The sequence below is a fragment of the Gossypium raimondii genome, chromosome 11 (assembly GCF_025698545.1).
Source record: "Gossypium raimondii isolate GPD5lz chromosome 11, ASM2569854v1, whole genome shotgun sequence".
In the NCBI taxonomy this organism is placed as follows: domain Eukaryota; kingdom Viridiplantae; phylum Streptophyta; class Magnoliopsida; order Malvales; family Malvaceae; genus Gossypium; species Gossypium raimondii.
This window is the reverse complement of record NC_068575.1, coordinates 45076906-45148994: the sequence shown is the minus strand read 5'-3', so window position 1 is coordinate 45148994 and position 72089 is coordinate 45076906. Positions and strand designations below refer to the sequence as shown.

The window sequence follows — 72089 nt, the reverse complement described above, 5'->3', positions numbered from 1 at the left end:
ACGACTAATATTTTAATAATCCAACTGTTGAATTCATCAAGATATTTGTACTTGTCATGCATGTAAAATTTTGAATCGATCGATACATCTACTATATCGATAAAAAACATTGCCTATATTAATATATATATATTTAACAGCTTAGAAGTTTTTTACATAAAATAAATAGTTAGAAAATCTTAATTTATATCGACTTGACATACATAATTTACATAAATGGAGTCGAAAAAAGACGATTAACTTTATATTTAACCATTGTTTTTGTTGAGAAATTTAATAAAAGAAAAAAAAAGGCTTAAGGGTATAAAAGCTTTAAAATTTAAAAAAAAAGTAATTAAGTCCTTACTTTATTTTTTTTACACTTGATTGAGTACTTAAACCGACAAAATGCATCAAAAGAGCTTTTATTGGTAACTTTAATAGTTTTTTAACATGCAAAAATTTAATAGTTAACCTTTAAAGTTAATGACTCTCCTTTTTTCTTTTTTTTTTTTTTTGAATTATTTTCATCATATGTCATGTCATGATTGTAATATGCGGTGGGAAATGATTAAAATTAATAGAATTATAAAATAATTCTAGAAAATAAAAATTATAAAAATAATAAAAATTATTAGAATTACAAAAAAATCAAAATTATAAAATGCTATAAATACTTATAAAATTTGTAAAAATATTATAGAAAATTATAAAACAATTATAAAAATTTTAAAAATTAAAAATAATAAAATGTTATAAAATATAAAAGCTTACAAGAATTTTAAAAATATAGAAAAATATAGAAAATTATAAAAATATATATATATAAATTTTAATAAAATTCTAGAAATTATATATTCAATAAAATTAATTGTTATTGTTAAGATATTTTTCAAGAAGTACTTGCACCAATGCCAATTGGTAGTAGCACTAGACTTGTCCATGGGCCGGGCCCAGAAAAAATGTCAGCCCGCTTTCTAGGCCCGGGCCCGGCTCGGCCTGAAATATGGGCCTGAGATTTTGTCCAAGCCCAGCCCGGAAAAATATGTGGCCTGAGCCCGGCCCGGCCCATTTTTAATTAAAATTAATTTTTTTAATAAAATTAAAACTAATTGTTATTAAAATTAATTGTTAGTAAAATTATCAAATTATTAATTGTTAATTGTTGTAACAAAATTTAACATTTGATTTGTTTACTTTTTTGTATTATCAAATATTTTTGTAAACAAATAAGTTTACATTTTTTTATCTTAAAACCAACCAATATTACATGTGCAGGATTTACATTTTGTATTAACTTTGACTAATATGATACAGTGTAATTACAAGAAAAAAAAGTATCAAGATATATTAAACTAATTAAAAGGTAGAATTAATTTGTTCTATATAGTTTATATATTATTTATAATATATACAACAATCATATATATAATATAAACTTGAAATGAAGCAGTTGAAGTAGCAATACCGGACTGCCTTCATACCTTACTAGTACTTTCGATGTAGACACCAAAATTGTTGTTTAAAAAAACACTACTCATCCACTTAGACTTAGATGCTTACTTTTATAATATATAGAATTTTAAATTAATAACTCTTTAATTTGCTATAATTAATAAAATTGTATTTTGAACTCTTTAAAATAATAAAAATTAATTTAATCTTTCAAAATTATAAATATATAATTTGTTATTAAATATTTTTTAATAAAATTCATACTAACTTTTGAAATAATTTTAAGCTACAATCAATTATCTTTAAAATTACCTTGTATAAAAAATTTCAAATAATTTAAAAAGATATCATGGTCTACAAATGAAATTGAAAACTAGATAAAATAGTTTAACTTAAAAAGTCCGTTACCGTTATGTAGAGGAAAATACAAACAAAATTAAAATGCAAACAAAAATGAATAAGAATTGAATGGAACAAAAACATTTATTAGATTTCAAATTTATATATAAACAATAGGCAAATTATTAAATATATAATATAAACCTAAACTAGAAAACATCCTTTATGCGTTTAAACAATTGAGATAGTCATATTTATTCTATAAGCTAAATTACATATGTACCAAAAAATAAATTAATGAAATTCAAACTGCATAAATCCAATCCAAAATCTTAAATAGAAGCATCTCTATTTCTCAATCCCATTATTTTCGTACTAGTAGATAAGCAAGTTTAGCTTACGGGAAAATCTGCTAATCTGCAAAATGTTGTACAAAGTAAAATAAAGGAAAATCAAATTAAATTAAGTTGTAAAAAGAAAATGTAAATGAAAGCTTACAGGAAAGGAAGCTAAGGTAAGTCAAATCGATTTCAATGTCGATTGTTTCTGCAATAAAATAAAGCAAAAAAAGAAGAAGATGAGATTAAATGAATAAACTAAGCTTGTGATCTTAGTAAACATTATAATAAATTCATTAAACTCGAATCCCATGCAATTTCAAAATTCTGAGAACTTTATTTCCAAATATAAACATATAAACAAACATTTACCACTTAATTATTTGATTGAATCATAGATTAACAGAAAGCTAATTCACAAGTTCGTTTCAAAATCCATTGTTAATGATTTCTTAAAAAATTCAAACATTTTAATCACAAAAAAATTATCCCCCTCCCAAAGGCCTCTCTAGAGAACAGAGCACACCTGATAGCTTATTTGTTCTTTTGACAGACGCTCCAAAATTTAAGGTAGCTTTTCCACTACACAACTGAAAATACACAAGAAAGGGATTAAGAATAATCTTGCAAATAAAACCACCTCAGGAATCAAACAAGGCCATATGCATTCCACCATCATCCAAAGAATTATTTGCAAATTGCAAATGATGTTTTTTCGTGATATTACAGGCAAGCAAACATATCATGTTTCCAACATCTTGAAAGCAAGCTATCAAAAAACGAGCCTCAGACATTCATATTGCTACAACGAACTATGTTCACCACATGTTTCAAATGCATCAGAACAGGAGTTCAAACACATCTCGTTTTGTCCACTTTCGTTACTAAATAAATCCTTGTTCAATTTCAAGGTTTGTCAGTTACATACAGATATTGGGTACATACAAATATGGCACAGCACCACCAATGTACATGCAGTTATTATATAGTTAAATCACTCTAACACAAATGGAAGAAACCAGAAAGCAACCCAACTTTCAATTTCTTCCCACTATAATGCACAACACTTTATGGGTAATAATGCACAACTTTTAATCTTATCCCAAATCAATAGGTTGCACGGACTGCCCGTAAGGATTGGGAGTAGAGAATCAAAGGTTGAGTTGGAATTTCATGGAAGCCAAACAGCCTTGAAGTGTGGGGTGATATTTGTTGAACAAATAGAAGGAGATGATGAAAAGAGCGATGGAAAGGAAGAGGTATCGAGGGCATGGGGGATTGTGGTGTAGGGCCAAGGCTGTGGGGCTGTGGGCTGGCACCAGTTTGTTATTTGTTGAAGACTTGTAAAGTGAGTTCAAGGATAGGGTTAAAGTGCACCCATTTTTGTTTAGTGAAGGTTAAAAGTTTCAGGGAAACTGCTTTTTTGCAGCTCAAGAATTGTTGGCTGTTGCAGGAGTATTGAACAACAATGATGATTTGATTCATAACTTTGAAAACATTATTACCCAAAAATCAAAATAATTAACATAAAAATTCATATAAAGTTATGAACAAAGAACATTAACGAATAAACAAATGGCTTACCTTAAAAACGAATTTGTTGGCGATTCGGGAATAAACAAACCCCTAAATGCTTGATTCTGGAATTGGGTGGAGGACCAGAGGTAGATCGGTGGAGGTCTTGACAGTGGAGGTGGATCGGTGATTCGGCGGAGGACCAGAAAACAACTTAATTTTGGAAATGGGAAAAAAAAAGGAGGAATGCACAGGTTAGGGATTTTGGAAGCCTTTGTCGAGGGAAGTGAAAGAAAAGGAAACAGAAGTTAAAACTTAAAACTTAATATAAAACTATAACTATTATATTTTAAAAATAAAAAATTATATTTAATATATTTTTGGGCCGGGCCGAGCCAGAAAAATTTTGCCCGAGGCCCTGTCTGTTTTCTAAACAGGCCTCGTTTTTTGCCCAAGCCCATATTTTGGGCCTATATTTTTACACGAACCTTCCCATATTTCGGGCGGGCCGTCCCGGCGGACAGGTCTAAGTAGCACTAACTACTTAGAAAAATTCTCATGTTTGAGTTGGTAAATTTTGGCAACAAATTACATTGAGCTATGATCTCTTTAGTTATTTGGAATGTCAACCAGCTCATTCTTAATATTCAAATTTCATTTAGCAAGAGATCTTAGAGATTTGATTGAATTGGGTCGAAGCAATCACCATCCTTTATCTCATTGGGTTCAGATTATTTTAAAATTAGATATTTTTAGATTTGAATAAATTTAGATTCAAACTTAAATAATATCTTGAAATAAATTTAGATTCAAGCTTAAATGATTTTTTATTTTATTTGAAAATTTTTAAATTTAAACTTCAACCATCTGAACTATAAATAATTTGAATTCAAATATAATTTTGAGATCATTTCAATCCTCCAATAACCCTTCAGGTTGAACTTAAGTTTAAACTTAGATTTATTTTATATAAATTAAATAACATATTTTAACTTTAACAAATATTTAAGTTTTAAAAAGAAATTATAAAATTCGAAATCAAATGCCAAATTTACTAAACTGCTAGGCTAAAATCAATCTATTTTCAAATTTCATTCGATTTTTAGTTTATAAAAATAATTTTGTAATTAAAATTAAAATTCAAAACTTAATTTAAAAAGTCAAGCGTCTGCGATACATTGCAGCTTTGTTTTTCATTCAAACTACAAACAACGAAACGAAATTAAAAAAAAAAAAAAAAAACCCAACAAATATGATCGTATTTGTGTTGGCAAGGAAATTGAAAGTTTGCACAACCGCGTGGTTCTTAAAATCGGGTAATAGATCCACTAAAATGAAGGAAGCCAGCCAGCCTTTTTTGAATGGGAAAGTCAAAGAAAACCCCAGCAATTATTTTCATGCAATATTTATATATACCCTCGTACTTGTTCAATCCCAAACTGAGAATCCACACCAAGCATCAATGGATACGAAAAAGTTGTATGTTCTTTTGACATCAAATAGTGTAGCAATACTCTTGTTATGCCTAGGAGCATCAGCAGAACAGTGCGGAAGACAAGTAGCAGGTGCTCTATGTCCAAATAAACCGTGTTGCAGTCAACATGGGTGGTGTGGCACCACGTCTAAGTATTGTGGAACTGGCCGCCAGAGCCAGTGTAGTGGCTCCACCCCAACCCCTACCCTCCCTAGTGGTGGCGATGGTGTTGCCAGCATTATCACTCAAGACCTTTTCAATTAGATGCTTAAATATCAAAACATGGCAGATGTTTCAGTAATGGTTTTTATATCTACAATGCTTTCATTGCTGCTGCTCGATCTTTTAATGGATTCGGCACAACCGGAGACCTTACAACCTGAAAGAGGGATCTCACAACTTTCTTGGCTCAAACTTCTCATGAAACAACAGGGCAAGTGCACCAAATGGCTCGTATGCATAGGGGTATTGCTTTACTAAGGAACAAGACACCTCTAGAACTTTTTGTGTCACACCTCAAGTCTGATGGGTCAAAGATAAGGCATATAATAGGAAAAATAATCTGTTTAGCGAAGTCCCATCCGCCCAATTATTTATTTTGGCATGTAGGATGGGCGTATAACAACAATTGTGTAAGTATATATATGTCATATTACTTTGTTAGTTGAAGCGAGATAATTATTAATTAAAAATGTAATATTGTATAGGTGTACGCTAGAGGTATAACACGCCCTATTAGTTTGAGTTACTATACTAGTTAAGTCGTAAGGTAATCTGGTTAGGAACCAACTGGATAGACTGACCTGATATTTATTATTTAAGATCATCATTGATGTTCTATTCAAAAACTGTAAACCATTATTAAGGACAATTAAGAGAATGTGTGACACTAGTTAAGTTCCACCAAATAGTTGGGTCATATTTATATGCGTAAGAAGGGTTCTGTAGAAGATTCTTCTTCTTCTTGAGAAATGTAACTTTCTGGTTCTTTTCCTAAATAGTTTAAAATGTACCTTTTCCTGATTAAATTGGAAGTTATTATTCTGAATCTAATCAATGGTTATTCCATCTCCAAGTAAATATAATGGTTCTGCATGTTAGATTTTGATTAAATAAGTCTGTAAAAAGTATAATAATAGTTAGATTGTAAGTGCAAGGTTTTGCATGAAGGTTGTCAGCATTTGAGATGATAATATATAGTATGTGAATAAGTTGTAATGGTGAATTTATGTTCTGTAAGCAGTTGTGATTGTTGGATCGTGTTGGATGTTCAAATATAGAGCTTCGAGATACAATTTAAGTGAGTTATCAAGTGAGTCTTTACTCTGACTCTCGTGTGTAGATTACAAGTAAATATATACATAAAGGATGATAAAATGCATATAGTACTTGGTAAATGAAAGAGTATAGAAAAGGGGAAATTTAGTGCCATGATAAAATGTATAAGTTTCTTTTGACAAGAACAATGATTGGTAAGTATGTAGGTAAGGACAATGTGAATGATCAGGAAACATGGATGGTATGGTAAGTGAATATTATAAGAATGATCCTTTTGTGTTTGTCTCTGGTATGACAACTATCTTGCTAACCAGACAGGTAGATCACGTTTGGAAAAACAAGAGTAAGATCATGTGATTATGATCCATGGTATCTTAAATGATATGGATAACTCATGGTGTAGCCTCCGGTAAAATGAATACTAGATTGACAGAACACGATACATCTAACAACCCGTTTTTAGTGAAATCAGAACAGTGGTTTCGGGACCACAAATTCAAGCTCTAAAGAAAATTTATTTTTTAATATTATTTTATGATCTGCATTATAATAGGAATATCATATAAAAATTTCGTTAAAAAATTTTACCAATTACATGTTTAATTGATAAAATGACCAAATTGCATGAAATGCAAAAGTTGAATTCTAGTAGCTAAAATGATCAAATAGCTATGGAATTCAAAATTTGAGGTCCTTATATGGAAAATAGACCAATTAGTGGAGTTAGTAGATAAGGATGATGATTCATCCATGGAAAATTAAGAAAAAAGGACTAAATTGGAAAGTAAAAATAATTAAAGATGATAAGTAATAAAATAATGAAAATATCATCATTTTTATCATCTTTCCTAAATAAAAAGCCATGGAAACCCTAGTTTGAGAGCTTGAAGATAGAAAAACTTATTTTGATCAATTAGGTATGTTTTCTTATCCCGTTTTTAGTAATTTTTATATTTTCGAGATCGTAATAGCTTAATTTAGCTATCTCGGGGATTAATTTGCAAAGTTAACAAAGTACAAGGGTTCTGCCACGGATGAGTATGTATGAAATATGAAATTTATGGTAGAAAATGAAAGGTTATTGGTAGATAAATAACTTTTGTAAAGTGAATTTTGATGAAATTGTGATTTAGGGACTAAATAGAAAAGTTGTAAAATTTATGGAAAAATTCTAATTTTTTTATGAAATACATGGGCTGTAAATGTGACATGTAAAAATTGGCTAGGCTTGGAATAAGGATTAAATTGCATGAATTTCATTTTTCGTGCCCAGGGACGAAATCGTCATTAATTTAAAGTATAGGGGCAAAATGGTAATTTTTCCTAAAATGTGAATTGAATTGAATTGAATTCTATTAAATTGAGTTAAATTTACTTGTATAGATCTGGATAAACCAAGTACGGAGCTAGATCGAGGTAAAGAAAAAGTAACAGATTAATAGCATACAAGTTCACAAACATTGTCGAGGTAAGTTCGTGTAACTAAATTGTGTATATTTATATGTTTAAATTGAATGTTATGTATGAATAATGTATAATTGGAATGTATAAAAATCAGTCACATATTTGGTAAAGCCCGATAAATGTTAAGTCCCGTTTGGATAAATGAAATTTGATGGATACAGGATTTCCCGTATTGATTGTGGTCCTGCATATGTTGCTGACATACTATAGCTAAAAAGAGCGTCCCGATAGTAGCCCTCTCAAGATTCCCAATAATAGCTCTTTGGAGCATCCCGATTGGTTGTGATTCTGCATGTGTTGTAAACAAACCACAGCTCTTATGAGCGTCCCGTTATATGGCTCTTCGAGAGCTTCCCGATTAATGGCTCTTCGGAGCTTCCCGATATGGCTCATTTGAACTTCCTGATATATGGCTATCTGAAGCTTCCCGTTAATGGCTCTTCGGAGCTACCTGTTATTGGCTCGCACGAGCTTCTCGATTATGACTCTTATGAGCTGCCTATTATATAGCCCAGATAAGCTTCCTGTTACATGGCTCACATGAGCTTCCTGTTACACGGCTCGAGAGAGGGCTTTCTGTTTATGTGCTCAAATGAGCACCCCCGAATATGAATTGACGAATTTCAGATTCATACTCTTCATGTGTACTACCCTTGTTTCCATCGATATTTTAAATGATTCAATGGGTAAATTTTCGATATGAGATGAAATGAATTCAAGATGAATTACTATAAGAAATATTTGAAGTACAAATATTCGATATGTACATGTTCATGGACACTTGAAGTGATAAATACATGTATGCGGAAATTTAATATTGATGAGCTCATTCATGTTTCTTGGTATTTATATGAACTACATAACTAACATGCTTGATGAGGATATGTGTTTAGGCAATTGGCCAAATTGGTTTGAGCATGTTCAGTTGGCTTACCTACACACGGTCTAACACACGGGTGTGTGACTTAGCCGTGTGACCCAAGTCAGAGAGTTACACGGGTATGGACACGGACTGGGACACAGCCGTGTGCCCTATTTCAAATGCCCACACGGCTTAAGATACAGGCGTGTCACTTGGCCGTGTGAGCCACACGGCCTAACCACACGGGCGTGTGTCCCTTGCACCTAGGAAAAATTTTGAGATTTCGCGAAAAATTCTCTGAGTTCCCTGTTTAGTCCTGACTTGTTTCTAATGTATGTTTTGGGCTTCGAGGGCTCATATAAGGGACTTATTGAATAACTTTTGACATGATTGTTAAATAATATTAAATATCTGTATTTGATATGTAAATTCTGGTAATGCTCTGTAACCTTGCTCTGGCGACAGATATGGATTACGGGTAGGGGTGTTCAGTCGGTTAACCGACCCGAAATAACATTAATCGAATTAACCGACCTTTCAAAATTTTTAACCGTTAACCGAACCGAAATGCTTTAAAAAAAATTAACCGAACCAAATTTTTTTCGATTAATTCGGTCGGTTAATTGAATTAACCGAAAATTATATGTTTTTTATTTTTGGTTAAAAAATAACCGAATTACCCGAATTAACCGAATTACCCGAATTATCCAAATTATATGTTTTTTATTTTTATTTTTAGACTTTAGTTTTAGTTTTAGTTTTAGAATTTTCTTTTTATTTATTTAATTATTTTTAATTTTTCTGATTGGGTTGGGTTGGGTAATTGGGTTGGGTTGGATACTTGGGTTTGGATTGGGTTTAGGTGAATAGTGGACCTATTTATATATTATAATTTTATTTATTAATTTTTTTGGTTAAATCGAAAAAATTCAGTTAACCAATTGGTTTCGAACCGAATTAACCGTTAACCAAAAAATCAAAAAATAATTAACCGACCCCGACCGAAAAAATTCGGTTAACCGACCGATTAACTAAATTCGGTCGGTTAACCGAATTTTTTTGATTTTACTCGAATTTTGCACACCCCTAATTACGGGTTTTACAATACATGAATGTGTATAAGACCATGTGCTTAAAACCTATGGCAAGATATGTCTATATGATAGTTCATGGTGTAACCTTCGAAATATGTAAATTTAATTGGAAGATTACAATACATGAATCTATGTATAAGTCTATGAGGAAGAACTGTAACACCCCTAACCCGTATCTGTCACCGGAACAGGGTTACGGAGCATTATTGAACAAACAAAACAGTAAACCATTCAATTCATACAACAATGCAAACATAATCTAATTTCATTCACATACATTGATAATATTCCTTAATCGAGCCCTCGAAGTCCTAAAAATACTATAGAAACAATCCGTGACTAAATCGAAAACATTTAGAAAGTTTAAGAAAAAGTTGAAAAATTTGGATTGTAGGGATCACACGGCTGAGCACACACTCGTGTCTTAGGCCGTGTGACTTTCAAAATAGGGACACATAGCCGTGTCCCTACCCGTGTAACTCTCTGACTTGGGTCACACGGCCAAGCCACACACCTGTGTGCCAGGCCGTGTACTAGGTCGTGTAACTTTCAAAAAGAAACCATTAATCTTACAAGGGACACACGGCCGTGTGTCACGCATGACTGAGTCACACGCCTGTGTTTCAGGCCGCGTGGACACAAAACCTGACCAAAATCTACATAAAATGACCAATTAAAAAGTCTAAGATCATTCAACCAATATGCCATACAAGGCACCTCAATTTCAAACATTCAAACATACCTACTCAATGTGACATTAATCAATCAAAAAACATACCAAATCAACCTATTAAATGCCTAATCAATGTACCCTTATTAGTACCACAAATATTTACAATTTTACATCAAAATGAAAGCTTAAACACAACTTATCAATTCATCAAATCCACACCTAACCAATGTACCTAACATAGGTACTTCAAATACACATATCAATAACACATACCATTTCTATTTGCATTGTAACATCTACTTCATTTACATATGTCTTATAGTTAACAATATGAACATAAGTCATACTTAACATTACACACAACCAAACAACTTATAAAGACATACACTCCTAATACATGCCATATAAACCAAAAAGAACGTTCCAAAAACTATCGAAATTAAGCTGGATAGTGTGACTTGAGTGCCGAACCGATCATCCAACCTTCCAAGTATCTACAAAAAAAAAGATTAACATAAGTAAGCTTTAAGTAGCTTAGTACATCGTCAGTTTAACCAAAACACACCAGATACTCACACGAGCCAATCCAACCGAAACACATCAATACTCAAAAGAGCTAGTCCCTTATAAACACACCAAACAGCTGGATAGTGTGACTTGAGTGCCGACCTGATCATCCAACCTTCCAAGTATCTACAAAAAAAAAAAGATTAACATAAGTAAGCTTTAAGTAGCTTAGTACATCGTCAGTCTAACCAAAACACACCAGATAGTTACACGAGCCAATCCAACCGAAACACATCAATACTCGAAAGAGCTAGTCCCTTATAAACACACCAAACAGAGTATAACATAAGAGTTTGCAACAAATGTTGAACCTCAGTTTGCTTGGATAATATAAATATACATCACTCAAAAATCATCTCTACTTCAAATCCCCATAACACACCAAATCACGATTGTACTCTATCTTTCGTTCAATCCAAATCGAAAATCAAATTTCAAAAGTATATATTAAATAATCATTCATTAACAAAAATTAATATATATATGTTTTACCATGTTATTTTACTCAAAAATTCATAAATATATTAAATTCTAAACTGTACGAACTTACCTGGACTTAATTGTAGTAGTTGCAAAAGTTTAGGGATTATTCCGCTATTTTCCCTTTTCCACGACTATTTACAAGATCTTGATCTAAAATGTAAAAATTCTCAATTATCAGCTTACATTTCACATTTCAATCCATTTTACAATTAATACCCTTTTTATTTTTTAAAATTTACACAATTACCCCAAACCTTTACAATTTTTGCAATTTAGTCCCTTAACCTGAAATTCATCAAATTAACCATTTTTATCAAGTAAATATTCTATCCAAATATACTAGGCCCTTAAAAGTCCCTAATTAATATTAAATTTACTATCAAACCCTAAAATTTTAACATTTTCACAATTTAATCCTAAAATCAAAATCTAGCAAACATCACTTTATAAATTTATCAAACAACACAATCAAAATTCCAAATACATGGTATTCATGAAAAAAAATTCAATATTCATCAATGGAAACTTCAAAAATATTTTAAACAATTAAAAAACGAAGGTACGGGCTAGCTGAACCAAATTGCAACGATCTGAAAAACATAAAAATTACAAGAAAATAGGTCAAATTCCTTACCATGAAAGGATAAAAGATGAACAAATCTTCCTAAGTCATCAATGTGAGTTTCGGCCATGAAGAAGAAAAAGAAATGAAGAATTTAGCCTTTTGATTCAATTTGTTTTATTTAATTTTAACTTATTTACAATTTTGCCATTAAAAGTTTAATTTTTTTTTTATCATTTTATTAAGTTGCCATCCAACCAAAATACTTAGGGCTAATTTACCACATAGGTCCTTTCTCAATTAACTTTTAAACTATTTAATCATCTAAATGCAATAATTACTAAGTTTTTCACTTTTTATAATTTAGTCCTTTTTCATTAATTAGCTATCTAAACATTAAAATTTCTTGATCAAATTTTAATACAACTAAAATGACTCTATAAATATTCTAAAAATAATATTTAAGAGTCAACACGATGGAAATTTATGGTCTCAAAACCACTGTTCTGTCACCACTAAAAATTGGGTTGTTACAAGAAAACCATGACACACTTTGTGAAGTCTGCCAGGACAATAGATACATGACTTTGTATGTCGCATTTGTGGTGTATTGTGTATGATTTCCTTATGGCATATTTTGTTTATCGTATGTTTTCCTTTGAGGTGTATTCTTGGTATAGTCTGATGGTGTATTATGTTTGGATATTTGAAGTGCTCAATTTTTTAAGTATGGAATAAAGTGAGTGACTATTGTATGGTAAATTCAGTATAATTTTGATCAAATGATAATAAGGATAAGATAATTGAAGTTGACTAATGAAAATAGATTTGTGTGTAATTGTACAAGATAGAAGAAGATGTTCGTAAATAGCAATGAAAATCCGTATATGTGAAAAGGGTATCCGCCATATTTGAGTAAACTGGGTATTACATTGGAATTGTAGAATCTGAGTAGTTCCATCATTCGGGACATATTGATACTTTGGTTCAAATAATGTTTTGTTAGTATATAGCAAGTGTTGAGACTGAACTGAATGGCATTTGGTTAAGAGTTAACAATATATAAATTGTATAGGTACCCGCCAAACGTAAAAGTATTCGCCCAAAATTTAAAATTGTAAATCGCCATTCTGAAAGAAGTATATGTGAGGAGATATGATTAGTATGTAATGTACTGTGAAAAGATCTTTGTTGGAGTATTAGGCAAGATAAAAGTATTGAAAGAAACAGAAAGATTGGAATTCAGTTCAATAGTGTAAAGAACTGGTAAGAGTAGAAATGTAGTAATTGGCGTATAAGTATAAGCCTGAAATTGTGATGGTATTCGCCCAAGCAAGTAAATGAATTAAAAAAGTAATTGGCATGGATGATCTTTCAATTTTATAAGTATTCGTCAAGATGCTTTATTTCGACTCTCACTAAGTTCTTTTGAACTTATTTATGCTATCTTTATGTTTCAAGTATTGGTGTTAGGTTGCGTCTGGAGGGACGTTACCAAGAATATGCCAAGGAAGGGGCATGTTGGATTATTATGCATACAATGTTGTGGTAGTGGTGTAATGTAGAGATTCATTTTATAAATTATGTAACCGTCCAAATGTAGTTGTAGAAAGGATATATTGTAAAATTCAAAACATGTTTGGTATAGGAAGAAAGCCAAGTGTTAGTCATGAAACATGTGAATGATTTTATTCCATCCAAATATAGTTGTACTAAGGATTATTATTATTATGTAACTCACCAACGAAGAATGTGAATGATCTAACTCCTCATGAAGCATGGAGTGGAAGAAAGCCAAGTGTTAGTCATTTATGAGTGTTTGGTAGCATTCCTTATGCATATGTAGCAATTAACAAAGATTGAATCTTGACAATCGAAGTTCAAAACATGTTTTCATTGGCTATGACTCAAATTTTAAAGGCTACAAGTTGTATAACCCAAGCAATGGAAAGATTATTGTAAGTCGTGACGTTGAGCTCGATGAATAAGGAAGTTGGAATTGGGAGGTACAAGAAGAACATTCTTATGATTCCTTTCTATATACTGAGGAAAAATAAGAGACCATAGCACCAGTGTAAGATGTTACTCCTCCATCTTCACCTACTTCTATCCATAAAGAAATTTCCAAAGAAAGCTCGATTGAAAGACCTTGAAAAATGATAAGTATCTATGATTTGTATGATTCTACTGAAGTTATTAGTGACTTATTTTACCTTTTCGTAGGTAGTGAGCCACTAAACTTCGATGAAGCTATGAAAAACGAAACATAGAGAGTAGCTATGAATGAAGAAATCAAATCTAATGAGAAAAACAACATTTGGAGTTATCAATACTTCCAAAAGGTCATTAAGCTATTGGAGTTAAGTGGGTTTTCAAGAAAAAGAAGAATCCAAGTGGAGAATTTGAAAGATACAAAGCAAGACTCGTTGCTAAAGGTTACAAGTAAAAGCATGAGATTGATTATGATGAAGTCTTTGCACCCCTTGCTCGAATTGAAACAATTTATTTACTTATTTCCTTGGTGACTCAAATGAAGTGGAAAATACATCAACTTGATATAAAGTCAGCATTTCTTAATGGGTTTTTGGAAGAAGAAGAAGCTTATATTGAACAACCCATGGAATACAAAGTCAACAGGCAAGGAGATAAATGTCTAAGGCTAAAGAAGACACTATATGGGTTGAAATAAGTACCCCGAGCATGGTATAGTCTCATCGACAAGTACTTTCAAGGTAATGGATTTGTACAGTGTCATCATGAATATGCTATTTACATCAAGATAAATAATGGTGGTGATATCTTGGTTGTTTGTCTTTATGTGGACGATTTGATCTTTACGGAAAATAATCTAAATTTGTTTGAAAAATTCAAGAAGGACATGTCACTTGAGTTGAAATACCTTCTAAGTTACTCATGCTTGGGGATGTTGCAAATTTTTATAAATACCCCTTCATAGTATATATAAGTTGAATGCTCAAAAGCAAAAAGAAAAAGAAATTCATAGTAAAAGTGAGTTTCAATCCTAATATTTTTCTCTTTTTCTCTACCAAAACCTTTTTTAAAACTTATTTCTCTTATTCCACTTTCCAACATTGCCCTACCCACTCTAAGAGAATAACTGAAGAGATGAAGGGTGGGTTTGGATGGGTAGTGGTGTGGGGTGCGGTGCGGTGCGGTGCGTTTAGCTTACGTTTTGTCTCATGCTAGAGTATCGTTACAATATCTAATTTCACTGCCACCACTGTTTTTACACTAATCGCAGGTAAACACACCGTCCATCTAAACTCACCTGAAATCAATAAAAATATTAGTAGAAAATTTCAAGTTTTAGTCACTGAACTAATTGGATTATTTCTTCTAAAATCAATAAAGTTGTAATATGTGGTAAAGATAAAAGTTTTTTTTAATGCATTTGTTTAAATAAACAATATTTTGTGGTCTCATTTTGTAAACTTTAACGTCAGCATAAAATGTTAAATAGTTCAAATTCAAAAACTTTTTAATTTCTTTGTCGAAAAATATCTTGAACTTGACCTTGACCTCTTGAAGGACCCCGATGCGGTAGCAGAGGCATCTGTACTCAGTCGTCAACTCCTCACACACAACCGGATCCAGAAATCATGTAAAATGAAATGACCCTCTGTCTCTCATTTGCTTATCTGGTGTACGTGGGTTTTGTAGGACTATGTTGGCTCTTATTTTATATTCCTTTTGGGTGGCCCAGAATAAGGATCCTCAGCCTGAGATGATTTTTTTTGGGCTGATAAACAATTGGGTCTAAAATCAAATTTAAGCAGCACCTCCACCTCACCTATTTTTATTGGCATAATAATCTAGTCGTCTAATTCAACTGCACCCTCCTTATATTTGAAATTTGTTAATTTTAGAAATTTAATTTTTCATTCTTATCTAATTTAAATATATTTAATCATTTAAAAATTTATTAATAGTGTTACCTATTAGACAAGTAGAAGATTTCAATTCTTGAAATTTAAAGCCAAGCATCTTGACAAGTCAAATTAAAGACTTTTATTATAGAAAATGTGCAAAGTGATATTATATTGTTGAGCCGGAGTAATTGATTTTGTGTTTACTCCAAGTAGTCTTGAACCTATATGTTCATAACCCTAATTCGTACTATTATCCAACTATAATCATTCCATTCTAATTATATTAGCATTAGTGTACAAATTTTACTTCACCAAAGAAGCTCAATATTATGATTTACCCTATTAAATTGTTCTAAATGAGATAATTATTTATTAAGGGACAACGTTTACATATTTGTTTTGGATTGTTTTGTTTGTAAGCATGCGAAGTTTATATGTGCGACTTTGTAATAATATTTGAAGTATTTACACTTAATCTTTGCTTCTTCTTTCTTTCAACTGAAATCAATCATTTAAGAATTCATTTTAATGTTTTTGCTGATTAGCCTGTATAATTGTAAAAGATTATGATCAATTTCAAAGTTAATGTTGCGATGAGGTTAATTTGATGTCAGTATGAGAGGGAGAGATATTAATCATAATTAATTACCATAATCAGATCAGTTAGTTACTTAATTTGAAACTTATTGAGGCATAATCAGGTGTAGTTTTATTGAGGCGTATAAGCTCCTAGCTGCTTGATGAATGAAATCAAGTCTAAGCAGGACCCCGTGCGTACCACCAAGGTAGATTTCTAGATTTGTAATCCACGAAAACATAATTGCAAAATTTAATATTAAAAGAAAAGCACCGTTCAAAATTATGGTACGACAACTGCGGATATGGTGGATTTAGTCGCTAAAAAGAATCTTGGCACCCTCACCCTCTTCCGATCTTCATTTGCGGATGGCAATTGGGCATACGTTAAAAAAAAAAAAAAGATGTCCACCTTCATCCAAATTCGACAACAAAATTTATGGTAGATTGACGTCCTCTGCTTCTGCTAATGTATGTAGATAAGACTTACGACAGGTTATTGAGGAAAGCACCAACATTTTCCTAAATTAAACTATTGGACAAAAGGGAGAGAAAAACAACATTGTTTTTGGTGGAGTACAATGCATTTGGTAACTTCAATAGTGCCCCCATTAATTAATTATCAGGAGAATCAATGCTTCTTTCCCTAGACTATGAAACGGAGCATGTGAACCATGCCATTTTTTGCATTACAGTATTACACTCTGCCGCCCCTTTGCCCTTCTCTCAACCACTAAGCTTTGTTATTCTACTGTTCCAAGCTTGTAAAATTGAATGCCTTCTTCAATAAACCATCAATCTGTCTTTTCAGGCGGGTGGCCTATACAAGTTGTTGCAGAATTCATGGGGTTTTGTTGTATGTCGTGGCCGCCCTATATACATAAATGTAAGATTCTGAATCATGAAATTGCCAGACCGATAAACTAATTTTAAGGACATGACAGTGGTTACGAGGAAATGATTGAGGAGGCAAGGCAGCATACGGCTTACACGGCCTGTACGAGTTGTTGGCGATTTGACACCATACATTGTTCATCTCTCAAACGTAACTTGAAAGAATGATAAACAATTGCAGGTTGCTGGCTAGATATGCTACAAGCATCTTTTCGATTGTAAAGTGTCATCACATGGTCAATGATTGGCCTAGCTTCGGCATGAAATTGCTTTGTTATACGTAGATGGAAGAGTTACGGATATGCATAAAGAAAAACGTGGTGAGAGGCAGGTTCAAATTGCCTGTTTAGATGCCTAATCAGAAACAGGGTGTCGTTACTGCAATATCCTTACACGTCGAGGACACAATTGTACACCTCGTTAATTGTTCATGGCATCAGTATTTTAAAGGATTGGTCATTGTTCATGAACCAGATTTTGTGAGAGATACGATTGTACAACGATCGTGTTGAAATCTAATGAAAGGCAATTTATTATAATATCATATTTATACTTCACTTTAGATTCAAAATATCCATTTGTATAGATAGCGAGATTGGTTCCGCGAGATTTAAGGTAGTAGGAGCGATGAGATCAATTATTATAATGATCAAATCAAAATTACATTTAAAATCGAACTCAACACTTCATTTCGATTAACGGTTAACCAGTCAGTTAATTTGATTAATAATAATTTGGGTCAGTTAATCGATTGAACACCCTATATATATATATATATATATATATCAATTGAGTTTATGTCAAGTAGTAATTTAGGGTTAACTTATATCAAGTTTATGATTAATGAAATTTATATATTAATTAAATTATTATATAGAAATCAAAATTATAAAAATATTGATAAGTTTTGCTAATAAATTTATTTTTCTAATTGGAGAAATAAAAATCTGGGAAGAGCTAAACTTGAAGAGGATCCAATTTATTGTTTAATTAAACATAGAAACTCAAGGGATTAAAATATATTTAGTGATTTCTATAATAGGCATTTCTACAGCACCATTTCATCTATAATACTAATATTAAATTAATTTTTATAACAACCTCATGTTTCAAATTTTAGTAAAATTAATTTTATTTTTAAGTGAAATATTTTAATTTTAAATTGTTTAAACTTTATATAAAATATATTATTCATATTTTATTAAAGGGTAAATTACACCCATGGTCACTTTTGTTTACCTTAGGTTACATTTTAGTCACTTATGTTTGAAATGTTACGTTTTAGTCACTTATGTTATCGTGTTGTAACATTTTAGTCATTGAGCCGTTAATTGTCGTTAACGGTATAACAATAAGCTAATGTGGCGCTTTAAATCATCATTTCAAACAAAAAAAATTAGGTTAAATTATACAATTGGTCCCCATATTTTTCATTTTGAGCAATTTAATTTTTTCTTTTATGTTCTTTTAACTTTTTTTTTCATTATTTTCCATTCTCTTCTGCTTTTCCCTCTATTTTCCTACATTCTCCATTTCTTTCAACATATCAGGAAGTCGAATTGGCAGTGAAGAAAAAAGTATGGTATGGGTTTAATGGGTTTTGGTTATAGGCAATGATGGTTTTCGACTTCCTCCTTATTTCTTCACTGTCAATTCGACTTCTTGATATGTTAAAAGAAATGGAGAATGTAAGAAAATATAAGGAGAAACATAAAATAATGGGAAATAATTTAAAAAAAATTAAATATGAACATAAAAAAAATTAAATTGCTCAAAATGAAAAAATATGAGGATCGATTGTATAATTTATCCTAAAATTTTTGTTTGAAATGATGATTTAACGTGCCACGTCAACTTACCGTTACATGGTTAGCGACAATTAATAGCTCAGTGACTAAAATGTTACAACACAATAACATAAGTGACAAAAACGTAACATTTCAAACATAAGTGACTAAAATATAACCTAAGGTAAACAAAAGTGACCATGGATGTAGTTTATCCTTTATTAAATAAAAATAATTTTTAACAAATGAAATTTCATTTAAAGATGTAATCAAAAGCTCACTAACTAATATTATTAATATATTATAGTTTTAAATTTAAAATGTTAAAATTTAAATATAATCTAAATATCAAATGTTGTTATAAAGATACAACAACCACATTTCTATAATATCCAAAATTTTGACAATTAGTGAACTATTATAGTGAAGAATAAATGTAATAAAAATCTCTACAACAGGGACATCCTATTAGCAAAAGTATTAAGCTCCAATGAAAGATGATGGGTGTAGCACGATGGGACTTTTGTTTCAAATTATATTTTCTTGGTATTATTAATGTATCATTTATGTCTGTTTTACGGTCCATAAAGGCAATGAATAAAAAAAAAAAGGTAAACTATCAAAATAGTTACTTTTGTTTACTTCAGGTTACATTTTAGTCACTTATGTTTGAAATGTTACGTTATCGTTTGTTATGAAATTGTCACTCTACCGTCAAGATCTATTACCTCCCAAACCATAGTCCAACGTAGCAGTTAAAATGGGTTTTAAATGCCAACATGGATGTTCAGCTAAGTAAATTAATTGATTTTTAATTAAATAAATTTAATTAATTGAATTTTCTAAATTACTTAAAGGAAAATGTTAATTTGGTTTCTCGAAATAATCAAAATCAATGCATTGGATTAATCCTTAAACTAGAAAAAAAGAACCATTGGTCTCTTTTAGTTTTCATTTTCATTTTGACTGAAAAAACTATCCATTTTCATAGTCTCTTTGTTGAATCGAAATAGTAGAAATTAAATTGACTGCTCCATCAATCGGTTGGGTTTTTATTCAAAATGGAAAAACAAAGGATCAATTCAATGGAATGGATTATAGTAAGTAATTGGGGTTTTGTTATTTACTTGGGTTTTGGGTTCGGGCAATTTACTAAAAAAAGCCATTTTTTTCAAAATTTACCGAAATGGACCGATTTTTTGATTATTTACCAGAATGGTCCATTTTCCAGGAAATCGCGTCCACGTCGGTAGCGATGTCGAGTACGTTTGGACATCGCGTCCACGTCGGCGTGACTCAGACGCGATTTCCTTCCACGTCGGCCAGTCGTCGCTACCGACGTGGACGCGATGTCCTGACACGTAGCGCGTTCCGGGGGACGCGATTTTGACGTTTTTTCATGTTTGGTTTTTTTAACTTTTAGGGTTTAGGGTTCAGGCTTTTTAGAGTTTTTAGGTCTCGAAATAAATTATTTCGAGTTGACGTTTCTGAGCAAATAGTATAAAATCGCTTCTACCAGGATGCTATTTAAGAAGAAATTGTGAAATCGCGTTTTCCCACTGGTCTCAGATGAACGTAAATGGCCGCCCGTATCTCTTGCTCCTTTTAAGCTGTTACCGGATAGAGAATTGCATCGCAAACCAAAGGGTCGACCTTGCTCCACTAGAATACGAAACAATATGGATATCCGAGAAATAGCCAGTCAACAGAAGTTGTGCGGATGGTGTAGGAACCCAGGCCATACAAATCGATCATGCCCTAATCGCAATAGTTGAATGTAATTTTAGAAAAAATTATATTTTATTCAATTATTAATTGATAATTGTATTAATTGTTAGTAAAATTATCAAATTAGTTTAATTTCTTAATTGTTAGTACCAGTCAAAACATTTTACCAAATCTAACATTATGTAAAATTATGTAAAATTATTAAGTCCAAAATTGTGTTAATGGTTAGTAAAAATATCAAATTATGTAAAATTATTAAGTCCAAAAATTGTGTTAATGGTTAGTAAAATTATCAAATTATGTAAAATTATTAAGTCCAAAAATTGTGTTAATGGTTAGTAAAATTATCAAATTATGTAAAATTAGGTTAGGGTTAGGGTTTTAATTAAATTAGGTTAGGGTTAGGGTTTTAATTAAATTAGGTTAGGGCGTTGGGTTTTAATTAAATTAGGTTAGGGTTAGGGTTTTTAATTAAATTAGGTTAGGCGGTGGATTTTAATTAAATTAGGTTAGGGTTAGGGTTTTAATTAAATTAGGTTAGGTTTTTAATTAAATTAGGGTTATTATTACATCAAATAGAACTTCTATTTTATTATATCAAATAATATCAAAATAACTCGAAAAAATTTCTATGCCTATTATATCAAATAAACTTCTATTTTATTACATCAAATAATATCAAAATAACTCGAAAAAATTTCTATGTGTATTACATCAAATAAACTTCTATTTTATTACATCAAATAATAAATTTAAATACGGCAATCAATGTTTATGCCCGGGGGATTCGGTTCTACATGGCGGCTGTCGACGGTTACGCGCTGGATTCCCCCTTCCTCTAGATTCCGACAGCGGTTGTTCTTCCTCCGGTGGTGATTGTAGTTCTTTCGGTTCGGCATCTGGTTGTCGGACTTGGGACGATGATCCACCTTCAAAGAATAGTGTATGTGGAGGTGTTTGCATCATAAACAGCGACGGTGTTTGAAAGCCATACACTGGTGGCGATTGGTAAAAAAGAGAGCTCCCCGACGGCCCCCCTTGCGATCCCTCTTGCGCTGCTGGCCTAGATATCGGTGGTCCGTTCGGCATAACAGGAAATGGAGCTGAACCGGGCATTTGGCTTCAACCTGCCATAGGATTCGGAAAAGGATACATGTAAGGGTCAGGGTACATATAAGGGCTAGGAAACACACCTAGCATCATAGGGAAAGGTGGTTGCATGGGTATCATCTGTTGAATTGCTGCGTTAGGTGACTGCGTCGGTACTCTCGTTGGGGACGGTGATTGCATGGCCGCTGATGATGAGCCCGGTGACTGTCTGGGCCTCGTTGAGGGACTGCCTTCGTAGTCTTGTCGTCTTGGATTTAGAGGCCCGCGCCTTTCCTTTCCGACACGTATTTGCCGCTGCCTCTCCTCTGGTGTAAGTAAATACGGCTTGCCATGGATCTTAAACCATGGCATGTATTCTGGAACGCACGCTAACTCCGGAACGATGATTTGTTCCCGAGTAGGTAGATATTCATGCCGATTTTCCCACATTTCCATGTACTCAGACTAGTATTTAGGCCAATCCGTACCTAATAGCCGAAGGTCGATTTTGTGGTGATCGTCAAACACCTCAAGGTCCGCAGGAATCGGTTGTCCACATCCAAACTGTCGTAGCACTCTGTCTGTCTGGTGGGGCTCCACGGTTGCATAGTTGATCAACACCAATTTCGCGTGCCAAGCGTTCGGATTTTGTAAAAACTCTTCTGGGATTACTGCCCGAATTGCCGGATCCTCGTATGGTGTCCATTGAAACTGTATGAACATGATAGAAATATTAGTTATATACATAATACTAAATACTAAATACTAAATATCAATCGACTAGCAAATGTATGGAAATATCTATTTGCAATAATACTTACTTCTGCTTCCGACCGTTGCTCCAATAGAAGCTGTATATCTTCAAGTTCAGATGGTAATCCACGATAACTTGCCGGATGGTTCCACCTAATTAAATAAATTTTTAGCATACTTTTATTTTTAAAAAATCTACATAATAATTCCAAATTGTAATATAAAATTTACATCGTTACGAGTGGGAATGTATATGGGTGGTTCACTCGAGGACGTAGAAATGGAAAACGAAACCGTGCCCATGATTGCAGTAGTGACAGGCAACCTTCGATGTTTGCTCTCCTCGGTCGCGTCGCCCCGCACATCTCCAGATATAATGTTGCCAAGACGGCAGACCCCCAACTAAATTCACCGGCTCCTCTAAAATCAACGAGTTTTAGCAGCCACCTTAGAATTACACGGCTCCGTGACGTGTCGGGCATCAGATAACCTCCAATTATTTGAAGAATGTATGATCGAGCATATCGGATTCTTTCAATTTCGGTTGAATTTTCATTCGGATCGGGGAAGGTGGCACGTAACCAGCCCATCTCGACCTTACCTCCATCCATTTTATCCGGAATAGTGCTCAAAAGCTCATAGCACACCGCCTCCCAATTGCTAGATTGGGCAGACCCGGTGACTAGGTGCCCGTCCACCGGCAATCTCAATTACAGATGGACATCTTCTAGAGTGATAGTGCACTCTCCACATGGAAGATGGAATATGTGCATCTCGGGTCTCCACCTCTCGATCAACGCACTGATTAGTTTCGGGTCCAACTTGCATCCCCGGCCTACCGTCGCCACGTGCCAAAAACCCGCTTCCCGCAAGTAGTTCTCTACTAACGGTGATGGAGGAGCATGCATATTCCGGATATTGCATTCCAATAACCGATCTTCGACTTTTATAACAAATAATAAATTAATAATTATCTAAAATACATAAATAAAAAATCTTAAATAATATTTAAAATTAAATTTAATACTTACCATTTTCATTTGCTCCACCGATATGTGATTCCTATCAATACGAATCAATGATCCGCCATTGATGAAAATATAAAAAATTTAAAATTATTTTAAAAAATATAAAAAATATAAAATTATTTTAAAAATGAAATTGAGGGAAATTGAAATTAAATATGGATTTGAGAGAATTTTGGAAGGAAATTGAGAGGAAATTGAAATTAAATATGGGTTTGAGAGGATTTTGGAAGGAAATTTGAAAGGAAATTGAGAGGATTAGAGAGGAAATATTAGATAGGATTTGTTTGTGAAAAAAAAGGGGTGGGGGTATTTATAGTTTTTTTTTTTTTTGACTGTTGGGGGGGCAACGGTCAAAATTTTGACCGTTGGGGTACTGTTCACGCGCGGAGGACATCGCGTCCACGTCAGCGCGACCTACTGACTTGGAAGGAAATCGCGCCCTCAAGGACGTGATTTCCTTCCATGTCAGCAGGTCGCGCTGACGTGGTCGCGATGTCCTGACACGTACCCTGACATCACGCTGACGTGGACGCGATTTCCCGGAAAATGGATCATTCCAGTAAATAATCAAAAAATCGGCCCATTTCGGTAAATTTTGAAAAAAAACGGCTTTTATTGGTAATTTCCCCTTTGGGTTCATATATTATTATTATTTTTTTTTTTTGCAAAAAGGTGGTCTATCTTTTCATTTTTTTATTTGTATATGTGATAAACAAAAAGGACATGCTTCATCTTTGTTTATTTGTATATTATGGGCAACCACAATAGCAAGCATGTATAGAGGTTGGAGCGTCCATTTCTTCTTCTTCTTTTTCTTCTATGTCATTCTGCTTTTCTATTCTGTTCTCTGATCGTAACCAAAAAAAATTGATGCTTCTTTTTAAATTGGAGAAAATTAGATTTTAGGGCAAAATTTTGTATTCTATTTTCATAAAAATAAATTAACTTTTCTCATCCCAGCTAGACTTCCACATTGGCATTTAAAATTTATTTTAACTGTCACGTCAGACTATTGTTTGGGAGGTAACAAATCTTAACGACAGAGTGACCATTTTATAACAAAACGATAACGTAAATGACTAAAACATAACATTTCAAAGTACATAAGTGACTAAAATGTAACCTAAGTCAAACAAAAGTCACTAACAAATATATATATGTCTAAAATTTCATTTCACGATCAATTAACCTAAAGGAACAGCAAGTTGTCATATTCCGTAGATATTTAATGGAGAGTTTCAAACAAATTGAAGTGAAGGAAGGCATGCAAAGTTAAATTAGGTTGATGAGTTTCGTTTGAAGAAGAACATAACCTAACTAACAAGCTAGAAATACTTTGCATTAATTCAAAATGTTAATCCCCCTCCTCAAACATCTTAAAGTTACTACCTTTACTTATTACCAATAAAGCACCTCTCAAATCAAGTAATTAGTGATTACTACCTTTACTTATCTCTATTCTTTTAATAATAAAAAAGTGAAATGTATTGACTTTAAGTCATATGTTGGCAACGTGGGCGATTGACGGAGTGCATCGTTGGCATTATCACCATGCATCGTGATCTCAAAACATGCAAAGGTTCTCTCTTCTTCAATTATTCTTGGAATCAAACTTTCAAAATTAATATTCTTAATTTATTTAGATGCCACTTGGAATGCATAAATACATAGAGTTGTGAGGGGAAAGGTAGATCCACGTAAACCATTCTCTCTAACCTAGCTTATGTTTGGACAAATACATGCAGTGATGCCGGATGGATGCAAGGTTTTAATTTAGCCACATGCAACTGATTTGGGTCTTGAATTGACAAGCATTGCTTTGTTTAAATTTAATATATCTTTCTCTTGTTGAAAACAATGATAATAGCATCATCGATTTTAATCATGGAATTAGGAGGTGGTTCTCCAAAAACAAGGCAGCAGGTACATAAATTAATTCATCATTAAGGTTAGATGATCCATTATGGGCTACCGGCTAACGACTAATGCCTCTCATTATTTGATTATTATTGAAAAATGTATGGCCGACCTGACAAGTGGGGAAGATGGAAGTTTAGAGTCGGCAGATGATACATATCCAACAACTAATAATTATATATTTTAAAAATATAAATTTGCAAATAGCAATCCAACACTGGCCATTGATTTTAGGAAATGTGCGGCTACCTCTTCTTAAAGAATGACAACAACAAAATTATTTCATGCAAACTCATTTTATCATATTTTTAAAATAAATAAATAAAATATGTTAATAATATTTAAAGAAATTAAAAATAAGTTAAAGATTACAAGAATATTACTTAGTCATAAGTTTTTTTTTTTCAATATTGTGCGATGTTAGTAGTGGTAGTGCATAGTCTTCCATGATAATAATGTTGGTCTTACGAGTCAATCGGGTATCAACTCAGTTAGGGATCTTACAAAAATGTAAGTCTGTGTTTAAAATAAATTATATTATTTGAGAGTATTTTAGTCTTTTTTATCTTTACAAAAGAACCAATAAATTAATTTACTATAATAGGATCTGTACCCATGACATTTGGGCTAGAAAAACTTTACCACTTAACCATATTATTATTATTTAATTATTTAAACCCTTGATGAGTTGGTGTCATGATTAGGAAAATCATGAAAATGTCATTTCATATTTAAAATAAGTTATGTTATTAAAGATACTTTCAGTCTTTTTATTTATATGGTCAAAGAAAAATCAATAATTAATTTGCATGACATTTGCATGGATAAAACTTTATTACTTAATGCTTTATTTTGAGTTGATATTACAAATTAACACAATATTAACTCGAGATTGAAGTCAATACCATGATAAATAATTATATTACATTCAATATTTTTAATATGATAGATACATGTTTAAGTGTAGTTTTAAACTCGGTGTTTTTTTCTTTTTCATTTTAATATAGTACATCATTTAGTTTATGACCTGATAACCGCCTCTGGCGGATACATCAGCCACATCAAAGAAGACAAAGCGAAAATGTTAAAAAGAATAAAGCCACCCCACGGATCATCATGGCTCATGCATGCTCTTGTTTTTTATAAATAAAAAAAGAAGAAGAAAAAATGTCGTTTGCCTCACTTTGCTAAGCCAAATGCTTCTCTGCACAACTCTCCAGCCTTATCACATGTTTGAGAAACAAAATATCAGTGACCTCTGGACTCAGTTCCTTCACATGTTAATGTATGCCTCGTGCCTTACGGGACCGACTACCTGAAACATCTGCCGCACACCCATCTTTGCTTTCCTCTTCTTAGATGGGCATGTGCTTTGCAACCTTATCATACATAATCCACTCCTTACAGATCATCCTTTGTCCTCAACTAAAGCAACCGCTAATGTTGTTCATCTCTTCAGGTTCTCCACTTCTGTTTTACAAAGCCAACACACAAGACCTCAATTTGCATGTCTTTCCGGACCTTGTTACATTCAAAAAACTATACGACATTAAACAATAAATAATAATCTGTATTCAGTTCCCAAGATAAATGAAAATCTTCTGCTTCATGCTTCCTTGTCTCCTTTTGGACACAAACTGCACAGTAACAACCATTACCCATAGATTCCGTTCAAGGACTAGAGCTAATATTTTTAATGCTCCAACATCTTATCTTAAGGTAACCCAATATTCTTTAGTCTATGACGGTACAACTCGCTGTTGGTTCTTTGAAGAAAGACATGAATTTCAAACATCAACATGTATATATATGAGTAATTATTATCATCATCATCAAAGAATCAGAATGACTTATTGTTAATTGAGAACATGGTACTATTGGAGAGGCAAAGAGGCATGCAGTTAGAGTATTGGCCTGTGTTTGCTGTCTAAATATTCCATCTCGTTAACGTTGCCCATCTTATGACCATGAGAATTAAAAAAGAATTACGGGTTACCTGGTGTTGCCTTAAAATACTACAGAAAGTTAGGTCACCCACAACGCCATCACATGCGTTTAGTTACCTTGACACGAATATGCCAAGGGTTTCCCTTGTTATAAATAGCTAAGTTAGCGAATCATTTGCAAATTAAGCTTTCAGAACTGGTAAAGTAACTAAAAAAATGGCAGCCTTACCTCCCATCTCTGATGTACATCAACCCGTTAGGTCGATTAGTTTACCCTCCAGGGTCCATCCCACTTGTGTTAAACTTGAAGCCGCACTTAACCATCTAAAAGCCTGGAAAACATCCTCAATTTCAACCAGTACTGCTGGTTTTTCCGGTGAGACCATTCGGATTGGTCTAGTTGACCTTGCAGATTTGTATAACTGTGTCCGAGAAACCATCACCTCTCCTCAAACCCAAAGATCACTTGTTCAGTATCAAAACGGGAGACTCGTAGAAGAGGCATTAGATGAGTCCGTCACATTTCTAGACACTTGTGGCAAAGCTAGGGATCTATTGTTGGCGATGAAACAACATGTACAAACCCTTCAATCGGCTCTACGCCGAAGACGTGGAGATTCAAGCATTGAAACTCAAATTGCAGCTTACATCAACTTCAGGAAGACGGTAAAAAAGGAAGTAGCCAAGTGCCTTGGAGCATTGAAGAAATTAGAACGCAGATTCGTTTCCTCGTCCACACCCTTGGATGTAGACCCTCATCTGCTAATGGTGGTCAAAGTCCTAAGAGAAACAACCTCCATTACCATCTCTGTTTTTCAATCTCTCCTGCTCTTCCTGTCAGTTCCTTCGATGAAGACAAGGGTTGGAGGATGGTCAAAGATTACAAAATTAATTCCATTACTTTCATCTGAAAGAGAGCACAAGGTGATAAATGAAGTTGGGGCCGTCGATCTTGCTTTCTGCTCCATCAACGGACAGTTGAAGAATGGTGGTGGCATGGTCGAAGTAGACATGTTGCAGAGGACTTTGAAGGCTGTCGGTGCCACCATTGATGGCTTTGAAACTGGATTAGATTGCGTTTTTAGGTGTCTAGTTCAAAACAGGGTCACTTTTCTCAACATCATCACTCATCAGTGATGCCAAATTGTTGTGTAGTTATACTTTAGTTGAAAGTTGGATATATAATACAAATAGAATTAGACTTCTATAATTCTCTCCATTTTGCTTTCATATGGTTGTTTAATCATTGAATGCATAAAACATCTTCATTATAATTTCCAAAGACTTAAGCTAAGGCTAAATCTATAAGGATACAAAGGCAGTCAGCAGAGACAAGACCAGCCCCTTAGACCTTATCATTGAATAGTTTCTTCTCTTGTACCGTGGCATGATTGCCTTAAATTTAATAAAAAATTATGAAAAGTTAATAAATAAATATAAGTACCAACTTATTACAATTTAAAATAGGAATCTTTTCGTATTTTAAGAATTATCTTGAAATCTTTCAGAAACTATTAAAACATCAATAAGTTAGACAAATCCGATCAATAATTTTGGCATTCTTTAAGGGTAGTAGCTTAGATTTTTAATGTCTTTTAAGAAATTATTGGAATGGTAGAGTTTTTAATGTCTTTTAAGAAATTATTGGAATGGTAGGGTGTTTGATTGTTTGTTTTAGTTAGTTCTTTTAGGTTTTTTTTTTTCCAAAAAAAAAATGAAGCCTAAGTTATAAATATTTAAAAAGGAAAATTCAAAATTAAATATAGCCTACCAACTAGTAGAGGATTGGTAATTTCTAGATTTTCATGGAAAGAGCAACAGCTGTGATGACAAAAGGCAAATCAATGATTTACACTCCTTATTATTGGCACACGTGTTGGAATAGAGCAATACGTGGTCTTACCTTATTACCAAACAACGTCCAATGGGCGAGCAAATAAAACAAAATGATGGAGACAAGAGTAGTACAAGCCACTCGTGCACACAATATACTAGCATAAAAAGGGTTGCCAATTATGCTATTATCAAGATCTTGGAATTACAATATCCTAATTAACTATTACACTTTGCCATTTGGTTTATGTAACAGATCTAGATCTCAATCTCGAGAAATATTATTAATAAACACCTTTTGCTGTTCTAAGGTTCTTACAAATGGAGACACACCAGGTAAGCCACATATGTAGAAAGTGAGACAGCTGCTACTATTTTTTATACTTTGGGAAGTTGGGATAATGTGGCAAGCAGGCAGGGAGGCAAACTCTTTAGGTTACATCCAAAACATGACACCTCATGCATGCATGCATATTTCTTCATCATTTTGGTGAATGACGTGACATGGTGTCCGGATTCAAAGGTGGAAAAGCCCATGCTGGCTCACATGATTTCTCACATTAGAATTGCTTAGCATTCAATACTTATATAAATAGATATTCCCTGGTTTGGTTTTGACAGAGACCATCTCAAACTCTCAAGCTCCGAAAGAAGAAAAAGAGCAAACTAAAAAAAAAATGGGTGGCAAATACCATGTAAGATCAATCAGCTTGCCTTCAAGGTCACATCCTACCACCCTTAGAATCGAAGATGAGCTCAACAGGCTCAAAGCTTGGGAAGCATCATCACCTTTGACCACATGTGAGTCGATTTTTACATGTCTTTCGGGATTGGAAGACTTGTACCGATGCATGGGCGATCTTCTCAGCATGCCTTCGACACAACAAGTCCTCTCCCAGTATCATCAACATGAGAAATGTGTTGATGAATTGTTGGATGGATCTGTTAGGCTTTTGGACATTTGTGGCATTGCAAGGGATAACATGTATGAAATCAAGGAACATGTTCATGCTCTTCAGTCAGCTCTCCGAAGGAGAAAGGGTGATTCGAGCATTGAGGATAACATTGTTAACTACACTAAATTCAGGAAGCAAATGAAGAAGAAAGGAAAGAAATTGATCACAGAGTTGAAGCAAATGGGAAACAAACTTGGAGCATCACCACTCCTCCTGGACCAGCACCAGGACGAGGACCAGTATCATCATTTCTTAGCTGTGATTCGGGTCCTAACACAAGTTAATGCAACCACTGCTTCAATCTTCCAATCATTTTTCTCATTTTTGTCGGCACCAGTTTCCTCAAAGCAAACAAGATGGTCTGTGGTGTCAAAGTTGATGATGCACAAGGGGGTAATATCGTGTGAAGAGAATGTAAATGAATTGGAAAGCGTGGATGCTGCACTTTGCAAACACACTTCCGATGTTGAGAAGATGCAGATGGCACATAAAAGATTGGTGGAGTTGGAAAGTGGGATTGAGGGCCTAGAGAAGCGTTTGGAATGCGTGTTTAGGCGGTTGATCAAAGCAAGGACATCTCTCTTGAACATGATCTCTCAATAGAGATTCCCAAATCTATTTGTTGTGCTGAGGCATCCAAATTTTAGAGGACATGCCCAGAGATTTTTTATTCCAATCTGAATTCAAACCAATTTGTACATTACACACAAAAACTATTGTTATAGAATGATATATAAGTTACGTCATTGGATCATACTGGCATGTATTTTGAATTTCATCAAAAAATTGTCAAAATGCAAATTTAGAGCTAAAAGAGAAAAAATGAAGAATAAAAATATTTTTTATAAAATTAGAAAATTAAAAAAAAATCATTATACCTTTATTTAATAATTTCTCAAATCAAGAATCACCTTCAAAAATTGATCCAAGTTGAAACTAATAATATTAGAAACACTCCATATGAATCAGTATCTATTGAATAGATGAACTTACTTTGGAATATCGCATGATTATTGATAAAACGTTGTTGAGAAACTCATTGCATGCTTGTTTGTGTCTACACTTTTGTAAATTAAGGCAAGAAATGTTATCCAAGTTCTTCAGGTTTTCTTTTGTAAATTATAGCATCCATGTAGCTAATATTTCCATTAACCGGCAAACTTCCATTTTCAATGACCCAGAGATATTTTAGCAACACAAAGCTAAGGAGAAAGGCAACAAGAGTAAAATAAAAAAGCGTAGGAAACAAAATGCATTTCAAGAATAAGGAGAATTAATATGTCGATAATATTAATATAATAAGTTATGACGATAGAGTGCAACGAAGTCAAGAGCTTGGGGATTCATTTATAAAGACTCTGATGACAAGGAGTTTTAAAAAACATGTAGAGGATATGAGAATGCAAAATATGACTATAACTATTCTACTAGGGCAAGTAAGCGACTATTGGGATCTAGTGTCTTTAGTGTAGTGATTATGTCTATGTAGTTGTAATTTTTCGAACAAATTGATTTAATAAAACTCTATCATTATCATTAATATATTTTGTATATGTGGACGGATCGTAACGCGAGAAGATAGTTTGTATTAGTAGATAATCTAAAACAAGTCTTTAGTTTAATCGAGATTGAACAAATCGATTAAAATACTAATATGCCAACTATCAAGTCTAAATGAGGAGATACATTATCTTAGGGGTTGGAGCGGATGACTCCTAGAAAGTAGAGACATAGGTGTGATTGTTTGGACTAACAATTTATTAGATAGGACCCAAGTTAAATAAATCCTATATCCGTTTATGGATTTATTCGCTTGTCACATTCATAGTGTGGTTACCTTAATCCTAAGTAAATGACAGACAATGTGTGCGTAACTCGTATGCTTTGATGTATTGATAGTCTTAGTTAATGTAAAGACCTAGTTTCCAATGATATCGAAAATTATGGTTTTGGGACCCCATTTCCGTAAACTGAGCTCGTAAATATTAAGTGCAAATATTTACGGAGTTAGTATATAGGTGAATTGAAATTTGGATAGTCAATTTAGTCGAAATTGTGATTAATTAGGGCTAGGGACTAAATTGTAAAGTCCAATCGCTATATATTTTAATTATAAAATGGCTTGATGACTTAAATTGCAATTAATTCAAGGTTCAAAACAACAAATATACCATGTTAGGTCTTAAGTTAGAGGACGGTAAGGTTTTGGGATTAATAATTTAATAATAAGGTTTATTAAGTAAATTAAGGTTAATTATGTTAATTAACCATTTAAGTATAGTATAAAAGACAAATTAAAAGGGAAAGAAATCAACTTTCTTTCTCTTCCAAACCGTACAAAGAAAGAAATGAGAGAGGAAGCCATTTTTGTTAGGTTCAAGCTTTTAGCTTCAAAATTCAATTAAGTCTTTAGTTATTTTCTTGTAATTTTATAGATTTGAGGTCATGGGAGCTTGATTTAGCTAGCTCATGTACCAATTGGTAAAAAAAATTAAAGTTTTGAAAGTTGTTATTGTTGAGAATTGAAAATTTTAGGTGTTACATTGATAGAAATTAAGCTTATTTTAAGAAAATGACTAAATTGTAAAACTTAATCGATAGTTTTGTATATTAGGGACAAAATTGAATAAAATGTAAAATTTATAGTAGGAATAAGAAATAGGAGGTCTCTAATGGGTATTTGTGAAAATGGGTTTCAATTTCGAGCTATAAATTGAAAGTTAGGTTAGTCCCAGTTTTAAAAACTAAATTAAATAAATTGAAAATTTTATATAAATTGATAATTGATTGTGAATTGGTTGGTTATTGATAGTGTGATATGTTTTTATATCAATTCGTGGCTAACATCGACCCGAATTCGTCGATAGGGAAAGGAAAATCTAAAGTCATCAACGAGTAGTTCGAAATTCTGGTTTGTATTTCTATGATTTGGGAACTATTTATTTTCCACATATGCATGTCATTTTGCATTATATGAAGTTCGAGGTGAGTTATTGGTAAATACTTGAGCTGATTGATTTATTTGAGATCGATTTCCAATACAAGGACTAAATTGAATAAAATACAAGTTTTATGATTTACTTGATATATGATAATTTACATGAAATTGTAAATAAACTATATATACTGAATTGGAAGTTGAATACTCTATTAGTTATTCGGACCGAGTCAAATATAGTTGGCATGCTATAGGGTCAGAGTATTGATTGAAAACCATCGTAGTCGGGAAATTCGGGGTTAAAAAATAATCAATTTGTGAAAGCCATCATGGCTGGGAAATCCGAAGTGGTAATATGTCGTTGATAGCGTCATCATTCTCGAGGAACCCGGGTGATGGATTCGTATATTCATTCCAAGTCTGTGGTGGTTAATATGGTTATAAATGAATGAATTACTTGATTTGTATGTGGAGTAATATATATGAAATGGAAATACAATAGGTGAAATGAATTGAATATGAGCCCTAGGGGTCGGTCGTGCATTAATGAGTCGATAAGCTTGAAAACGATATAAAATGTGGTATGATATGAGAAGTATGTGTACATACATGTATGTTAAAGATGAAAAATTATGTATATAATTGTAATTAGATATAGTGATTGAATTGAATCAAATAGTTTATGGAATTATTGAGAAATTGTTAAACTTGTATGCAAATTTAATGAGTTAGTAAATGAAATTAGTTGTATACTTGCCTTGTGAAAATGGAAGTGTTTTAGATAGAATTGTAAGGAATTAGATTAGAAATTTAATGTATACATGTTTCTTAATTGAGTGTATTGCTCAGTGTACGGTTTTGTTTTCTTCATATACAGGTTAATAGATTCTCGAGCTAGTGACAAGTTAATTCCAGCATCTAGTGGATGATTCCCAACTCACCAAAGTTTGTATATCCCGTTTTAACTTAAGAATGGCATGTACCTAAGTTAGGTTAAGTTTTGGTTTGCTTCTAAATTCTTGTATCTTTTGAAGTTGGCATGATAAGGTGTAAATTGGGCTAAGTGAACATATTTTATTTATAAGTCTTTTGCATATATGATCTAAATGGTATGAATGGTTGATATGTTAAAGATTAGTTGATTATATGTATGTATGTATGTATGTGTGTGTGTGTGTGTGTGTGTGTGTGTGTGTGTGTGTGTGTGTGTGTGTGTGTGTGTGTGTGTGTGTGTGTGTGTGTGTCTTATTATGATTGTATTTATGGTTCCCCATATTATTATTTGTATTATTATGGTCTTTGTTTATAATTGTGATTCATTGCTATCAACGCTATATGTTTTTATATTATGCAATATCATGTTCTTGTTATTTTGAATGTATATTGTACTATCGTTACAAGCCAAGTATAACTCCTTTTACATATTAAATGAATTCTCTAAGAACCTAATAAATTAAACGTACATTTTTGAGCATTTCATTTCCCTTTTATCCAAATTAAAAATCTCGAAATAAGACAATGATTTGCGTTTTGAGAAATTCGAGAAATCATACCCTAACTTACTGGGTTTCGATTTCTCGTTTAACCTAAATGACAAAATATCCTTTTAAATTATGACTTTTGAATAAGTAAAATTTCATGTTTAGATTCGAGAAGGTCGTACCCTAACTTACAGGGTTTTGATTTTCACGATAAATCTAAATACACGAATCTTTTAAACATAAGTTTTTTAAAACGATCTCGTAAATTAATAAAAGATCGTGTTCTAACTTACGGAATATGGTCTTTTCCAAAATCGAGATAATCAAATGTCTTTCAAATAAGTAAATTTTTCGGCATGTATTCTCGTATCGGGAATTCGATACGTTATGTCCTAACGCATTGGATATGACATTTTGTTTTCTCGATATGAGGATTTTTTCTAAAAAATAATGAAGGTAATATTTTGCATTTGGAAATTCGAGAAAGCGTGCCCTAACATGCTGGGTTTCAATTTCTCGTTCGACCAAATAGTCAAATATCCTCTTAAATTTAAACCCATATTATTCCAATTTTTTTTAGGATCATATTTTTAAAACTCTTCAAAGTTTTCAATCTTCGACATTAAGACACTAATTAATCAACTAGGTACCAATTTTGGGCGTTACGAGGGTGCTAATCCTTCCTCGTACGTAATCGACTCCCGAACCTATTTTTCTGAATTTCGCAGACCAAAAGCATTGTTTTAATAAATCTAAACTATTTATTAAAAACAACCGTTTTTCGAGGCGACCCAATCACACCTCATCAAAAAAGATTGGTGGCGACTCCCATGTTCTTTTTTGTTTTCAAAATCCAAGTCGACCCCATTTTATCAAAAAAATGGTGTCAACACACTTTTGATACACCAAGGACTTATATGACCTTAGTTAAAGCCAAAACAAACATATACCAGTTATGTTTCAAGCATAACATTCAATTATACCAATTCTAACTATTCATCAACTTAGCTACCTTATTTTTCTCATTTTGTAATCTTCCACATGTCAAAGCATATAAGCTTATATCATCACTCATACTATCATGAAACATGATTAGTGTCATACATTTACCAAGTCAAACAGAAATCATATTACAAAGATTTAACCATGCCACAATTACCATATAACCAATCCAAAAATGATCATTTTCACACTAAGGTGCCTCTATATACATGCCACAAACTTTGGACTCTAAAGAACATAATTCTACCGTCTTTTGATAGTGTGTGATTCCCACTGATCTGGCTCGACAAGTTCCGCAATGTGACAATCAACAAGGAAAGGAAACAACTAGAGTAAGCATTAAAAATGCTTATTAAGTCCAAATGGAAATACTATGCTTACCTTGATCATTTATAAAAATAACAACTACCTATCACTTTTGCATACAATTTGGCTATATTTGGCAAATAATGTTTTAACTAGTCACGTGCCAACATTAACATTCAAATAAGTTAGATATACTTGAATATCATGAATAATATCAATTAATACCAAAGAAATTTCATGTCACATAAAAAACTATAAACATATATCATTTCATATCAATACATTTTAAGTTTTTCCATTTCAATTCAATGAATTTTGCCTGATGGAACTATAGTAAAACAGACCCGAATACACGGGTGAACTGAGTTGCTCACACAAGCTGAAATTACATCAAGTTACCCATCCAAGCTAAAATTATGTTACATATGACCCGAGAATCTACAAAAGATGCTAAATCTCGTTATAACAAGTAAAATTTTTTATCAAGCGCGCGTATAACCCTATTGGCATGTCAACCGTATCCTAAGCTTTTACTAAGTTCACAGGGGCATCATGTTCGTATATATGTCATTACCTATCCCTATAATAATCAACCATAATTCATATTGTACCTTGTGCATGACCAAATGTTTTCATTTACATGCCTTGTAATCAATCAACTTTCACATTTGTACCTTGTACTATTACATAATATGATCACATAACATTTCAATTTAGTTCATTATTAACCATACATGCAATTTTCACTAGTGTTCTAATTATATCCAAACATATATATGAAATCAAACACAAAATTACACATAATATAAAATAATATAGTAAGTTCCATATGAACTTACCTATTCAAAATGTGAAAAGAATGGATACTTCAAAGACTAATTCATAATTTTGTTTTTCCCTATTAGCTCCACTTTGATCCAAATATTGATCTATACAATTATTTTATATCCAAATTGATACTAATCACTTTCATACAATGTTATGATATGTATGAACCTATATAAATTCATTTTTCGATTTCCTCATATTTTACATTGTATTCAATTTGGTTTCTAAACTCGGGATAAGCATAACTTTCAATTCCTAGCTTGAATTAAAATTCAATTTCATATATTCTCATTAGAGACCTTATACTTTATATTTCTAACATATTTCATGTCAAGTTTTACATTTATTCAGTTTGGTCCCTAATGTAACAAAGTTAACAATAAGTTAAATTAACTTTACAATATAGTCATTTTCATAATCTAAGCTTAAAATCTATCAATTTCAAGCCTAATTCTTCAAGAAATCAACAATGAAAACTTTTCCAAAACTTTAACGGTTTAATAAATTGGTACATTGGCTAACTAAATCAAGCTCTCATGACCTCAAATCTATAAAATTACAAGAAAATAACTTAAATATACCTTTTAATTTATGGTTGAATGTCATGAAAATTTCTAGGTTTTCTTCTTTTGTACTACAAGAAAATAGGTGGAAGATGAAGATGAAAATTTTCCACTAACTTAACATATGTCTATAATTGGATTAAAGAATAATCAAGTTAGTTTAATTAATATAAACATAATTTAATTAACTTAATTTAACATTAATTAATCTTAGTGGATTACACCATCATCATCCACTTTCTCCTATTTAAGAATGGTCTAGTAACCATTTTGACCATTTGATTAATTGTTATTTAAGTCCTCAAGCCTTTAGTCGATTAAAACTCTATATTAATTGAACTTTTACAATATAATCCACAGGCCTTAATTAATTATTTATTCGATAAAATTACTTGACCAATCTTTGATATATTTTTATAACAACTCCATAAATACTCATATTTAATATTTTACTGATTCGATTTACTGAATAGGGTTCGAAATCATATTTTCCAATACCATTGAAAATTGGACCGAAACATAAGGACCTACATATCACTTAATAGAGAATAAATTCAATTTTATTTTATTTTATTTTATTTTGTTTTGTTTAAGATTATATTATCATTTATCAAACAATATATTCAATATTTAATTTTAAATAATATACCAAATTGATTTTATAACTTAAATTCAACACTTAATTTTTCAATATTTATTTTTCAACACTTTTTTAGCACTTAATTTTGACTTTATCAAATATATCATAAGTCATCATAATTTCATAAGAATAAGTTGACTAAATTTATTTGCTCATAAATTCTGATACAGTACCGTTGCCATAATTTTAACGGGATTAGAATTGGGCTGAGAAATAATTTAATTAGTTTAATTAATTAATTAAATGTGTAGAGGCCCAGTTTAGCCCGGGAATAACAAGGCCCAAATGGCCTAAAACTTTACACATTTTCAGTAAAACCTAACCCTAACACCCCATGTGCGCTGCATCCATCTGCTGCCACCCTCGGGCGCACCGCCCGCACCTCGGCCCTAGGTCTGCTCCTCTGGCGCATCTCTTGCACCAAAATGGTAGGCTACCTCTCCCCTGACCACTTGCAAGAAAAGAGAAAGAAAAAAAGATTACCGAACAGAGGCAAAAACAATAATAGAACATCAATGAACAATGTAAATCGGCTATGAAGGCCGGGAATAAAAATGTAATAGGGGGTCGATTTTTGAAGGAATTCTGAATACAAAAAGAGAGTTTGAAACAAAGAAAATCAAGGTGCCATTTTTATATTTATTATTATTATTTCGAAAATAAATAAATAGTATAAAAATAAAGAGTGAGATCCCTTACCTTTAACGCCGTGGTCGGAGGCTTCTTCAGCCTTGAGGGTGGCTGAGACGGTGGGCTCGCCGCAAACCCCACCGGCGGCTACGGGGAGCCGAAGGGTCCCTTAGTCTTTTTTTTTTCTTTTTTTTTCTTCGTTTTTTGGAGGTCTTTTGGACCGTTTTAACCCCAAATTCGGGCTCTACTCGAAAAGAGGAGCGAAAGGGGAGATTTTGGTTTTTTTCGACCACCTCGGACAGTGGCGCCGTCGCTGGCGGCCAGCGGTATGCGCGGTGGCCGATGACCGGACCCCTGGCCGGATTCTGGGGAGAGAATGGGGCTTGAGAGAATTCTGTTTTGTTTTTTAGAGGTAAGGGGAAAATGAAGGATTTTTTAAAAAAATTTGGCCTTTATAGCAACATGAAACGGCGCCTCGTTTTGGCCTCAGACCCGAAAATCGACCCGTTGACCCTCAGGATCCACGTGTTTTCAGCGGAAGGGCTAATTTCACTTTCAGCCCTTCCACTTTTTAATTAGTTTTCAATTCAGTTTTGCATTTCTTTAAATTTACCTTACAATTTTATTATTATTTCATTTTAATCCTATAAAGAACGACGACGTTTATATGATAGGGGAATATTTCCATTTCGGTCCATGCACCTTTGCCCGGGTTTTATTTTAGTCCCTAGATCGACCTATCTTTTTTTTAAGAAATTCGCCCTAAAGTATTGCCCAGATTGCAATTTAGTCCTTGGCAGCTTAATTTCGATTTTTTCCTTTTTTTATTTATTATTTTATTTATTTATTTTTAGCTATTCACTTTTATTTATTGTTTATTTATTATTATTTCTTCAACCTTTTACATTTAAAATAAATTTTAAACTAGATTATTATATTTTATTGTCCCTTTTATTATTATTTTGATTGTTCGTTTATATTTTATTGATTTATCATTTCTTTAAATTATTAGATTTTCATGTTATGTTTATTTATTTTTCTTATTATTATGGGGTTCCTATTTTCATTTTATTTTATTTTATGATGCTTCATTTATTGTAGTTGCAATTTAACAATCAACATCACACCATTAATATTGTATCCTATTATTTACCTTTAAATATTTTATCCACAAAGTATTTTGCATCATTTCATTATTGTTGTGTTATGCATTATTTTTTAAGAAAATTTATTTGTTCTCTTTCACACTATGTTTGACTAAATTAAACCTATGTCCTATTAAGTATCACATTAGTTCTTACTTAAATTCAAAAAAAGAAAATTTTTAAAAATAAGGCAATGTTTTGTTTTTGGAGATTCGAGAGATCATACCCTAACTTATGGGGTCTCGATTTTCTCATTGAACCTAAACAACTGAATATCCTTTTGAGATTAAAATACATAAGTTTTTTTTTAAAGGCAAGCTTATCCTCGAAGGTTCATTGTGTCGTGTCCCAACGTACGGGGTGTGACATTTTACAGTCTAGAGAAGAGAGGGTCTTTAACGTTTATTTCGATTTATTGAAGCAAATCTTAAGTAAAATTAACATTAATACAAAAAGAGATCGTATTTTAAATTTTCGTTCAAATTTTCAATCTTCGACATTAAGACATTAATTAATCAACTAGGTATCAATTTTAGGCGTGACGAGGGTGCTAATCCTTCCTTGTACGTAACCGACTCCCGAACCCGTCTTTTTGAATTTCGTGGACCAAAATCGTTGTTTTAATAAATCAAGTCGTTTATTCAAAAACAACCACTTTTCGAGGTGACCATATCACACATCATCCAAAAAAAGGATTGGTAGCGACTCCTGTGTTCATTTTCGTTTCCAAAATCAAAGTCAACCCTGTTTTAAAAAAATGGTTTCGACAAAATGAATAAATAATTTTTTAAGATAGGAAAAATATTTATTAGGCTAAAAAAATTTATATGAGTTGGTTTAAAAATTGGATAACACTAATTGATATGGTAAATGACGAGGCCCAAATAAGACTGATTTTATAGGGAGAAATAGCAAACCCTAATCCCATAGAGGGCTTGCCCCACCCCCACCTTATACATTCCTAGTAGGAGTTGATTTTTTCTATTAAAATATTATTATTTTATTACAACTTGTTCAATTAAAACTCTTGTTATTTTTATCTATAAATATATATTAGGGGCTAGGTTAAACACACACCTCATATACATTGATATTCGATTTTTTAGCCCTCAAAATTTTACTAAAGTGTTCATTGATTTGTGAATAATGCCCACACTCTAACAAACCAAGGTCAATGATAGTGGAGAAGATCGAGTGGTCGGAAGCCATGAACAACTTATTCTGTCTAATCCAAAACACATGCACTATTCAAGTAAATGGTTTATTGATATAAACATCCCAACCGGTCGGCTTTAAAGAAAATTTTTAAATTTCCATTGTGTTGAATTCCACTATTTTCAAATTGATTTTTCCAATATAGTCCAACAAATATGGAATGCTAAAATAATTAAATAAAATTGTCTATAATGTTTATTTTCTTATTATTTTTATTAGCAATCGTATTATTAACTACTTTCTTGGACTAATATATTATATATGATGATTTATTTTCATTTTTATTACTCGTTTATATTTTTTTATGGTATTGATATTTTTATGGTAATTAATATTTTAAAATATATATAAATTATATAAATGTGTAATTATAATTTATAATTACGAATTGTATTATCAAACATAATATATAAAATTATGACATAATTACACTCTATCAATCAAACATATTTAGACAATTAAAAGGATTGTAATTACAGAAAAGGTTACTGTCCAAATACACCCTTGTTAAGTATTAATGCAGTCCCTATGTTGTAATTAACATTGAAGTCTATATAACCAAGGAAGGCTTACACAACGCCTCCTCAATTTTTCCATTATTTTATAACTGGTCAAATTTTAATTCTAATCCTTCTATTATGATCACTTTTGAGACTCTGCTCTTATAACGATATTAGTAAATATAAATATTTTAATTAAAATGTTAAGGATGTTGTAAGGAACAATTTTGTTTTCGTCTTAAAAATGCGTTTTCTTATAAAAGGAATGCCCTAAGGTTTCTCTTCGTGACACGTGTAGAATATTTATTTATTTTTTAGCCTTTATAAAATGATGGTCGACTGATAGTTTTGGTCCTTATATTATGCACATATTTAGTATTTAGTCTTTATATTTTACTTTTACATAATTTGATCATTTAGTTTTACAATAACATTAGTTAGTCCAAATTATTAATATCTTTAATTGTTCGAGTTAAAGTGCTGGGAAGAAAAAATATTTTAAAAGCACATTTCTAACATAAAAGGAAATTTATTTCGACATAATAAGTTAGAACAGTATTTAAAAAAAAACTAAGCTCAACATTGTGTCAGACATAATAAAAGGCGTCAATTATTTAGATTAATTAATGATATTATAAAATTTTAAGGGTCAAGTTATGTCAATTTAAAGTACATATACTAAATTCTAAATTTAAACATAGTGATGAGACTATAACTATAATTTAATCTAAAACAACGTATGTCATTCGCCATTTGATATAATAAAAGTTTAACCTTTTTAAAATTTTAATTTTATTAACAATTGAATTTAAAATTTTAAATTCAGAAATTAAAAGAATAAAATTCAGGGATTCTAACTATATTTTAATCTTTAAATTTTACTTTTGTCAAAAAAAAAAAGGGTAACCGAAAACAATAGTAATATATTATTAACAAATAAAAAGTCAGATGTAGAAAGTGAGACAACTGTTGCAATTTTTAAACTTTGGGAATTTGGGAAATGTGGCAAGCAGGCAGGGAGGCAGAGTCTTCAGGTTGCAGCCAAAACATGACACCTCATGCATGCATACATATTCTTCATCATTTTGGTGAATGACGTGACATGGTATCCGGGCTCAAAGGGGCAATGCCCATTCTGGCTCACATGATCGCTCACATTGGCATAGCATAGCATCCAATATTTATATAAATAGATATTCCCTTGTTTGATTTTGACAGTGAACATCTCAAACTCTCAAGCTCTGAAAGAAGAAAAAGAGCAAACTAAAAAAAAAAAATGGGTGGCAAATACCATTCAAGATCAATCAGCTTGCCTTCAAGGTCACATCCTACCACCCTTAGAATCGAAGATGAGCTCAACAGGCTCAAAGCTTGGGACGCATCATCACCTTTGACCACATGTGAGTCGATTTTTACATGTCTTTCGGGATTGGAAGACTTGTACCGATGCATGAATGATCTTCTCAGCATGCCTTCGACACAACAAGTCCTCTCCCAGTATCATCAACATGAGAAATGTATTGATGAATTGTTGGATGGATCTGTGAGGCTTTTGGACATTTGTGGCATTGCAAGGGATAACATGTATGAAATCAAGGAACATGTTCATACTCTTCAATCAGCTCTCCGAAGGAGAAAGGGTGATTTGAGCATTGAGGATAACATTGTTAACTACATTAAATTCAGGAAGCAAATGAAGAAGAAAGGAAAGAAATTGATCACAGAGTTGAAGCAAATGGGAAACAAACTTGGAGCATCACCACTCCTCCTGGACCAGCACCAGGACGAGGACCAGTATCATCATTTCTCAGCTGTGATCCGGGTCCTAACACAAGTTAATGCAATCAGTGCTTCAATCTTGCAACCATTTTTCTCATTTTTGTCATCACCAGTTTCCTCAAAGCAAACAAGATGGTCTGTGGTGTCAAAGTTGATGATGCACAAGGGGGTAATATCGTGTGAAGAGAATGTAAATGAATTGGAAAGCGTGGATGCCGCACTTCGCAGACATACTTGCGATGTTGAGAAGTTGCAGATGGCACATAAAAGATTGGTGGAGTTGGAAAGTGGGATTGAAGGCCTAGAGAATCGTTTGGAATGTGTGTTTAGGCATTTGATCAAAGCAAGGACCTCTCTCTTGAACATCATCTCTCAATAGTGATTTCCCAATTCTATTTGCTGTGCCGAGGCATCCAAATTTTAGAGGACATGCCCCGGATATTTTTATTTATTTATATAAACTCCAACCAATTGTACATTACACAAAAATTATTGCTATAGAATGAAATATCTTGTGTTTTATCTTCTGCTGATATTGAGATTTAATAGTTTCTCCCCCAGTTTTGGTATTTGAGACCTTGTCAATTTCTCTTGGACTTCAGAAATGATATATGGGAGAAAGTGATAACAGGAAAGGATTAGAGACTGCGGAGCAGATGTCTCGAACTTAGGTTCATAACTTCAACTAATCTGATATAACTATATTAAGTATGGTTCTTGTGGATTATTTCCATTTGAGTGAAATAAAGAGTTACTTATCAGCTTTAATCAGTTTCTTAAGAATTTCATCCATTTCTACTTTTAGTAATGACATATCTAACAAAGCAACCGGATAATTACACGTGGTATACTACACGTACCTCATGCTGGTGTGATACATTTTGCCACATAAAATCAAAAAATCTCCAAACTAAATAATTTTTAGTAATTATTTTAAAAAACTATGCCCAATATGAATCTAGACATGGTTTTAAAATAATTATTAAAATTTATAAAAAGAATATAAATTTTTGAAATTATTTAAAATTTATTAAAACAGTGTCTAAAATAAGCCACTGTTTGTCTAAGTTTATTCTAGAGTTGTTTCTTAAATAATTATAGAAAATTAGTTAACATTTATTAACGATTATAAGAAATTAATAAAATAGAACTTATCAGCTTAATTAGCTAAAAATATCAATTGGATTAAAACGATATCTGTGTATATTATATATGGGTATGTTTGATTTCTTTACAAATGCGTGCATATATGAATTTTAAAAATTTTAATTATTATTTATAATTATTAACAATTTTAAATATATTTTTTATAATTATTTAAAAACCACTTTAGAATGAACTAGAGGTTGTTTTAAAATTTTTAAAGTAAATTTTAAAAACTTTAAAACTTCTTATAATTTTAAATAATTTTGGAAAAAGCTTAACCCGTGCCTTTTATCAGAGAGAACAAAAAACATCTTAATTTTTTAACATTTGACAAACCACAATATTCCACCTCATCAAGTTCCCAGTGTTATTTTTGTAAATTAAGAAAATAGCTATTCCGAAGAAAGAAATAAAAAACTTCCAATTCTTCCTGTTCGGTTTAGTAGAAAATTTATATAAACATTCAAAATTGAATATCCATTTGACATTGGAAAATGGGCTTCTTTGATCCAAATTGAAGCCCGAAAAGCTGATAGGATCCCCATCGGATTCTTCCCACGTGTCAAATCACATAACGGTTACATTGGTCGCTGTAGAAGAAAGTGGGACCCAGACAATGAAAAGGATTTAAGTATTGCTGAAAAAACAGTGTATCCCAATGCCCTTTTTGCCAATCCAACCGTTACAAATAGACACTCTTCTTCTTCTTCTTAGATCCTCTGCAAGGCCAAGGGTGCAAGCCATGACGGTCGCGGCTGCCGCCACTGCACATTCCAAGAAGCTCATGAAGCTTACGCTCTCTCTCTTCGGAAATGGCTTCAACTCCTCCAAATGGTACCCTCCATTTCCCTTAAAAACCAAAAAGAAGAGAATTTTTTTTTTCGATTCTGGGTTTCCATTTCTTTATTTTTGTTTCGTTTCTCTTGTTATTTATCCAGCAAAACGGCTGCCAAAATGGCGGTTGCAAGGATAAAGCTACTCAGGAACAAGAGACAAGTAGTGGTGAAACAAATGAGGCGTGACATCGCCTTGCTTCTTCAGTCTGGTCAAGATGCCACCGCCCGCATTCGAGTATTCATTTTGCGTTACTGTTTAGTTCGCCATTACTAGCATTACACCATCATATATATAGATTTAAAAGTCCTCCTATTTGTCTTTGTCTGTTTTGTTTCTTATATTGGGAATGGATGTTTAGGTTGAACATGTCATGAGAGAACAAAATGTTTTGGCTGCAAATGAGTTCATTGAGCTCTTTTGTGAGTTAGTGGTAGCCAGGCTTTCCATCATCAAGAAGCGTAGGTGAGGCAGCCTGATGACACCATCGGTTACTTACTATAGATTTTCTCTTTACATAAAATAAAATGTTCCTAAAGCAGTCCCAACTATTCCAGGGAATGCCCTGCTGATCTGAAAGAAGGAATTGCTAGTTTGATATTTGCGGCCCCAAGATGTGCTGAGATTCCAGAGCTAATAGAAATTAGAAACATTTTTGAGAAGAAATACGGAAGAGATTTTGTAGCTGCTGCCACTGATCTGCGGCCCAACTGCGGTGTTAATCGCTTGGTTAGCTTTCTCTTTTATCATGAATTGTAGGATATCAAATTTAGCTTGCTGTTGAGAATACTGACATTGCCTTGCTTGTCTCTGTGCCTACAGCTGATTGACAAGCTCTCAGTTAAAACTCCTACAGGTGAAACAAAATTGAAAGTCATGAAGGAAATAGCTAAGGATCACAACATAGAATGGGATACAACTGAATCAGAAAAGGAGCTGCTCAAGCCTCCTGAAGAGCTTATTGTTAGTTCACAAGTCCATTCATTCTAAGCTCATTTCTTTGCCGTTCTAATATAAACTAATGTGCTTTTCTAATTGAATAGGAGGGGCCACGTAAATTCGTTAGTGCAACCAGCTTACCTGTGAAACCTGCTACAAATCATTGTCCCGAACCAAAAGAGTCTATGACCAGGTAACTCCGCTCTAGGTCAGTTTTCAATCAAAAATTTTCACCATCAACTGTTTCTAACTTGTTTATATTCTTTGTTCTTACTAAAATTAATGTGGCAGAGGAGAAGAGGGCCATAATCGTTTTAAAGACACGGTTGCAGCTGCTGAAGCAGCAGAAGAATCTGCAAAAAAAGCAATTGCTGCTGCACAAGCTGCTGCATATTTGGCCAACCGAGAGAGTAATCTATTTAGTGAAGCATCTGGTTGTGTAGGCAACGCTGCTCGAGGATCTGTTCCAACTTCTGCTCCTGGAGCTAGGAGAATGTATGAATCTCGGAGTTTTGGGACGTTCTACCCTCCAAGTACTGAGGATGTAAGACCCGGCAACAATGGAGGTGGAAAGACCTGTAGGAGACACAGCTACAATCATGCCCCTGCTGCACATTCAGATATAAAGTTTGATGAATCAGATTGTGATGAAGAAATAGAAATTGAAGATTATCCTGTTGGCAGCACTGATCTGCCACCACCAGTACCTTCTCTTGAGAAACAGGATTCTTCTATTCACCGTGTACACCCAAAATTGCCGGATTATGATGACCTTGCAGCTCGTTTTGAAGCTCTCAAGTATCGCAAATCACTACCATGAAAATCAGATGCTTGTAACCAATTTTATTGAGATTCAGATATTATTATACAATTTTATGAATGCATTTGTTCTGTATGTACTGTCCTTGAGAAAGGAAATAGAAGATGTAATAATCATATATAGTTGATGTCAATTTTTTGTTTCTGGTAATGGAAGATGACATGGGTAACAAGCCTTATCAAATAATAGTTAGAATATAAATCTAACACAGTTTAAAACATCAGAAGTATAAATCTAAACCCGACAAGCAACTCTGCCTTAAGCCAACCATATCTAAATAAATGATACATAACACCACCTCACATTAAAATTTTGCGGGTAAAGAATCAGTTCATAGATATGGTAAATGATATATTGCCCTATAATGTCAGCAGCAACGGCATGTTAAAACATCTAAGCAAGTGTAGGGCCTTGACTTTTCTTCAAGCTCTTGAGCTGAGGGCAGAGGTTCCAAACTGTATATGTTGCTTCCATCACAACAGAAGTCATATAAATTGTGGCAAACTCCTTTACTAAAAGGATATACTCGCTCAGGAATCCCCCTGCATATCACAAGAATGGCAAATTTTCTGAGCCCGTATTCATAGCCCCCATTTACATCCCAATTATCTCTCATTAATATGTACAATTTACATCATGATGCCAAGCAGTATGAAGTGAATAAAAGCACCAGCTTACCTTAGATATGGGATTCGCCTGCGTCTAACGAGTTCATAAGTTGTCTGATTTGTCAGAATAAGATAGCTGCAATAAAATAAAATAAAATAATAATAATAATAATAAAGGTTCCCATATTTGAACGGTGCTTGTGGAACAGTAACACGAAAACTAATCACCAAATCTTAAATTCAATGCTCAAAACAAGTAAAGAACAGAAGTTACCTATGAAAAAATAGAAGTAGTAGTAGAAACACAATAAAAATTGACAAGGGGATCAATAGTAAAATCGCAATAGCATCATTCCACCTGTCAACAAAGGTTTTCAATGTCAAATTTCAGATTCAGGTAAATATACAAGCTCTTTCCCAAACCAAAAAAGAATGAAGATGTAACCACACAAACACCGAATGAAAAGTCAAAAAAATCAACATGTAGCAAACTATAGTGGAGTCATACTAGAAAATTTGGTACTGCCATACCAACACGTAAGAAAGAAAAGGTGCTGTCATAATATAACATACCAGGCCCTTGATATGTTGGCCCTCAGGTAAGTAATGTACAAGATGCCAGTCCAGAGGCACAGCGCACTCTCTTCACAAATGTACCACCTAAATTTACAAATTGAAACAATAAAACAATTTGGTTCAAAATTAGGAAAATATATATTTCAAATTTATGAAATTGGTAATGTAGGCAGAAGAATACCAGCATGCATACAAATTCATTTTATTCGAGGAATGAACTGAAGTTGGATACATGTAAACAGTTCAAAATAGATCCAGATATGAAAGAAAAAGAAAAGAAAGGGGGGATCCTCTTCAAAGTTGGATAAGTGTTTTTCCCTTTACAGTTTTTAATTACATTTTAGCAACATATTTCATAGTAACATATATAAGGGCACAAGATATAGGCAAAGTCATAAAGAACATGTCCAACATGATGTAGACTCACCAAAATTTACAGTGATTACCCTGGCCAATGCATGTTCCGAGCCATACACAATGGTGATCAAAGTGAAGAACACATTTATCACAATCATAACAATGCTTTGCACGTGGAGGCTGCAATTGTGCAATAACAGTATAAGTAACAGCCACATGCCATGTAATGTGGACAATCAGAAACAACTCTTCATAGAATTCATTACACAAAAAAATAGCTGGATGATTAGAAACAACCATTTACACAATTTTTGCAATGAAGATCCAATCAAAAGCTACAATAATGACTCAATTTAACAAATTTTCCTGCGTACATGGACCTCCATGCCACTAACAAAGCAAAAAACACATACACATGCATTCTTTTGAGCTAGACTTTATACAAAGCCAAGAATAAGCATCCACCATCAAGGTAAATAACACAAAATAAACAGATGTCACCAAGAAATCTTGATTCATGAAAAAAAAAACTGCATCATATGAAGGGCATAAACATAGAATCTCAATACCTGTTCAACATTACAATAGGGGCAAATGCAAGACCTGAAAAATCCAAACCGAAGTTAAAATTTCTGTAAATTCTATAAACTTCCCATAACTTCTACTTTTTCTTGATGGTTTGAATGATAAAAATTAGATTAAACTCAAACAGAAAGCCAATATTCATGTCATATGTTTAGTAGAATTGCTTCACAATATGAAATTAAACTAGCAAGGCAATTAACTTAAAATTAAGTCCACAACTGAGTTGGGTATATAAAAGCAACAATGGTAAGTAAAAGGAAAGAGCAACAAGTGAAACACAACAGAAAATACCATAATAGCTTAACTTATTTGGCTCTTGGCACCCATGAAGATTCATAAACATAAGTCTTTAAAAAAAGAAACTGAAAGATCTATCAAAAAATCAATGAAGTTCTACACACCTAATGGAGGTTCCAGGGGGATACATGTCCATCACCAACTTTGTCCAAGAAGTAGAATTAGTCCCTTGAAAATTTCTTCCTGATTGACACCCTTCTACAGGCAAGCTTCCATTTTTGCTTGAAGCAGTCTGTCTTTGCTTAAACATTATAAGAACAAGATTAGTAAGATTCCATGTATATATCCAATTCTGTTTCTACTATATCCAGAATAATTTAGTTCTAACTTCCGGAATATGGAAGAGAAAGAATTGACAAGGAACAATAAAAGGAAAAAAAAATGCTTACTTTGGCCATTGATGACTTCTTACATATCACATTTGTCTCATTAACAGCCCTCATTGCATCAAGGACATAACTAAAAGTAGAAAAACATGAAAGGGAACGAACATATCAGATTGAAAATGTAATGGGTACATTATACAGTTAAAACTTTGATCTCAACAGTAATTGCGGACCGATATTTACCCAGGAGAAGAACCAGAAGTAATGAAGTATTGCACCAATGTGGCGAAAAACAACAACAAATATAAAGCAGTGTACCTAAACGGAGAAAGAATTAAATTGAAGGTTCAAAGCTATGAAGCAATTACTATCAAAAACAGCAAAAGGAAATACTAAAGCAAGTGAGTTTGGAAAAAAAAAAAAAAACTTTAAAACGTCTAGTAAAAGCAGAATGAGTAATATTGCTTCATAAATATTGAAATGTTATTATGCGTATAGCCTAGTTCTCTTCATAGATATCATTATGCAATAAAAGTAGAAGCTTGAGGTGGAAACAATCATTTAATGTAAAGGTGGAATAAAGGTATCCAGCTCTAACTTTTCATCTAAGATAAAATAATAGCATCGAATGGAATACTATACATACCAGGGTTCTTTTTTCGTTTTATCTATCAAATCACTATCGAAAAGGAAGAGAATGCCAACGTATACCAGATGCAGCATCACTAATGTCACTTTCAAAACCAACGATGATCTCCGTGCTGAAAACCCAACAAGAAAATCAAATTCAATTTTTAAAAAAAGAAGAAGAAAGAACAAAGAAAATGAGGAAATTTAACCGTGGAAAAAAGAGGAAAAACCATGCCTACTAAAACAAAAAAAAACATTGAGAAATTGACGAGTAATTAACTAATTAACTGCAATTCAGATGAGACTCGCACAGCAAAAACACAGTAAAACGCTTTCCCACCTTTTTCTCTTTTTCGGGAAATAAACAGAGATAAAAAAAAAAAAGTACCAGGATCGGAGAGGCAAGGGAAGCAGTGATAGCATCGGTCGAGAGCTCGATCGCGAAAGGAACGGCACATACCAATGACCATGGTCACCAAACAAATCCTCCCAACAACAACAAAATTTCAAATCAAATCAAAAAATTAAATGACACCACTCGTTGCATCACAATGCTCCTCTTTTGGTTCTGTTTTTCCTGGTAAAGTTCTTGTTTTTCTCTTTTGCTAGCAAGATAATTTTTTCTAGGGCAAGTGAGAGTAGAATAGAAATAGGCAAAGCCAAAACTCTTAACTAGAAACGTAAAGGGAAAAGAATACAGCTTGAGGAAGACTGCAGATAAACTAAAAAAATAGAGTGCTGGTACAGAAATAAAAGCAAATTGGATGAAGTAAGCTGCTATTTAATTATTGCGTAGATCACATCGGCGGACAATCCGCATACATCCCCATATCTTTATGGGCTTTCACTCTTTAACCTCAAGCCCAATTCAAAATATAATATAAACATTATAAATAAAGTCTATCTTAATATTTGTATTATTTAATTTAGGAGCAACTTTTATTTATCTGATTTAAATTTTAAAATCAAAACATAAATTTAAATAGATAAATCTGAAAATTATTTGATTAAATTTAATATTTTATATGATTTTTGTCCCACTACCATCAATTTATGAAAAACAACTCAATTTAATGCTCCTCACTTTTGTTTTGTTTATCATTTTGATTCTTATTTTAAATTTTAATTAAATTGTTATTATTTGAATTATAAAAACTAAATTGTTTAAATTTTAAGCCCATGTGGTAATTTATATACCTCATAAAAAATTCGAAAAGATAAATAAAAATTTAAAAATAATTGCTTTGTTTACTACTGCCTCAATGTTGTTTATAATTTTAAGACTTAAAGATGAACAAATACCAAATTTAAGGACGTTAACACAAATTTTAACAATCCGATCAAATTTTCCAATAGAATATATTAAATTGACTAAAACTTAAAATTTAATATCTAAATTGATGAAAAGAAAAAGACGAAAGATTAGAGTAAAATTTTAACATATACCTTAAAAAGTAATAAATGAAGAGTGTGGTGGGCAATTTATCTTAACTAGTCTGGAGACTTTTGTTGTACACCTCTCTCACCTATAGAAGATTGAGACTGGTAGATGGAGACTGGACCACACGATTTCAATGGTCCAACTCCTAACAGTCAACCCAACCCAGCTGAAATTCCACTAAACTTTCTACGTTGCGTTGTTAGGTTATGGTCAAAATTGCAATTATTCACGTTATAATTAAATATTTGGTTAAAATATATTATTAGTCTTTGTAATTTGACAAATTTAAGTTTTGGTCCCTATATTTAAAAAGTTAAAAATTTTTATAAAATAAAGAGAGTTAGAAAGAATAAAGAACAAAGAAAATATGAAAGCAATAGAGAATATACTTTATTAATCAAAGGGATAATTTACAATGCTTCATCAGAGTCTCTATTTATAAGCATAAGAAGTATAAAATAAGTAAAGATCTAATTCTAATAATTATTAGAATTTAAAGTACATCAACACTTTATCTTTATCATGATGGACATCCACTTAACAAGATATTCATAACACTCCCCCTTGGATGTACATTGGTAGATAATGTGCCTCGTTAAAACCTTATTAGGAAAAACCCTGTGGGATAAAAAACCTAATGAAGGAAAAAGAGTGTACAATCTTCTATTACAAGTTGTCTCATTAAAAACCTTTACTAAGAAAACTCAATGGGACAAAACCTTGGTTAAAGGAAAATAATACAACTTGTTTTTAGACTCCCCCTGATGGCAACATTACATTACATTTTTGAGTTGACGCATTCCAATCTTGTGCAGTATCTTTCAAATGTTGAAGTTAGCAATGCCTTAGTAAAAAGATATGCTAAATTATCACTAGAACGAATTTGTTGAACATTTATATCACTTCTTTTCTCAAGACCATGGGTGAATAATAATTTTGGTGAAATATGTTTCGTTCTATCACCTTTGATGTAACCACCCTTCAATTGAGCTATACATGTTACATTATCTTCATATAAGATAGTTGACATATTTTCCTATAAAGGCAAATTACATATCTTTTGGATATATTAGATCAATAACATTAGCCAAACACACTCTCGACTTGCCTCATGCATTGCAATTATTTCTACATGATTGAAGAAGCGGCAAGTAATGTTTGCTTTGTTGAATGCCATGATATGGCAATACCCCCATGTAAATAAATATCCTATTTGAGATCGACCTTTATGTGGATCTAATAAGTATCCAGCACCGGCATAGCCAACTAATAGGGATTTTGATTCATTTGAATAAAATAACCTCATATCAATGGTCCCTCTAAAATATCTAAATACATATTTAATTACATTCCAATGTCTACATGTTGGAGAAGAACTAAATCTTGCTAATAAGTTTACAGCGAAAACTATATCAGGTCTTCTGTTGTTTGCAAGATACATCAATGCTCCTATGGTACTTAGATATAGTACTTTAGGACCAAGAAACTTTTCATCATTCTCGCAAAGACGAAATTGATATTTATTCACATCTAACGATCATACAACCATTAGCGTACTTAATGGGTGTGCTTTATCCATGTAAAATTTCTTTAATATCTTTTCCATATAAGTTGATTAATGAATATGAATTTCATCTTTTAAATGTTGGATTTGTAATACAAGATAAATGTAATACCCCTAACCCAAATCCGTCACCGGAACAGGGTTACGGAGCATTACCGGAGTTTACAAATTAAATACGGCCATTTCTCAACTTTTCAAAAAAAATTTCTTAGAAGTAGGGGACACATGCCCGTGTCTCTGCTCGTGTGAATGGAAATAGGCCATTATTAAACAAAATACCTATACATGCCACTATATCCAAAATCCAATCATTCGAACATACCGATATAACCGATGGATAGTGTGATATATCTCCGACAAGTTTCCAACCCAATCGAGCTTCCGATAATTTGTAGGATAAATAAAAACAAATACCAAAGCAATGAATGCTTAGTAGGATTTTAAATAACTCTAATATTTCATAATTTCTTTTGTCAAATACAATATAATCAATAAACACACTTCCTTCATATCGATATCAATAATAATCTATAATTCTTTCAATTCAAACACATAAGTCTCTTACCATTTCTTACTGAATCAAAGAACAGCTTACGGATATGAGTATATCGTTCTTTTTGTGCCATAGCCCAACTATGGTCTTATCCGACAATTCATCCTTTGCGACAGAACGATTGTACTCAATCTCGAGTTCAATCTAAACTGAGTATTAAATTCGATAATATATTTCCAATAAAAATTCTATTTGGCTTTCATTAGTTAATATCATATACTATCACATTGAGCCATTATTTATCTCATGAATATTTAGTTCATGTTTTCATTTCACATTTTCATATTCAATTCACATTTTCAAATTATATTCCACAATCACGTTTCTTTCAATAGCTCAACTGTTTCATTTTATTCGATTTAACTTTTCATTTAATTATCCCTATTAACAGACTCGGGCTTTGGCGGATACGTTGATTCCAACCAAACACACCAGTATGGCACATTGTACCTTAACGATACACAGTACCTAAACAGTACCTAAACAGTAATTAGTAACGATAGCAGTAACAGTAACAGTAACAGTAACAGTATTCAACACACAAAGTGCTAAATTTGTAATAGTACGGTAACAGTATTCGACACACAAAGTGTCAATCGATAACAGTAACGATAACAGTATTCGACACACAAAGTGTCGAATTGGTACTAGTAACGGTAATAGTATTCGACACACAAAGTGCCGAATCGATAATAGTAACGGTAACAGTATTCGACACACAAAGTGCCGAATCGGTAATAGTAACAGTAACAGTAGTCGGCACATAAGTGCCTGATCAATAAGCCGGCAAAAACCAGTACTCTTCCATATCCTATGGCATGCCAACTATATCCGACTAGCCCGACTAGTTAATAGGGTATTTAATTCACTTTTTAGTACAATTTCCATCTTAGTTCAGTATCAATTATAATTCCTTATTTCAATTAGTTTCACAGTATTGCAATAATTCATTACTTCAGTAATTTCACAGTTCAATGCAGTACACATTCAGTAACTTCATAATTCAATTCAGTACTCAAAACAATATTCAGTATTCCATAATTCAGTTCAGTATCAGTCTCAATTTCAATACCCAATCATAATTTATCATTTTACTAAACACTTACCTTAAAATACTTACCACACATAATTAGTAAATTAAACACATAGTAATGATAAAGTTTGAATTATAGTGATACAAACACATATTTCTTATTCAATTCAATTCTCTAAATTCAGTTCAATACTAACGAGATATACATATATATTATTCATCACCAAATAACATTCACTTTAATCAAAATTGTATAGAATATAGTTCATACGAACTTACCGGGTTAATTTGCGAAATACTAAGATACAAGGGCATTTTGGAAATTTTTATTTCCTCGATTTTCTTGATCTTGATCTAAATTAATATTTCATTCAATTTATTAACTTAAATAATAAAACAATTCATTTCATGCAATTTGGATATTTTTACAAAATTACCCTAAAATTTACTTTTATTCAATTTAGTCCTCAACCTATAACATGTAAATTAGCTATTTCAAAATAAACTCATATTAGCTGAATATTCACATATATTTTCCTCCTCCTCCTCTCTATTCCACATCCTTAATGTGTATAACACATTTAAACAACATTATCCATACTATCACTATTTTCCTATATATAAATTCAAGTTGTGCATGCGAGTCAAAGTCACTAATTTATTTATATCTTGAGCTACAGAGATAAAAATTAAGATCCGTTAATTTTCCTAAAATGAACTCACATATATTCTTACCATAAAATTTTCAGAATTTTGGTTCATCCAATAAGTACATTTTATTCTTTAAAGTTTCCACTATTTCACTATTTGATAGTTCCGACCTCTCTTCAATACAAATTTATTATCTCATTGTACAGAATTTGAATGATGTTCTCGTTTATTTCTCTTGAAAATAGACTCACTAAGGATTTTAAAAATATAAATTATAACTCATAACTATTTTTTACAATTTTAATGATTTTTCCAAGTTAGAACAAGAAATTCCAAAATCATTCGACCCTATTTCACCCAAATTCAAATATCTCATAATATAAAATTATTTTGTATACACGTTTCCTTCATGTGAAAATAGGATCATTCAGCTTTAATTTCATATATTCTTCAACCTCTAATTCAATTGCTACCAATTTTTGTGATTTTTTAAAGTCACACAACTATTGTTGTCTAAACTGTTTTGTTGTTGAATGTACTCTTTCATAATTTTACACTTTTTCTCACTTTTCTTTTTACAGATCAAGGTCAATTTCTCGTCTTTCTTGATTTATAACAACACATTTAACTTATTTAACATTCAATTATTCAATTTAGTTCAAAAATACTCTTTGGAAAAATTACATTTTTGCCTCTAAACTTTTCATTATTTCCTATTTCATCCCTAGGCTCGAAAAATGAAATTCATGCAATTCAATCCCCTTTTCAAGCCTAAAATAAATTCATATATATCTATAACAGTCGATAAATTTCACAAAAATCAAAAGTTTCCTTTGAATTTCACAAGTTTACCATTTAGTCCCTAAATCTCAATTTCACCCAAAATCACTTTGTAAAAGTTGTTTATTTACTAAAAACCTTTCATTTTCTACCATAAATTTTCAATTTTCAGCATGTTCATCCATAGCATAATTTCTATACCTTGATAACTTTTCAAATAAATCCTCAAAATAGAGAGAACATGTTATCTCGATCTCAAAAATATAAAAATTATTAAAAGCGGGACATGATTACTTACCAATTTATGCCAAGAAAGTCTCTTTTGGGAAGAAGATGATAGAAAAGATGATATGTTCATGTAATTAATTATCATCTTTTAATTTCCCTAAATTCCAATTTAGTCCTTTTCTTTTCTCAAATTCCATGGATGATTCATCCATAAAAATCTACCATCTTTTGATTGATAGTCTATTTATCATATAAGGACCTCTAGTTTTGAATTTCATAGCTATTTAACCCTTCTAGCTTCTAGAATTCAATTTCTACATTTTATACAAATAGGTCCTTTCATTAATTAATCACTAAATCGATAAATTTTTCATATCATTATTTTCATGCAACCTTCTTATCATAATGCAACCCATGTCAAAATTTTAAAATAAATTTTTCCTAATCGGATTTGTGGTCCCGAAACCACTGTTCTGACTAAACCCAAAATCGGACTATTACAATAAAACTTTATTTTTCCAAGATCTTTCATCTCAAATTCTTTCTTTAAACAATTTATTGTATTTTAAAGCTCTTCAGGAGTTCCAATAATGTTTAGATCATCAACATAAACAACAATTATCACAAAATCTTATCCAAACCTTTTTATAAAGACACATGGACAAACTGGATCATTTTGGTAACCTTTTTTTAACAAGTATTCATTAATACGATTGTACCAATGCGTCTAGATTGTTTTATTCCATATAAAGTTTTCTTTAATTTGATCGAGCAATTTTCTCAAGAAATTCTATATCTTTTTGAGATTTTAAATCCTTCAGAGATTTTCATATAAATTTCACTATCAAGTGTACCATATAAATAGGATGTAACAACATCCATTAGATGCATGACAAGTTTTTCACGTACTGCCAGACTAATAAGATATCTAAACGGGATTGTATCCACCACAAGAGAATATGTCTCTTTATAATCAATGTCGGGCCTTTGCAAAAATCCTTGTGCTACAAGGCGAGTTTTATATCTTACGGCTTCATCAATTTCATTTTGTTTTCACACAAATACCCATTTATATCCTTGTGCTACAAAAAACCTTTAGGTGTTTGGACTATAGGTCCAAAAACTTCACGTTTAGAAAGTGAATTCAATTATGCTTGAATTACATCTTTCCATACTGGCCAATCTTTTCTATTTTTACAATTCTTAGTAGATTTAGGCTCAAGATCCTCATTTTCTTTTATTATTTCAATAGAAATATTATAAGCAAAATTGTTGTCGGCAACTACATTTTTTTTTTCGGTTCCATCTTTTTCTCGTATTGACACAACTTATCGAGATCTCTTTATTTTCATCATTTTCTTTTTCACTTTTAGGTACTTGAATCTCTTCTTGAGTTTTATAATTAGTTATGTCATGGGCCTCTTCAGGAACCCTTGCCTCCACTATATGACCATCTTAAATGTTTGCTCCTTTACTTTTACGAGGATTTTTATCTTTGGAACCAGCCGGTCTTCCACGCTTCATGCATGGTTAATTTCTTTTGCATCAACAGTTTGCCCTATTAGGACATCAATTCGTATTAGAGCATTTTCAACTGGTATGTGAGATTTAATGAATATGACAGTTGATTTGTAAAATGAATTATCTGTTGAACTTCTGGTTCACATTGCTTTGTATGAGGATCTTAGACATTGATAATTCATTTCAAGTAATTTATTAATCCAGCTTTTTATTCTCTCCCCCTAATGTTGGGAAAACTGACAACTAATGTCAAAATTAAATCTCAAATTAATAGCTCAAAAATATTATAAGGAGACTCATATAAATATACATTCTCAATCTCTTATTATGACCCATCTTTGTGCGTTGTGGTGAAACAGTTGGAACATATACCGCACATCCAAAAATTGTAAAATGGGAAATATTTGGCTCTTAACCAAAAATCAATTGTAATTGGGAGTATTTATAATTTATTGGCTTGATGCGTACATGTAAATCAATACAATCTCATGTTGAAATAAAAAGTTTTGTTCTCATAAGTAATGATTTAGCTATTAGTTGGAGGTATTTGATAAAAAATTCAACTAAATCATTTTGTGTGTGAACATGAGCTACAGGACGTTCAACTTTTATCCCAAATGACATGTAATAATCATTGAAAACTTGGGATGTAAACTCACCAACATTAGTAATATGAATTGTTTTAATTGCATAATCTGAAATTAATCATTTAAACAAGCAATCTCACAAACGACAGGTTGCGAGTCGATAACGCATGTGATTATTTTGTAGATACATTTACCAAAATCATATAATATCAAAACCATCCACATAGTGGATGAATGGACCCATATTCATTTTAAAAATGCAAGACATTAAATCTCAACTTTAGCTAGTGAGTTTCTAAAAATCAATTTCATTGAGAACAAACAACAAATAAGAATTATTTAAATTAAAGAATCTTCTGGTTCTTTAATGAATGTCCATATAAATTCTCAATTAATTTTCGTATCATAAATAATCCAGGATGGTCTAACTGGTCACGCCAAAGAGTAAACGCATTTGTATTAGTAAACTTCTGGTTTACTTTAACATGTGTTTCAATTGTACTAAATTGTAACAAATTGATAATTTTATTATCTTTTTTTAATTTGGATCCACATACAAATACTATTGTGACATTTACTACTGGAAATGTCTAAATCAATGTGAAGTCTATAATGCCACCAAGTTAATAAATGAATATAATTTTCAAATAATTATATGTAATATTCGCTTCAGGGAATATGTCAAAAATCTTCAAATATAAGACATTTGGTCTAGTGGTATGATTCTCGCTTAGAGTGCAAGAGGTCCCAAATTCGATTCAAAATATAAATAACCCAATCCTCTTTTGATTCATATGAAATATAACATTTTCCTCATTCAAGATCTCAATATGAGATCCATTACAAATATCTTTTAAAAGTAATGCATTAACCATCACAAACTTTGTGCCATTTAGATATTGATATATTAGCTCTTTTGGAGCTTTCAACTAATTTTGTACTATCAAATATTAGAATATATTTGTTTATTTCAGAACCAAATAAAGATAAATATTTTTTATCTGTAATGATAAAATTCATTACTACATTATTATATCCTTCCTTAAAGAATATTAATAGAGACAAAATATTTGGGCATACACCACATATGTGACCAAAATCTTTCATATCACATTGATAACATGAGTTATCTTGACCATTTGAAAAGTTATATTGAGCACTCTCATTGTTCTCTTAGTTATTATTATGTTCCCACTTTTAGTGGCCCCCACTTTTAGTGGTCCATTAGTATATCTTTTATTTTCTTTATGTTTATATTCACTTCGGGGAATACAACAAATCTAGCAGGGCGAACTTATAAACATCCCAATAGATATTTTATTTCATAATCACCATCGCAAACATGCGTGAGATTTCAATTCAAAATCTATCTATTCATATTGTCATGATTAGTCTCAAATTATAAAAAAAACATGATACAATAAATAAAACATAGTAAAATATACTTGAAAATCTTTAACATCATCGTCATCACCTTGACTATTATCACGAGCACTATTACAAGTAGTAAAATAATTTTGTTTTCGTAATAACATTTATAATCTAATAGTGAAATTCATTTAATAAATAATCAAAATTTTCGTATACGATACTTGAAAATTATCTAATACACTTTGTACCAAATTCAATACCACATATATGTTATAAAATCTTATCTTACTCTAATAAAATATTTATAAGTTCAATTTAAAAGATATCATACAATCATTCAATATTAGCAACTTAATAAGACTAAATAGATCCTATCAAATTTCCTTTTAATCAACAATGGTAGGTTAATAACACTTTTCACCATAACTTTAATAAACATACAAGGGTATTTAATAACAATAATTTAATAATTAAATATTTAAACATCTAAATATTATGCATAATATAACTTAATTTAAAAAACTTCAAAAAGAATGATTTAACAAAAAATAATAGAGAAACATACAATATTAATAGCAAACATATCTAATCAACAATTATGTCTTTTACATAAAAAATTAACCTAGAAAGGCAAAAATCAAATATCATCGAATGTGAAATTTATAAAAATTAATAGTAGTCATACCTTAATTAAAAAAGAAAATATGGTCGAAATATAACATTTTCTTACCAAATCTATACTTTACCTATGCTTGTACAATAAATCAAATATCGGGAATAAGAACCATAATCCATTATGAGATTGAATCTTTCAACAATCCCGAAGAAGAAGTTGTAAGGGTAAAAGTTTAAGGTGAAAAAGAATTTCATCTGTGGGATGACTTCGAAAGATTTTGAAAAAAATAAAGAATTATCGTGCTGATAACGTGTTATAAAATAAAGAGAGATGGGGAGAATAAAGAACAAAGAAAATATGAAAGCAATAGAGAATGTACTTTATTAATTAAATGGATGATTTACAATGTTTTATCAGAATCTCTATTTATAGGCATAAGAAGTATAAAAGAAGTAGATATCTAATTCCAATAAATATTATAATTTAAGTACATCAAAACTTTATCTTTATCATGATGGACATCCACTTAACAAGATATTCATAACAAAAATTAAATTTTTATTTAAAATCTCAATCTAAAAATATTTTTCGTCAAAATATGTCAAATTTAACATATAATTAAATTGTCCTAATGTGAAAATAAACTTGTTAAGTTAATTAAAACCACCAAAAACAATATTAATTGAACTAAACTTTTTAAATTAAAAATATACATAGATTAAAACTTTAATCCTATAAAAGTAAGAAATTAACAACATATTTTAATCTAGAGATGGAGCCACATTGATAGTTGTAGGGTCAATTGACCCCACTAATCTAGTTTGGCAATGCTTTTGAAAAGTGTTTTTGAAAAGTGACGTGGAAAAGTGCTTTTGAAAAGTTTGGTTTAAAATTTGAGTGTTTAGCATTACTCTCAAAAAGTGCTTTTGAGAAATAAAATGTCAATTTTAAACATGTTATTAGCAAGTAACAAATATACATTTAAATAATATTTAAATTAGTTAATATTGTTATATTTTAGTAAAAATATAAAAAAATTATTATAACTTGTTGTTAATATTTTAATATATGAAATATAAATTTTAAATATTTTAAGCAATAAATATTAATTATTTATAAAATTTAATTAGAATATATAAACTATATTTTAAATATTTAAATATAACCATTAAATATTTGTAATTAGTATTTTAAAAAATATTTTTTATTTTTAATTAATAATTTTAACACATTTGTAATTAATCACTAAAAGGAAAAAAGGGAACGTACTATGTTATTGGAGGGGTGAAAAAGTAATTAAGCACTAAAAGTGCTAAAAATTTTAGCTTTTACTTTTTAGAAGTGCTAAAAAACTAAAAAATTCAACCAAAAGTAGTTTGTTTAGCACAACTTATCTTTCAAAAGTGCTTTTAGAGCCAGAAATACTTTTTTTAAACATTGCAGAACAAGCCCTAAGAAAAAGTCCTGAGATGATGCAAGTAGCCCTGAAGCAAGACTCTGCTAGAATTAGTTACCAGTTCTCACAGACCTTTAGGCTAACTTTTGTTTGGCTTCTTTTTAATTACCAAAAGTTATATATAATTGGTGTATTAATTCTAAAAATATTTAATTTCATAAAATTTGAAAATATTTTTATATAAAAATAAATTAATTTCTGTCCACCTACTATCTTTTATTTTCTACTAAAACTCATAAAATTTCTTATTCTCTCACAAACACTCTAGAATTTTTACACAATATATATTCAATCTTTCGATACATTCAAGTGGGTCTTTCAAATTTGGTAACAACTATTTTTTTTTCAATCTTTATTGATTAATGTCTAGAAAATTTCGATTGTGGCTTTTTCTTGTGATAGATTAGGATTTTTATGTAAGATTTAATTTTTATTTATTGAATGATTTTGAGATATTGATTTTGTATGAGATTCCTACCATCACGAATTAGGTAATAATTTTTAAAGGTTAATTAATATAAATCCTTGAAAAATTAGGATCGATTGTATCTATAATCTTGACTTTCTTGAATATCGATTAAAATTTAGCATTTTTATTTAAAAAGTACTGTTACTAGTGAGATTATTGTGAATCTTATATTTGAAAAATTGATTTATTGCATTATCATGATCCCAAACGCGCTTAGTGATTTCATTGTTGCGAAAGGAAGCTACTGTTGTATATTAGCTTTGTAAAACCGTTATGTGTTTAAGGCTTAAGTTTATATTTAACAACAATGAAAAAAACATTTTAAAAGAAAATCTACTAGTGAAATAGAGAAAGAACAATACAAAAATATTATACATTAATTAATAAAATTTTATAAACATTTTAAAGTCCGTAACCCAAAATTTCAAACTCCATCCAGTTTTAACCTAAACATTTTGAAGAAGAGAACATAAATCTTGATTCACAACAGTTATATATAGAACTTTCCCCTTTATCATAATTGATATTTTTTTTTTTTTACTTTTTTTATTCACATATATGCTAAGTGATAGCTTGTAAAGCAATGAGTACTCTGGTGAAGAAAGAATTGAAAACGAATAATCGAGTCGAAAGATATGCGAATTTCGGACTAGAAAACTTAAGTTGTCAATATGAATAATTATGCATATTTAAGTTTGTTTTTATTAGTTTTAGTTTTAGAATGAATAAATGATGTTGTTTCATATTGAATTGCTCCTATTGTAGCTAAAAACGAAGCGAACATCTTGAAGGAGAAAGGCAAAGAAAAGGAGTAAAGCGATTAAAACTTCGATTTGTGCTAATATCTTATTTTCATTACATAAAGCTTTAGAATATTTAATTTAATATGACTAGTTATATTTATTTTATTTTATTTTATTTCTATGAGTTTTGGATGAGCTTGAATAATTTAGTTAATATTTATAAAATTATGTTTGAGATGAATACTATGTTTTCATGAGATTAAATTAGCAAATTCATGGTTATGATTTGAATTTGAGTATTATGATTTTAGATGATTGAGCAAGAAAATATTTAATATGTTTCAAATTTGAAGCCTATTTTACATTAGGCGATATGTAATTTGAATATGAAACAGAATTGAAATGAGAATTATATGAAAATAGAATTGAAATGGATCATGAAATTTGGTTTTTTACCTCGTTTCACTAAGTTAGACTAAATCATATATAGTTAGCATGCCATAGAGTCTTTATGTTAGAGAATTTAGATCTCCCCAATTCCTAGAGGGTCGTGGACTACTCTGATAGCCATCGTTGCCGAACAACTCGGGGTGGCGGATTCATGTACTGGTTATGAGTCTAAACTTTAGTACGAGGTCTAAATTGAAAGAAAAGCAAAAACAAAACTTGAATTTATTTGAATTTTCATATTGTGCAAATTAAATTATATACACGATTTTGAATTTAATTAAAAAGCTTATTTTCTTCATTCGATTTGTCAATATCAAAATATTAAAGTTTATTAATACTAGAATTTTTTTTGTGATGTTTTTAATGATATTTTTAATCATGTTTTAGTTTATTTCTATCAATTAATTTGTGTCAAATACTTATGTAATGATTTATATGATATTAGCACCACTGAGCATAAAAATTGCTCTCTGTACGGTTTGTCTATTTTTTCGTGCACAGGTAGTTAGATTTATTAGATCGTTCCAGCAGCATCCGAAGAACCGAAGTTTAGCTCAAACAATGTTTGTGAAGAGTTTACTTTATAGTTGATGTAAATGACATGTACCTAGGCTTATATATGTAAATATTATGTCGTAAACTGAATTTAAATATTTTCATTATGTTTTCTTAGCTAGTTTTTTATAACTAATGTTTTGATAAAATAGTAAAGCGTAGAAATCTAGTTTATTGATATGTTTTGATAAATTGTAGTACTGAGAATTGATTTGGGAGATAATTTGAATGTGGATATTTTGTGAAAATCTAAATTATTTTGCAAGGGGTCTTACGCAAAATAGATAAATTGCATATGCCACAATAACATTGCATAATGGTTACATGTCATATAAACACACATCACAATACACACACATTCATAATTTAAGATAATTTGACACTTTAGCTATAAAACATAAAAGTGAACTCTATCATCACTCATTGGATACATGGATCTCCAACACACCAAACATAGACTAGAGTAAAACATGTCCCAAAAGTGAAGCATAAAGCTAACACTCTCCTTATTTCCCCTCGCATGTCCCGTTAAATGGAGCTTAGCTCACATTCCCTTATCCCTCCAACATGTCTCAAGGCCTCAACGCCCAAAATCATTGTACATATGGGTGAGTACTCACAATCTTATGGCATGCCAACTATATCCAACGATTTCAAGATCACAAGACCAAAATATCTGAAACAAACACATATCACTTACTGATTATTCGTGCACTATCACTGCATATTTGCATTTTTAGCAAAACATTGTCACTAATATTTAACATAAACATAACATGTACACATTTGCACTTTCACAACGATTATCATAACCACATATCACATGTTATAGCATCTCATCTCAATTCACATATTCATGTTCACATAAGCACATTGCTCACAAGATAGCATAGGTATGAGAAAGCTTACACTCAGAATTTAGAGTAGGGGTTTAGGCTACTACTAAATTCCCAAATAATGCATTGAATTATGTCCACAAGTAATTATTCCAAAAACTCACCAATTACGCTTTCGTCGAAAAGTGAAAAGCTCAAACTAGCTTTTCCTTGCCTTTATCTCTACTTGTAGATGGTTCTATCAAATCCGAAAATTTAACACAACAAATTCACACAACAATACATCCAAAAATCAGTCAATGACTCATTACAAGCATTCAAAACATAAGCCTAAACTAAGTTCTCATGTAACCAAAACTTACAGCACAACAAACTTTAAAACTCAAATATCTCGGTCTATACTCAATCTTTTATCCTAAAACCAACTCTGTTCATCTTATAATTCACCTACAATTAATTCTCAACCTTTAAAATACAATAAAATACACAATTATAGTATCGACTTTTTCGACATGTTTTATGGTTATTTTTTGAAAATTCATTAAAACTCAAGAATTCTTTAACGAAACTTCAAAGTAAGTTAAAAAAACCTTCTAAACATGTTAAAACAAGTTGAAAAATACTTTGAAACCATGTTTTTATGCAAAATCCACCATTAATGACCCAATTTTCGGCTTTTATTTAAAACTTGCAATTTAATGGCTAACAACTTGGTTTTAAAGACTAAATAACATTTCAAATTAATAAAAAGATGAATCGTTACCTTAGTTGATGAAAAATTGAGCGTTTGGTCGAAAATCTGAAAAACCCGAAAGTTTGACAATTGAGAAAACTACAGTGATTTTGGGTGTTTTACTTGGTCTTTTATATAGATTTAAGGTTCAAGGGTGATGGAAATCAAAGAGGATTAGGAATTTGAGTTCAAAATTGATTGAAATAGCAAAAGAGAGTCAAGGGACGGTAACACTAGTTTTGGGAAGAGTTAACATGAAAAAATGTAGGTGAGAAGGAAGAAATAGGTTGGTTTTTAAATTCTAGTCTAATTTTTTCTTAAAAACTCACAATTTTGACTCTTTTACAAATCAATCCTTTTTCCAAAATTAAAGATATTTAAAACTCATTTTCAGAAATTGATTTAATTTTCTAAAAACCATAATTGAAAACATTACTGATATGCCATGTCACAGAATTTTGAACACTCTAAGGCTAAAATTTCTAAAATACCCGTAAAACTCCTAGGCCCTGTTTTGGGGTGTGACATAGTTGATCTTTCACGATCCTTGATGAATCTTTCATTAATATCATTGAATCTTGATCAATCTTAGAAAACAAACCCTAACCCATGTACGAAATTCATTTGAAGGACCCATTACAGGTGCATCAGACCAGATTTGAATTGGAGAGGCGTCACTCGAAATCTCGCTGAAAGGTGTGTGTTCTTTTACAAGTGAATTGGGGTAAAACTGTGCCTAAGATAGGCCTCACGACCTAGCCCCATGGCCATGTGTCCCCTATTTTTAAAATTTTTCAAATTTTATAGATTTTCTCTTTTTTATTGTACAATTTTACCCCTATTTTATAGATTTTGCAATTTTGCCCCTTTTTTTCTAGATTTTACAATTTTACCCCTTTTTTAGATTTTACAACTTTGCTCATATTTTCTAGATCTTACAGCTTTTGCCCTTATTTTCCAAATTTTATAGTTTTACCCCTATTTTTTAGATTTTATAGTTTTACCTAGAATTATATGATTTGTTTAGATAGGTCCCTGAATGGTTCCCGAACTATTTTTAGTGTTTAATTTATTCAATTAAGCCCTTGATAATTGAATAATGCTAGAATCCATAATCTAAATTACTGAAATAATATTATATTTTTATATATTTGCATGAATTGTGAATAAATATGTTAAAAGTATTTGTATTTGTGATTGTTGTAGATGTTGAGGATGTAACTACTGCAAATACTCATGAAGAAATAAACGATTACCATGGATGCGAAGCTAATGTTTCTTTGGATGAGATTGATTTCTCAACTACACAACTATAACCATCTAGAAACCAAGATGATTCAACGTTTTCAAAGAAGAAAAAAAAAGATTTTTGATGCAAGTGAACAAATTTCTTCTACTTCATTTATTGACGCTGCCACGTTATTAGGGGAAAACACACAGACTGTTGGCCTTGAAATAAGTAGGAGCATTGCCTCTGAAGTGCTAATTCAACAAAAGTCAGAAATGATCATTCAAGAAAGTGCCCTAGAATTATATCTGACCTTATGTGAAGTAGAAGGATTAACTGAGGATGAGCGCTATCGTGCGTTGAGTAAAATTCCAAACCATCCAATGCAAATGCTCATTTTCTTTAGTCTAGCTACCTTCTTCTATACGATTAGGATGGGTGAGAAGATTTCTTTCTGACATTAAAAATCATGGTTGTGTTGGTTATGTTTTGATAACTTTGGAAGGTACAATGACATGATAGAATGCCATAGCATATTATTATAATAAGTTATTTATTATTTTATAATATTATATATTATGATTTTTATGAATTCATATTTTAATAATAATTATATTAAGAATGTTATTAAATTACATATTATTTTATTAAATTGTTTTAATAATAATTATGATAAAATTATTTATTATTAAAATATATTTAATAATAATCTTATTAAAATTTAATAATAATAACAATAATCATCTACCTAAAAAATTCTACTAAGGGTAATTTGGTCATTTAAGCCTTTTTTTCTTATGCTATTACAACATATATTTTATTCAACCAAACAAAAGAATGCTATTACAGCTCTATTCCATCCCATTCAACCAAATAATTAAATTACTGATTGCAACTCTATTCCATTATGGCCCTATTCCATTCTAGTGAACCAAACATGTCTTAAAAAAAACATGTTTTCATTGTTTTATAAAAATGTTTTGGAAAAATGAAAAAAAAAATGAAAATGAGGATTTTTTAAGTTTCATTTTATGCATCAAATTTACCCTAATTCAAATCCTATACAACTTTCATTTTTATTTTTATTACATTTAAACTTTTTTTTAATTTTCACCGTCTTTAAAAACACAATTCAATATTTTGGTAAATACATACCAAATGTGTTTTCACTATTTTCATTATTGAGAATAAATTTCTATTTTCATTTACCAAACGTGTTTCTCAATTTTCAAAAAAAAAAAAAATTAGAAAATGAAAATAGAGAATGCTCTCCAAAAATAATTTTTCTTTCCATGCTTGATAGTAGAGGTGCTCATGGGCCGGGCGGCCCGGCCCGACGGCCCACCCGAAATATGGGAGGGTTTGGGTAAAAATATAGGCCCGAAATATGGGCTTGGGCAAAAAAACGAGGCCCGTTTAGAAAACGGGCCGGGCCTCGGGCACCACTTTTTCGGCCCGGGCCCGACCCGGCCCGGCACGATATAATAAATATATTTATTTTTTTAAAATTTTAAAATATTTTTTACATACTTTTTTAATTTTTTTTAAATTTTAAAATATTTTTAAAATACTTTTTTTAATTTTTTTAATTTTAAAATATTTTTAAAATACTTTTTTTAAATTTTTTTTAATTTTAAAAAATTTTAAAAATATTTTAAAAATACTTTTTTTAATTTTTTAAAATTTTTAAAATAAAAATGGGCCAGGCCGGGCCGGGCCCGGGCTTATGATTTTTTTCCCGGGCCAAAATTTTTTTATGGCCCGACCCGAACCCGGCCCGGCCCAGCCCATGAGCACCTCTACTTGATAGGATAGGAAAGATGAAAAATTTGACATTTTCTTTTCATTCATTGTTTGATAGAGTTGAAAATAAGAGGAAAGAAAATAAAACTTTTGAAAATACATAATTTTGAACTAACATACACCCATCTCTCATTTTCTCTTCTCTTATCATTCCAATTTATAAGGATTGGTTTTTATGCATTAGAATGGAAAATGGTCATCTTTTCTATTTTCTTTCCTCTCATTTTAGTTTTCCTACCAAGCACAATCAAAATTTATTTTATTTCCACATTTTCACTCCCTCCTTCCAGCCTTTCACATTTCCACTCAACTAAGCAAACCCATAATGTATATCATAACTATACATGAATTTTGATTCAATGTACAATGTCATACATGAACTTTGATTTTGTGCAGTTTTGTACATGAAATTTTAATTTGACTTAAATTTCATAAATTACTAATAATATTATCAAATTAACACCATTTTATGTTGATATGTTGCATAAACTATGGAGTGTGCCTCACATTTCGGATGAAACAGAGCTGACGTCATGACAAGGAAGAACCGACATCCCAACGAGAAGAATCGTCACGTCCCGATGACACAAAGAAGGATGTTCGGACGAGGCAATATGCCACGTCACGATGTGGCAATGTGTTCCCTACTAAATCAGGTTTCTTCTCCTAGTTAAACTCAACTATTTTTTCCCAATCGAACTCTAATAACTTTAAGATATTTTAATTAGATTAGTCACAAATTTTAGCCTATAAATAGGGCTTTTAACAATTCTAGAGAGTTTAATTCAACAACATAATTAAGAGAGAGTTTTGTGGAAAATTCGGGTTCGGGTTTGTTTGTTAATTCATCTTGTACTCCTTTTTCGATTTTTGTCGTTTTAGTAAAGTTTTCTTTGCTCGTGGTTTTTTATCCTCTTCGGAGGGGTTTTTCCATGTAAATATTTGTTTTTGATTTTTTCTCTTTCTTTCTTGTTCGTTGCATAATTCTGGTTTAACCCAACATAAACAAACAATTATATTAATCTTATATGAAAATAAATATATGTATTCATTTCTTTAAATGTTTACAAATGAATCCAAGTCAAAATTCCATAGATAGATATATGTGAACCACGATTCAAATTAAATTCATATATTAAATCAACATTTATATATAAATTTCATAACTGTCCCTTAAATTTAAATTCTAAACTTGTTAGAGATTACCTATCAAATTTCGAGTAATGTTCCAGGCAACTTTCTTAGCTCTACAACCTACACTTGTAAATGAATAGGAAAAGAAATGACGGTAATAATGTCCAGTGATATCTTGGCACAAAACTGATTGCCAAATTACATTACTAGATAATGGCTGTAAATAGACGAAAAGAAGCCTACTTACTCTAATATAATTTAATTTAAGAAACAACAAAGATGCGGCTAAAAGTTTTACTCACAACTATAAGAATACTGATCGCTGGACTATCCAGCAAAACAAAAGGAAATTCATGGTTGTTGGGATATTCATATTTTGGACACATGTAGGGTGGGTTGAAAATGACGGGCATTGTTTATACCAATACAGAGGATGATATACTCGAAGCAGCTAAAATCTAATTAAGATTGACATCTATATACATGTTGCCTTGCCACCTAAGTTTTTTCACCAATCAAGAATGATAATTTATTTGTCATTTATTACGTTATATTTCCTGATTTGGGTGAAAAGCTCAACATCATTCTCTCAACTGGATCGGAATATATATACAACACAATGCTTGCGAATATATATGCCAATGATTAGGCCACCTACAAGTTTGTTTTTATGTAATAATTCCTAACTTCTCGAGAAGTCATCTATCCTAGTACTACTCTCGTCCACACACGATTAACTGTAGAGATCTGATAAAATCTAGTGCGTTAGTGCTGGTATGATAATACATTTTCCTTAATAAATAACTTAATTTGCTTTTGTATTTTTCTTAAAAGGAAGGATTTCATTCGGGATTATTCTACTTCGTGCGTGAGATTCATTTGCTTAGGATTTACCGCCTGGAATATTAATAGTCTTTACAGGTTGGAACAACGACGCTTTTATCATTACCTTTTTGTTCACATATTACGTTCAACATATATAAATTATACGACCCAAGTTTTTTATTTTTCAAGGATATTCCAACAGAAAGTCCAGAAGGGAGCATAACAAGTTCAATCTCATGGCAAAGAGGAGCATTTCATGTTTCCTTCTTGTTTTGGTGTCACTACTTGCGGTAGCTTTGGCAGAGGCGACAACAGAATCGCCGGCTGTCTACATCTTCGGGGACTCAATCCTTGATGTTGGGACTAATAACTACATACCTGAATGCCTCGCAAAGGCAGATTTCTATTTCAACGGCATTGATTTCCCTTACTCGGAGCCAACGGGGAGGTTCAGCAATGGTCTTAACACTGCTGATGAAATAGGTACAATAATATCCAACATTTGCTTAATTCATGTGATTGGAGTTGATTTCCATTTCCTTTATGCTAATTATTGATGACATGGTTCTGTTTAGTGAGGCTGTTGGGTCTGCGGAGGAGTCCACCACCGTTTCTCCAGCTTGTCAATGATCCGTTGACTTTCAGGAAGAATATACTAAAGGGCGCCAACTTTGCCTCTGGAGGATCCGGCATTTTGAATAGTACTGGACAGTATCAATACGTGAGCATTTTGTCAAAATTCCAAATTAATATTTTTGCCTACAATTAATTCCCCTTTAAACACTAATTATATTTTTGCTTATATAGAGTGAGAAAATCCCGTATTGTTGCCTCTTTAAACCCTGATTATATATAAATGGAGTGGGGTGTTTTCTTGTGTAAAACAA

At 31.6% G+C, this 72089-nt stretch overlaps 6 protein-coding genes and 1 long non-coding RNA gene across 8 annotated transcripts in view; 5 read left to right on the top strand and 2 right to left on the bottom strand.

The window, feature by feature from the left end:
* Positions 1-2005: 2005 nt before the first annotated feature.
* LOC105803658 (uncharacterized) lies at positions 2006-3898 on the bottom strand. The gene is made up of 4 exons (XR_001136547.2): positions 3696-3898; positions 2638-2701; positions 2272-2319; positions 2006-2190 (listed from the first exon to the last, which is right to left on the bottom strand). It is a non-coding gene; the product is annotated as an uncharacterized LOC105803658 (long non-coding RNA).
* Positions 3899-27907: 24009 nt separating this feature from the next.
* Positions 27908-28828, top strand: LOC105803659 (uncharacterized). The gene has a single exon (XM_012635998.2). The coding sequence runs from the start codon at positions 27908-27910 to the stop codon at positions 28826-28828; it is 921 nt and encodes a 306-aa protein (XP_012491452.1).
* Positions 28829-30158: 1330 nt separating this feature from the next.
* Positions 30159-31234, top strand: LOC105803662 (uncharacterized). The gene has a single exon (XM_012636003.2). It carries the CDS (start codon positions 30202-30204, stop codon positions 31081-31083), a length of 882 nt encoding a protein of 293 aa, XP_012491457.1. The 5' UTR covers positions 30159-30201; the 3' UTR covers positions 31084-31234.
* An 11770-nt stretch (positions 31235-43004) lies between these two features.
* On the top strand, positions 43005-43886 carry LOC105801026 (uncharacterized). The gene has a single exon (XM_012632372.1). The coding sequence runs from the start codon at positions 43005-43007 to the stop codon at positions 43884-43886; it is 882 nt and encodes a 293-aa protein (XP_012487826.1).
* Positions 43887-45310: 1424 nt separating this feature from the next.
* LOC105803660 (uncharacterized) lies at positions 45311-47379 on the top strand. The gene is made up of 7 exons (XM_012635999.2): positions 45311-45487; positions 45592-45724; positions 45849-45952; positions 46045-46216; positions 46310-46450; positions 46531-46619; positions 46718-47379. Exons 1-7 carry the CDS (start codon positions 45312-45314, stop codon positions 47244-47246), a joined length of 1344 nt encoding a protein of 447 aa, XP_012491453.1. The 5' UTR covers position 45311; the 3' UTR covers positions 47247-47379.
* Positions 47380-47408: 29 nt separating this feature from the next.
* On the bottom strand, positions 47409-51388 carry LOC105803661 (protein S-acyltransferase 10). Of its 2 annotated transcripts, none has more exons than XM_012636002.2 (11): positions 51014-51388; positions 50642-50756; positions 50239-50313; positions 50059-50128; positions 49774-49901; positions 49357-49390; positions 48858-48967; positions 48428-48514; positions 48129-48212; positions 47925-47990; positions 47409-47788 (listed from the first exon to the last, which is right to left on the bottom strand). In XM_012636002.2, the coding sequence occupies exons 1-11, from the start codon at positions 51093-51095 to the stop codon at positions 47614-47616; spliced, it is 1026 nt and encodes a 341-aa protein (XP_012491456.1). In that variant the 5' UTR covers positions 51096-51388; the 3' UTR covers positions 47409-47613. The 2 variants fall into 2 exon arrangements, with proteins under 2 accessions (XP_012491456.1, XP_012491455.1); XM_012636001.2 differs by having other exon boundaries at positions 49774-49910; positions 51014-51387.
* Positions 51389-71396: 20008 nt separating this feature from the next.
* The window catches only part of LOC105801514 (GDSL esterase/lipase At5g33370), a 2195-nt gene continuing 1502 nt past the window's right edge, over positions 71397-72089 (top strand). Inside the window, exons 1-2 of the mRNA XM_012632788.2 lie at positions 71397-71685; positions 71778-71923. Coding sequence (XP_012488242.1) covers positions 71439-71685; positions 71778-71923 — 393 coding nt within the window. The 5' untranslated portion in view covers positions 71397-71438. The remainder of the gene's footprint in view (positions 71686-71777; positions 71924-72089) is intronic.

Excerpts from the sequence above, each read along its gene's own strand:
- LOC105803659 (XM_012635998.2), top strand. The coding sequence starts at position 27,908 with ATGGCAGCCTTACCTCCCATCTCTGATGTACATCAACCCGTTAGGTCG.
- LOC105803662 (XM_012636003.2), top strand. The coding sequence starts at position 30,202 with ATGGGTGGCAAATACCATGTAAGATCAATCAGCTTGCCTTCAAGGTCA.
- LOC105801026 (XM_012632372.1), top strand. The coding sequence starts at position 43,005 with ATGGGTGGCAAATACCATTCAAGATCAATCAGCTTGCCTTCAAGGTCA.
- LOC105803660 (XM_012635999.2), top strand. The coding sequence starts at position 45,312 with ATGCCCTTTTTGCCAATCCAACCGTTACAAATAGACACTCTTCTTCTT. Across the intron at positions 45,725-45,848 it reads ATGCCACCGCCCGCATTCGA|GTTGAACATGTCATGAGAGA; the intron begins GTATTCATTTTG and ends ATGGATGTTTAG. Across the intron at positions 45,953-46,044 it reads TCCATCATCAAGAAGCGTAG|GGAATGCCCTGCTGATCTGA; the intron begins GTGAGGCAGCCT and ends CAACTATTCCAG.
- LOC105803661 (XM_012636001.2), bottom strand. The coding sequence starts at position 51,095 with ATGGTCATTGGTATGTGCCGTTCCTTTCGCGATCGAGCTCTCGACCGA. Across the intron at positions 50,757-51,013 it reads CCCTTGCCTCTCCGATCCTG|CACGGAGATCATCGTTGGTT; the intron begins GTACTTTTTTTT and ends TTGGGTTTTCAG. Across the intron at positions 47,991-48,128 it reads CTACTTCTATTTTTTCATAG|CTATCTTATTCTGACAAATC; the intron begins GTAACTTCTGTT and ends ATTTTATTGCAG.